Raw genomic sequence first — 72,089 nt, 5'->3', positions numbered from 1 at the left:
CGTGAAAAAGATAACTGATTGAAAGTAATAGGGAAGACAGCTGTGACGTGATTGTTGATGACGAAGCAGAGAGAGACTTTGTCAAATCTCCTAACAGAGCTGAACTAGCCGCGACGTTTCGGATCAGAGACGCCGAAATTATCGAGATGTCAAACGAGCCAGATAGGCGAAATCGTGCACCCGCAGAAGAGAAGATGCATATGACGACGCTGAAATACAAAGAATATACTGCCTATTGCTAGTACGGGCCAATCTGGCACGACGTACCGTGCAGAGATTCTAAGGCCAATTAATGCGGAAGCCTATAACATACATTAGGAACGTGATCATGCACAAGATCTCAGAAAGAAATTACTAAGTGCTCTAAAAAGTTATTTCTAGCAAAATTTTGGAATGAGATCCAGGCGTCTTTCCATTGAGACTCCACCAAACAAACGTTGTGAGACGTCTGCTCAACCTCTACGCAGTTTCGTTCGATTCCTGAACGCGGAATTATCGCTTGCTTCTCCTGACGGTCAAACGTTCGAAGTAGGAACGATTTTTTTCCACAAATTAGCTTGTAACGTTGGCTAGGAAATAACGAATAATCAATACATGCAATTTTTCCGCATAAAGCCGCACGGGGCAGCTGAAAGCTGGCTTATCGATTTGCTAATATCACTTAATCAGCAGCCTCAAGAAGATCAAATAGAGGGCCACGTAAATGGCTCGTTTTTCGGATGCACAATGCTTATGTCTGAACGTATCGGACAACTGACAGTTCAGCAAGTTCATACCGAATGGAACTGATCGAGCCAAATGAATTTAATGCTTATACACGCATGTTCAACTTATCAACTGATCAAAATAGGTTAATCGTTGACCTTCACGGTACCGTTAATCATCCAAGAAAAAACAATGTCCCGAATTTATTTATTGGTACGCCACAGCAGGAAGCAGTAGTAATGCAGCAACTTCTGTGCCAGACACATCAAGTCACCGAAGTCCTATTTCCAGATTGGAATCATGCACAGTTTCCTTACCCGAACATGTACCAGCCGCCAGTTTGCAATTTTCCGAATCAATCCCAACGGACGTAGAGCGAGAGAAGTGCTATTTAGGACAAATAGAGGTCAGTCAGCGTCAGCGTCGTTGGCGGCAAATCAAGATGAATTCGAAATCGCGCAGGACAAAAAATGTCTACATTTTAGATCCGACAGCTGCTTGAGGAGCAAACTATATCAAAATCTTATATTAAATCTCGTTTCGGCGGTTGCATAGGATCGTTGTTGAAATTCCAACTCCCAGCATAGATCCGGACTTGTGTAGAGTTGTCATAGCATGACGCTTTATACGTGCACCCCTGAACGATGCGATCGAGACGACGGAGCTTGTAAACGCAAACTTCCCTAAGCGTTTCACCAACGCGGCTGCAATGCTCTACGATCCGAATTTAGACAGGCGCTATAGCGCCACATTAGTGTGAAAGTTTTTTTTATTTATTATATTTATTAAAGCATTTATGTCACAGTCTAGATCAAAACATTTTGAGAATCTAATGGAGAAAATCCTATATTGGATAACGCTGAAATCAGTCGCGTGGTGACGACACGATGACACGTGGCTTTGGAGGCGTCGATGGGCAATTTTAGAGCTCCCACTATTGAAACAAGGTAAAGAATCGCCTGTTAAAGCCGTCGTTTGGCTAAGATTAAGCCGGCACGATGCGTTCGGACGCACACGTCGTTATACAAACGTTTGAAGATAGATTCAATATAGAATTAAATCATTAAAAGGAAGACTGGATATATTAGGCAGTTTAGTTCTACCTTGGAGATATATGCCCCGCTTATCCTTGGTCAGCTGAATCAGAATCTTACTAGAGGTTGGTGAACTACGGTCGATGGTCGAAGTGCGTATCGGGAACAAGAGCCATTTTGCAAACAAATGAAACGCTATTTTTTTACTATTAAAGCAGATAGGACTGGCCGAGTGTGTTTATCGATAACATTATGCGCACAATTAGGTCATGAACGCCGTTCCTTTCTGGCCGCCGCCCACCGAGATTCTGTTACTCAGCTACTATCTGGCGGTCATTTAATTTATTTGGATTTCGGGATTTCTGTGCTTCACTAAACAGGTTTGAAAATATAGCGAAGATGTACAATTAGTGTTTCGGCTATTTCAAGCTTCACTCTTTTTCATTGATCAGCTCACTTTTTTTTTTTTTTTTTTTTTTTTTTTTTTTAAAGCACCCTTTTCGTACGATTTGACAATGCAATGCAATTTTTGCTATATTACAACCTTCATTTTAGTAAAAAAAAAAAAAACAATTGTCTTCAAAAGCGACTTTCACCAACCGGCAACAATTAACGATGAACTCGGCCTTCCAGGCTCGATGGTTAATCGCGTACATCACTCCTTCTCAGATATCTATATATATATTATTATTATTTTTTTTATATTTTACGTATTTTAAAGAAAAACATATGCTTGTGTTTTAATTCACTATTCATATATAAAGCTAAATTTACAATCAGTTCCTTCCCGCCTGACTGTAGAAACAAAAACACTTTCTAAGCTGTTTTTAAACATACTTCTAATACGTGTTGAGGGGAAGATTGTAGTAGCTGATGTTCTAGCAGAACGTTTCTTCCCAATGGTATCTAAATGTTTTAAAACCAAAATATGGAAAATATTTTTTACGATACAGCACTTTTGACGGGTCTCATTAGCTCCTATCGATCAATAATGGTGAGTTGAATAAAAAATGCAATGCACGTAAGTAGAGCAATAAATCATTAATATTTGGGTGTGAAGAATCACAATGACCGAACACAACAACCCTTTCACGCGTACCCTTCGGATGAAGTTTTTGCTGGGAAGTCTATCTAACAGAGCCGCTTTTAGCACTAGCTGAAAGCTCTCAGTGAGTTGAATTGAAGTATAATAAATGCTTTTATATCTACATTTTAGTTTTTGAAAAGAAAATGTTGTTTGAAGAGCAAACATTCAACATGGAGTTCCACTTACGGGGATTTTTTCGCGGTCAATCGACAAATTCTGACGGGCGGAATGAAAATGTACTCGTACCTAAATTAGTATTTCAAAAGAAAAGCAGATATAATATTTACGGTTAAAATGCGTTTTGAATGTTTTTTTTTTTCGATGAAAAGCTTTGCTTAGGACCTCCGAGAGACAGGATGAATAGGCCGTATCGTGTTCGTTGTCTCTCATGCAGTAAAATATGTTCTGGGTTCTTTTTGACTAAAAGTTTTGCATAGGACGTCTCAGAAATAGAAATAAATAGGCCAAAGGGCCTATCAAGTGCAATACAGTTCAAAATTCGGCCGACAGCTCACTTCGTTAATGTACGTTGTTGCAACCTGGGCCAACATACCTTTGAGTCGTCGGACAACGGCTTGTGTCGCCGACATCTCGGAAAATTAATTCAGCCAGCAGTGAAAAGGCCTCCGCTGTTACGGAACTATGGAAGCTGCAAATACATCAACTTTTTTATAAATAGAAAAAGATGAGTTTCTATCTGTCCTAGACCAAAACTTTGCTTAAGGAGTCCCGGAAACTGGGTCAATAAAGGTCTTGAAAAGGATTAACATACATGGCTGAAGCGTCGGTCGACGACCGGCTCCATAAACGTCACATGCATTCCAGAAACGAAAACGATTAACGTACATCGCTCATACATTAGCCTACGACCGACCAGATTCCCGTGTATCCCAGAAACAAAGTCGATTTAGCCAATATTCAAATAGTCCCGCGCTACAAAACTGTAAAAATAAAAAGCACTGATGAGAGACAAAATCTGGAGTCAACTTTAGTAAAAATAATTAAAGTCAATTAGTAATAAGCTATATGGATAGTATTTTTGTTGAAGAATACCAACTAATTTGGATTGAGCAATATAACTAGAATAACTCGGAAACCAATGCTCAAGTCACCTCGTGAAAAGTTTTTAACTTACTAGGAAGTTCCATACCATCTTTTCAGAACGTACAGGTATTTTGTGCCTACTCGTGAATGAATCCACTCAGTTGTTCTATATTAAGCGATGATTAAATTTTTTCTTACAAACCAACATCTTGAAAAGCGATTCCCAGAACTAACGGCGCGATGCCGATGCTTAGCTTAAGCACTCTTCGATCTATACACAACACCCGATTTTAAAATAATCTATGAAAGGCATGAATTCAAACATACACTGACAGATACTATTAAGGAACATTATCGATTTGGGCTTCTCCGACGATAAAATTGGCATAAAAAGACAACTTTCAGAGGACCAATAAAATCCGCTCGGTACGTAAACTGCGTTAGCTGTTTAGCGCTTAGTCACAAAATATCTAATTTTCTTAAAACCAAAAGTGCCCGACACAGATACTTTCGTTTTCTGGGTTCTTGTGACGACAGTTCATTGCTAGCTTAGCATTTCAAGCTCTCAGTAGAGGGCAACCCAGCTGTGCGGATGTGCCTTCTACAACCGGAATATCGAGTCGTAAAGTTCAGTTAATCGCGTCTCTAGGACCTGACGTGACGTTTTTTTTTTTTTTTAATAAAACCTAATTGATGTAAAACTCTGTATTAGACAATGCTCATCTTCTGTCCATCAACGTTGTCCATAGCTGAGACCTTTTATTGTTCCCTGCGAACAGCTTTTAATGCTGGGGTCGAATACTGTCCTTAATGGTGATACACCACGGATAACTACACCGTTCTATGTCTAGCTCGCTTGTCGCCCATGTATCTATGAGAAGTTCAGAAACTTATACGAAACAATTCTGTTTACGAGGTGCCATTCAAGCTGCCGCTACGCATGATGCTCGAAAGTGAACGTAGCTAGGGATCTTCGAAATTTCAATAGGGTTCGAAAATAGTCGGAAATAAAAATCGTTCGCCGGTCGTTTTGAGGGTCTATATTCACACCGTCGCGTCGATGAATTTTTTTTTCCTATTGCTGACCTTTGATTTCTGGTTATGATTATCAAGTCGTTTAAAGATTAACTACTACGTTCTGTCGTCGATGTTTTCTTGCCTCTCTGAAATTAATTTGGGTACGCACTTGAGGGATTAAATTATACAACGTTTTCGCCTAATGCCAATATGAGCCCAATTCACCTTTAGCAGTTGGACTATCGTACCATATCTTCGTCCGCAAAAGATAAGGAGCCAGTTATTTAACTTAAAGTTTAATTTTCATTTCGTATACCGTGTTGTCTAGTTTGTTTGCATTGAAACAAGTTATAAGCGGCGAATAACGGACGAGTACGAAACCTCAATGAAAAAAAAAAAGTATACTTGTTATCAGGGTTTCGAGAAGCGTCGCATTGTGTGAAGACCTTAACGCCAGAATAGACAACTCAGCAGTTCCGTATCATTAAACTGAGAGTAAATTGACTGCACCACCTCAGTTCATCTCGATCAGCTGTTAGGGTCCAAGCTACTTCGGAACACCATTCCGAACTATAGTATTTGCTGACTCTGATATGACACAATGATTTTACGCAGCTCCCCGCATGACTAGCTAATGATGAAAATTTTAGAAATTTTTGTATATATGAAAACCCAGTTTATGTTTCATGCTACGATTGTCGGGGCTGATAGGCTAGCGCCTAACCTGTATCGTCATTTAAGTCTTAAAACAACTACTATCGTAGCATCGTGAATGCAGCCGAATTCACCGAACCGAAATAAAGAAAACTAACGCAAAACACTATTACCACATAGATTTAGCAGCTCGGTCCATTGGATTCGAGTCACAATGACAGATAAATAGGGCTTGTCTTTAATAAGACTATACCGTTGACGTTCTCTACGAAATGCAAATTAACTGCATAGTACGACAAAGCGAAGTATATTTAAATACATCTACTACTGTCCAATGGCTAGTCGCTGAGACAAAAAACAGAAGAGTTTTTTTGAGCTTTGTGCTAGCTCTCTCGAGGTTTTTCTAAAATTACCAAAATTCCCTAGATCCTTTCCCAAAATCCCTCTAATCTAATCGTCCACCCACCCAATGGCTAGGTATAACTAAGATTGCCGGGCCGGGCGTTTTTCGCCGATCGGCGCCAAACGGACCAAGCTGTGGTAGATGCTTATAGGGGGATGACTCCACCCCATTTGGCCGGGTTTCGGCCAGGCCAGGTGTCGTTCTATTGAGAGCCGTTCAGCTCACCGCGCCGTCGTTGCCTCAATATGCTGTTCACTGTTCAGGCTTTAAGTAGGATCTGATAGTCCGCACAATTACGGAACATATGCTAACGTCATAGCGAGATATTCTAAATGATGCAAAAAAAAATCTACGAACTAATTTACATTTTCGCTGAAGTGTTTAGTCGAGCTGATAACGCTTAAATTGCTGATCGATAAGGGAAGCCTGAAAAGATAGCTAAGTAATATTGCATGACGCTGTACAGCAAAGTCTGGTCAAAAACACTTGATATTTGAGTTTGCGAAATCGTGGAGTTTTGGTTCTGGGTTTTTTTTTTTTTTTTAATCTAAATATAACGTTGTTCGTTCTTAATGCACCTTATGCACGAACCTATAGCAATTATGTGTTAGCAGGAACTCTAACGTATCAAAGAAGAGGATGCAAAGTTCAGCTGTATATTAAAACCAATGAGAGTTTATCAAGGTCTCGTGACCGAAACCGATACGATTTGTGTCGAGTGGTAAGGTAAGTGCCCTCACCATTTCTTGCGCGGTACGAGAGAGTAAACGGTCGAGAGCGAAGGGTCCTAGGCGGTCCTGGCAGGCGAACTCACGAAGACGGCGGCTTAGGTGTTCGTTCCTTTGCCGTTAATCTCTCCGGCCCTCACGGCATTCTCTTGAAGGTCCGTGTCCCTTACGAGCTCGCTTGGCCCCCAATCCAGTTGCTTCACCCTGCGCAGCTCCTCAGTGAGCGAACGACTGTTTTCCCTCCCTCACATTTTACGAAAGACAGCGGGAAATGTGAAGCTACCAGCAGAAGCAACGTTGCTGTATGCCCCGAACGTGGTTTCTCTTCGGTCGACGGTAGTGCACTCACGTTTATCGGCCAGTGGAGTAGGCCATACCTTTGTTCCAATATGAAAACCGTTCCAATTAGGCGAGCATGTACAGTGAGCGGCATCCGAGTGTGAGTCTGAGAATACATGAATCTAAATATAACGTTGTTCGTTCTTAATGCACCTTATGCACGAACTGGCAACCTAGAGAGCATTGAAGCAAGCGTTATTGTATAAGAATGATGAAGCTTCTTAAGGGGTTTGCGAAATCTATCAGATTTCAGCGCGTATTTGTGAGGCGTATAAATGTGAAAGGACATGTAAACTGCGTCGTAAGTTCCATGGAAGCTCTCTTACAAGCGCAGTGGTCCGATGCAAACGATGCTTGTATAAGTCTAAATGCCTTACTACTAATAAAAGCTAACTAACTTCCGGTCAAATAGTGAGGTGATTCTTAAGTGATTAATATGTTTCGTCGAAAAAAGCATAAGCCTCGCCTCGTGCCTGGCCCACCGCCGGCGCCTTATTTAAGAACAATACCACCAGAAGAGCTGCCGGAGCCTCCGGCGGAAAGAATCGCCCGCCTACAGCTTGAACGCCAAAAGAGTAAAGACTCGAAACCGGCAAAGACCAGGAAAGCTAAACCTGGTCAGGCAGACTCACGTGGCAGAAAGGATGAAAATGACCAGTTCGAAGAAGAGCTTAGTCCCTTCGCCAAAGAAGAAGGTGCAGTCGAGCACGAAAAGACTGACGCCGAAGCCACAAGCAAACCCAAATCGACAACTAAGATTGACAAGGATGGCCCCAGTTCGCCACCGCCGGTATCCGTAGAAATTCAGATCGAACCACCGCTCGAAGAGCTGCCCATTGACATCGTGGGTGACGGCGATGAAGAGGACTTAATCAAGGGCGAAGATAAGAAAGCATCAAAGGATACGGAGCAACGGGATAGAAAGGATGGCAAAAAGGATGATGCAAGAGTGGAAAGCGATGCTGATGTCGTTGCACCCAACGGAGCTGAAGGAGCAGTTCACGAGGCAGATGGAGGCGTCGGCGATGCGCCTGCTGACGAAGAGCACAAAGAGGTTAGTGCTAATGGAAAAACCGCCAAAGATGAAACAGGGGCGCTCGAAATCGTTGAGACAAGGAAAGAGAAGAAACGGCGAGGCCTCTTCGCTAGACGTAAGTTTATATTGCTGTTGTTGAAAATTTTGTATAAGTTTTATATTTTTATGTGCATAAAGCCATCGTTTTTGCTTGTTACTCTTTTGCAATCTAAATACAAGTATGATATCCAACGCTATATAAGCACATAATGTAATCGATCTGAAGTAGTTGAGCACCTTTATATAACGATAGTCGAGTATACTATGATCGGTTTCCTTTTCACAGTAGAAATCATCAGCTGACTTCATCAAACCAGCTATCTGAAGAAAATAGGCTACAAAGTATTACGCGTCAATTTCTTAGGCTAAACCTGCATCGCCCCATAATAATGTAGAGGTACAATAAGCCTAAAATGAATGTTGTTATACAGCACTGACCGAAAACCAACCTTCGTAATAAACATATAGAAGGTCAGGAAAGGAGTTTTCATTTACGCTTGCTCGTCCCATATGAACCATCTTAACAAAATCTTGGCCGGCTGAGCCTGGGCGCTTCGCAAGCTCGTATCTACGCCTACATTATGCATTAAGCACAATCGCTTGCAAATGCTTAGTACTTTCATTTTAGCGACTGTTTCGTTTCGGTCCTTCGTGGCCTTTCATACAAAAACACACCTGAGAATCGTGTAGTCCCTTCTCGAAATGCGTGGTTCGATGGATTTTGAGTTAATTATAATTGCTAGTTGCAAGGTAGATGTCGCGTTTTTTGTACGAGTAACAACCTGATCTGATACCCTAACAGCCCAATAAGGAAAAGCTCTGGTATCACACCTGTAAATCAGTTCAGATCCCGATAGAGCGAGTGCCTGTAAGTTGCGATAAAAGATACGTAGTTGCTTACGCGAACACACCGACGAGTATAGCGACGCACCCGGCTCTGTAAATATATGGAAGTAATATGCCGAACGTTCAGAATGCGCCTAAAAGATGTTGGACATCTTTCACACCCGCAAGGTGTAAGGTTTTAGATAAACAGCTTAATCTAAACAGGGCGCGAATCCTTCAAAGTTTAGGTTGTTTAATAAATAAGTTCACAAGTAATAAGACATTTATAATTAAATATGGCACAAGTAAACCTAAAATACCTATTCTAAATAACACATATACCATTAATTTCTCGAGAATTTTTTCTCAAAGAACCTCGTGAAACTTAACAATTATTTGCATTGTATACCGCAAGCAGGAAGTGCGTCGGAATACGGTCTAAAGTTAATAAATTTCACTGAATGCAAAAATTGTTTTTTGTTGCAATTTTGTTTATTGCAAAAAAAAAAAAGTTGATACCGCGCCCACGTAACTTTCCAAAAGAGGCGGAGCATATAATAGTACACTATATAATTTATTGACATATCGTATCTATAATAATAATTCAAGCTGTGGCGCACCCTGTCACACTGTAGATCTACAACACATCCAGAAAAGGGCTAGAAGTTCCTGCGACCTTTTCGTGCTTGAATAATGAATCGGAATCCTCTCTTGCGTTAGACATACTTTGATAGGCATATTGCTGCGCCGAATGAAAGTATCGCGCAACAGCGATGCCTTCACTGCTATGCGGGGCAGGCCAAAGCTTCTGCTGTGAATAGGAAAACGTGAAACAGACAATATTTTACGTTTGCGTGTTTGCATCAGACTAACAGATAAAAAAAATATAGAGCGTGGGTCCTATTATAGACATGAACGGCACTGCACGAAACACTGTCGAAAAGCAAGTAAATCTTTTTTGCTTTGTTAAAAGTTACCCCAGCTAAGCTTCCTTTACACGTTTGTTTTTTTGAAAAGATCAAAAGTATCGATAAATCGATGATGGAAACACGTGGACACCATTTGGCTGATGGGATTTTTATCCTGCAGTGTTACTATGGAACGTATTCCGCCTGTACGTTATCATTGCCCTATACTTTTTTCTACAATGATATGAGAAGGCGACAAATCCGGCCTTCTGATTTAACAATAATTGAAGGCAGATACTTGTTTTATGTATGTGGCGTAGTTAAAGATAAAGGTACACACACGATAAGCCACAATAGTTTCATGTCTATGCAACTTGAAATGCGTTAGTACATCTAATTTGTGAGGTATGATTAAAAAAAAAAACTTTACATTACACATTTGTAGAATTAAAGAATGAGAATATCATAGTTGTGTAAACTACTTAAATCAACGGCAAAAAGCTAGAACGGCAAGGTACATTCTGTATACATATAATAGATAATAACTAAATTCATTTCCTAATTCGCCAGTTTCCGAACGGATCAGAGTTCTGATGTTGATACTACGATGCATCTGTCCGGCGTTTGAACGACTATTCTTCTTATATCAAATGATCAACAAATACTAGTTGCCTTTGAAAAATTTTAAATTGTTATTATCGAATAGGACAGCGGCTTCACCTGTCATCCCCTCAACAGAGCTACCGTATCTGAGAATAATTTCATTAGTCTCAAAACAGGATATATTCAGCAGAGTAATACAAACTGGAATGCATTTGTTTAGTATTTTCCTGCCTTTGAATTCGGTCAGTATGGCCTTTATAACTAGTCGATGCAGAGCAAAAGAAGGAACCAAGAAAAAATTTTCTGCATTATCTTGTTGAGAAAATACGTTCTTGCCAAGCTTGACCAGGACGAATGGCCGCTCACATGTGCAGGACATTGTTTCCTACATATGACCTCAAATTTTCGCGAAAGCACCCTTTGAGGAGACATGTAAAAACATGTAAAAGATGATTGTAAAAACAGACGAGAATGTTCAACAGATGAATTTTTTTTACTTTATGTAAAATGCGTGCATATCGGGCGCTCTGTAGTTGAATATTCAGCCCTTCAGGCCAAGCATTGTGAAATAAGTAATTTAAACCTAAGTGAAGCACTTGGACCTCGGAACACAGGGCTACCGCTAACGCTTCATAGATTCGATTCCCTACAAATTGAACGGCCCATCTGTGACCGCATATTGGTGAACGCTATCATTGTGCATGGCCTATATTAGGGCTTTAGAATCAACGACAAGACTTATCTCATAGCGCTCATCTTTTTTTCCTAGAAGTTTCTGTAGCGTAAAAACTTCATCTGGCTAACTTAATTTTGAACATTTGACTAAATGAACCGTCACGATGTAGTTGTAGTGATTAAATTTTCATGAGAGATATGTCTTTTGTTCCAAATACAGTTGTAGCAACTTCTGTCGTCAAGAAGGAAGACTAATTCAAGATTCACGCCTTCGACGAAGGATCACCAGTTATCGCCGTCACAATTGAAACTTAACTAAAAATAACTGGTAATAATCTAGTAATCATGAGAAGAACTAAGAAATAAACTGGGCTGGTAAACGCTGCTCTGACGGATGGTTTCGTTCTTTTCGTCTTTTTCTGCGAATGATTTATCCTACGTTTTATGTGGCGCCAGAGTGGGCACATCAACCTCTGAAGCTCCCAATGCACTAACGTGAAAGTTAATCACCAAAGCACTCACGGTAAGTAATGTCACTTTTTCTACGACGGGTGACGGCTGTGGCCTATGTTTTGGAAAAACATTTTAAGTGCGCAGTCTGCTGTGCAAAGTACAATATATTGGTGCAAAAAGAACCTCATTTCAGAGTTGAAAATACATACATGACGAAAAATGAAACGTTTGGTAAATATTTTTTTCTAATCCAGTGAATGCGTTCAGCGAAACCAGCCAGAAATAGCAAATTTTGCTAATGATACGAAGCAATTTTTTCATCTTGTTTTCTTTGACAACGCCCTAGTTCATCTCTGTAACTGTACTTCCGTGCAGCTTCCAAAAAAAGCTATGCTGATTCAACAACTAATACGGTTTGTGGAAACATCGTACTCACATCAAGCCATCTGAGTGATGCGATGGCTTCCTCATGCTTTCGCTTTGTCTGGGTGGAGCCGAGCCCCCAAGACCTCATGCGCAGTACTGAACTGAATCAAATAACCCGGGCGTCCATAGGGGACCCATGACCCACGCCCGCCAGTCAGCGAGCACAAGAACCTGACAGGGGCCTGTGTCGTCGTTCTCGTATACCACTATCGTTTTAGTGTGTGCCTGGTTTTTAGTATGCTCCCGCTTCCCCGGGCTTCAAACCCCAGGCCATTTCTTCACTAGCAAACACAAAGTTACCGACTTTGCTATAATCTCTAAGTGTTACGTATGACTGATCATGGCACTTAAATATGGAGCGTCTAATTATTGCAGCATGCGTATTTTGTTTTACTGAAGTAAATCACTGCTGTACATCGGGATGCTGCTTGTTGCGTATTGTAAAATTCGTTTTAGTAGACTGAGAAATAAGTTCTTTAAAGCTGACTTAAAAAGAAAAGGTTACAACGAGCCTTCAACTGATGATTCTTCAGGACTTGCGATGTAATTTATCTGTAGACAATCTTGTTTTCATTATATGTTCAAGCCTTCCAGTTATCAAGTCTTGTTATTAAGTTTATTAAGTTTCGTTTGGGCTAATTTGAATATTTCCCACAGCTTTATGAACTGAGGTTAAAGCCGCGTGCAAGCGATTTATTGACGCTTGTGCGACACGAATCAGTAGAAATGTATGGGACATTTTTGATCTATTAACAATTCATCACTGTTATGGCAGCGTCGTAGGATTCTATGTTTGCTCACTTTACTACATTAGTAATGGCGTGATTGCATCACTCGTCGTTCTTTGAAAAATCGCTTAGAATTCCGAATCCAGCACGGGACCTCATGGATCTGGCTCTTGTTTTGTCAGTCATGCAATAAATCAAGCGTTATTTAAGTATACGCGACGTGGATTTTCGACAGCGTTAAGTAATCCCACCTTCAGAACACAAGGTCAAGCGTTTACGTCGCGTAACTTTATAGATGGTCTTTATTGCAAACCTTAAAATTGATCAACATTTTTGAAAAATCGATCTGAATATTCGACGTTATTACGTTGGACGTGTACGCGCGTAGACGTTGTCAGCTCAGATCGCCGACTCTATCTGCAGAATAAATAAGATCCAACACTGATGCGGCTATATTGTCCTGAACGTTAATTTACTAGTCGTAGTCCTTTCTCAACTGCCTCCTGTTGCCCGATAACGTAGACCATATAGTAGCGACAAAATCACCGTTGTTATTTTCCAGATAGTATTATTTATGATTATAGCTTAACCTGCCTATTTTGATCTGATAGATTATATATTACTTTTAAGCTAGGGGGGCCTAATGATGATTTTATCTGTTAAAAGCGCTCTCGTTCGTCTTTTACAGACATATTTCAGCGCTCTGGCAATTTTTGAAACGTTATACGCCTAGCTCCTGCAGCACCATGGCTTTCGAAAAACGAAAACTTAACCACTAGAAAGACTAGGTCATCTTTTGCTTCTGAACTCACTTCTCCTAGAGGTAACTCGACTGATCTTCATGCACAAGCTTCTAGAATACCGAAGTATTTTAGAGTGTTTTCTAACTGAACTTCAAACAGTATTCCACTTCAAAATTCAACGGATTCGTTTGTAAAAGCTTGATGTTCCCCATCCATAGAACGCGACTGTTTAGGATAGTGCACCACTGACATCTGCGTATGTGTTTGAGACCATTGACGAATTATCCACGTCCGTCCCTCTATGTACCGAATTTTCAAGACACCACAACGCGTCTCTAAGATCAGCAGACAACTGCTAGTGTGGGTTCGAACCCAGGCGTAGACAGACGGCTCGTTTCGTGCCGGGAGACAAACGTCTAATGGAATAGAAACACGTGGATCGACTGTGCTTGTAGCGTATTGTCGATTTCACATGTGGCTGACGCCACACGAACTGCTTCCTGCTGAAGAGGTCCAGGTTTAAGCATTTATTGTACTCTGATTGAACGGTAGATATACACAATTGTGCAAGCCTCGAGGCCTAGGTTTACAAGATGCTTAAGTCCTTAGGGGCAATTTGCAATGATGCATTACATAAAAGACTTAATAAACACACAAGGTCCAAAAATGGAATAGAGCTCATTGGCTGAGTTTGTTCACCCGTCGGGTTGTAGCATAATTATTTGATATGAAACGTAATTGCGGTACAGTATCACCGCTGTGGTGACCCTTGGAAAGTCAGCAGCGGAAATATATAAACTGGCGTATCTCTATATATCTGCGCAAGCCGGCACAACATGACTTGCTAATAGAATTTAACATTAAAAATAATTGTTTTTATAATTATATAAGATAATTAGATTATTACTAATTTCGTACAAATAAAGGAAATGTTTTTTATACCGGCCGACAGTCGTAGATCATAGTCTGATGAAATTCTGCTAAATTGGCAACGTTCATATTCACTCAGTTTCGCTAGTATTAGAAATATGCAATGTTTCTTTGAACGAACTTGCAACGATAACCCCGTTGCGTTTTTTGGCCAACTGAAATACTAAATTTTAAAGATGTGTCCATGTTTAACGGACAGCCTACTAAAGACAACCATCTTTACCCAACGCAGTTCACAGTTTCTGTTAACACAAAAGGTACCCGGCCTGTGGGTCCCTATCACAGGGCAGGCTACACGGAATTCAAAGTTGTTTGTAGCGAATTTCCGTAAAGGTGACCTCCTGCGCCAATCAAATGTCCGCCACAAATAGACCATGTAAACGAGCACATTATATATTCAATCTGAGCGTATACGCAGACGGAAACGAAGCGTGTTTATGCCCGAGTTCGAACCCAAACCACTGTCTGTCCTTAGGTTTAGCAAGCAAGAACGTGATCTGCCACATTATAATGAAGACGAAGCAACTTTTGCATACTTACGCTGAAATGGTAGATACATCTATTGAATCAGAGATCACGCTATATAATAACAACTCGTATCGCTAGATATATTTACATATTTTCATTTTCCCTATTTAAATTTAATACACTGTAGGCCAAGCCCTGTGACAAGGTTCCATGCCTTACGCCCTAGTAGCTTCCGTTGTTACAAGATATTTCGCAACAGTTGGTAAAAACCTTTCACCAAACAAAGTCCGGCCTTAGCGCCTAATCATGCACACTTTATTTCTATTTGCAAGGTACAAACGTGTGTACATGTGTACTATATACGCCACAGGGTACATGTAAAGGGGTTTGGTCCGAAACCGAATTAGACAGGCCATCTGATCGACCGAATGCAGATTTGCTTTTTTAAAACTACTAATGCAAAAGCGACAGTATCTATGGTTGCGTCATTTGTGCACAATGATACGCTCGAGCGTCTATAGACTGTTTATGCTTAAAACATGTCTTCTAAAGAAAATAGTACCCCGACCACTTAAAATAAGGATAATTTTTACGATTTGCATTTTGGAAAATTTGTAATTAGGCTATAATTGATTGGGTGAGGTCAAGCAAAGGTGCGACTATACTCGTCGGATGTTCCATAATAGTTTTGTATTTTTAGAAACGATCGAAACGTTTTCAGTCCATTCCAAAAAAAAAACGTTTTTATAAGCGTCTGCTTTCAGCACATATAAAATAGATCTATCTAACTGTAAGTCAACTTGTCAAAAACTCAAATTCAAAAGGAAAATCCAAAGTGGACTATTTTGGAGAGGGACAAAAATCTGTTAATGGAGCCATTGGAAATTCAGGACGTAGATTGTCGTTAACTCAGTGCTTCTTGCCTAAAGCAAGCTAATCATTGGTTTGTTAGTACCAGCTGTTTTTTTTTTATTATTTATTTTATTATTTCTTTTTACAAAACAAAGCCTCCGGTTGGTTTTGTAAAAAGAAATAATGTTTGCTTCATGACTAAAGGTCGGTCTTGCATTACCTAATGGAAAGCAAATAGTTCAGCAAATCTACTATCTCCCTTTTCCTGGTGATTTGTAGTTGCCCGCGCTGTTATTAAGTTAATATGAAAGCAATTCTAGAGTGTTATTACTATTGTTATTATACTGATTTCATCTATAAGAAAGATTAAAGGAAATTAAGAATGGCCTCAATTAACCTGGTGGAAAAGTTGAAAGTTATCATGATAATCAGGAAAATTTAAGATAAATAATTTTGTAGTTTTAAGTTAGTAAGTAGATATTAACGATTACTATAAAATGAATAGTTAAAATAATCAATTCAACTAAGCTTTACAGGTATGAAAAATAAGAATTATCTCAGATAAGAATCGCTAATTAAACAAAAATATAGAGAGGGTAGCTAGTATTATCACATTTAGACTGATTAGCACGATATGATGACTAGCATGATAAAAATCTAGAATTTTTACTATTATGTATTGTTCTGTATATTATTTTTCATTATTAAATTTAATAATTATTAGAATATTCAAAGAGAAAATAACTATAATGATTTATATAAAATATAGATTTTGTAAATAAAAGATATAGCGATAATAATTATAGTGATAATATGGAGAATTCACTTTTTCTATTTTGAAGAATATAACTTACCTATCTTCCATCTTATACCTTTACTGATTTATCTAATAAAGGCTAAATTTGTTTATATTTCACTATTTTCGTAAATGCAATATTGAAAATTATTAAACTACAAATAAATTATGATAATAGTATGTAACAATTTCACTTCACCCCTATGCTTTTTCAACCCTGGTCTTTGTAGTTTTCCCCTCAATATACACCTAGTTTTTTAGATAGATAGATGTTTTATCAAATATAAATAATTCAGTTTTTCATTGTTGAATCTTCAACCGTGCTATCTGTTCAGGGCTGACCATTTGCCGAATTCTGGCTCATTAAATGTTTACACGCCGGACTGTCGTTCGTTACGTTAAATCGCGTCATAAGGAGTCTCATAGATCTGCGCGATGCTCCCAGAGCGGGATTTTTAGAAGCTTAGAAGTCCACTATTCATTTTACAATTAGTGATATTTATCTAGAACAAAGGCCGCTCGCTGCTTGTGACTGCAGCCCTTAATATATAAATGTTCGATCTCTTTGATTCATGTTCTCACCAGCTACGTTTACGCTGACTTATGTCCAGGCATGCATGTAGGGTAAACAGTGAACACAGTCATATATGGCAATGCCATTGCGAGATCGCTAAATGAAAAGACCCTTTCATTCACCTTTGATTTCTACCCCAACAAGAACTGGCCACGGCATTGCACCAAATGTTTTTGTGACGACGGATACATTGTGCAGAAGTGGCAAGTTACGACAAGTCCATAGCTGTTTATGTTAGCTTCTTACTACTTATATCAGCAAGCAAGATGACGATAATCTAACAAAAAGCAAGCTTCTAACCCAAGTAGACTTGCTGTACTTCTATTGGAATCATGTAGCAAATGTATTTCTGAATCACGCCGTGCAGGTTGTATCCTGATACCTCAAAGCACGGTATCAGTGATTAATGATCATACGTAGAAGCGATTTCTGTCGAATCTTATAGCATCCACTCGTTGAAATATCCATTACGGATTTTCATCTGAAATATCTCCTTTCTATCTATCTAGCGGGCACAATGTATTTTCCAGGCAAAAAAGAGCCGCGTGATGCGTCTACGGGCACGGAAAAATCCGGGGAGCCAAGCGGAGTGGACGATGAATCCTTAGGAAAAGGTTCTTTCGCGGACAATAAGGGCAGCGACAAAAAAGAACGCGGCAGAAGGTATCTCAAAAGAAAGGACGCTGACAAACTACCGAAGGTATGTCTAAATTAGTAAAATTAAACATTACGCTTCGTAGAAATAAATGCGTCCTATAGATATGAACATATCTTAGATTATATTTCTAATAGGTTTAATGTCGTATAGTATAAAGGATTATCGACTGCGAAAAAATCATTAATTCTGATCATTCTGAACGACAATAAGCTGTCAATCACTTTCGTTTTTATCGCTCTTTACCATATTTTTTTTTTCTAAACCTTCTTACATCATGGGTGTAACATTGGTCAAGAGACGATGTTTGTACAAGGTAATAAGAATTGAGCTTATGAGTTACTGAACTCGTGTGGAGAGGCAGAACTAAAACAATTGTAAGGTTACCATAGCGATTCAATTTGTTTTGTCTGTTCCTAGCTTTGGATTTACTTTGAGATGCATGAGCGCGACCACACCCAATCGACTTCGTCCTCAGACACAGACAAAGAGAGCACACATCTCGTCTTGTAAATAGGATTTTACTAACTGAACCATACGTGAGAATAAAATGACCTTTCTTTAATGGAAATCATGTTTTTCTTATAATATCCCTACATGGCCAAATGCTGTCGGTATACCACATCTTAGTCAAGAACTTCAGACCTCTCACCGACCGAAGGAGGCCTTCAATCTCTTTCATCTGAAGATGAAATGTTAGATGCGCATCATAGGCGTCGCAGCCCGCGACGGAGCCGAAGAGCTTCTACGATCGGCGGCACGGACTCAAAGAGACGCTTATCATCCTACACAACCTCATCAGGAGAGTACGTTATATTAGGACTTTTATAAGCCGTAGCAATAGTGACAAACAATGAGAAACGCCTACAATGAAAATGCTCCTACTTTTGTATCTAGGGTTACATTCTCTGATTTTCATTTGATTGATGATCATCATTTGATTTTAGTACGGCGATCGACTTTGAGAATTCAGAGGATGAAGTAAAAGAGAATATACGTTACCACAAGAATATGATTGAAAGTATTAAAACGCAGCCGTGGTCGATGGCAAAAAAACTTCGGATGTTACGCACTGCCAAGGCATACATTAAGAAGCACGAGGGCGAACTTGCCCAGAGTAAACAAGCTCGTGATATCTTCGCAACGTACTCGAATTGGTTTCGAAATGTGAGTGAATTATCTCTTATCGCCATCTTTGCTACCCGATTTTAAGTAAAATGAAGAACAGGTTACTCTAGAGAAAAAAAAAAAAAAAACATTACTTTATTCAAAAAGTATGTTATGCAATATAGAGAGCCTTGTCTTTTGTCAGTTTCTTACCTTAAAATGGTCTACGTAGCGTTGTTCTTGCTTCTGATTGATCTAATTGTCTGAAAGCTAGTACATTTTTGCTCCATAGTCAGAATAGATAAATACTTCATTAAATAGGGTCGTCCTCGTCATCGCTAATGCTACTTGGGAAAAACTTTATGGTTTGAGCGATTTATTCGAAAAAATTATTAAAAATGATCGAAGATGCCATATTGAAAAGTTGTATCGGAAATACAAATGAACCTTTTTGTAGAAGATCTAGGTTGCCTAACAGTGTTTCCGGGACGGCAGCTCAAAGAGTCTGAGTAGATTAAGTTAGGATGACAGTTAGATTGACTGAAATCAAATAACCAAATTATTGACAAACTTTAATAGAAGAACAATGAATACCGCCAGGTAGCTATTTTAAAAATTATGGCAATTGGAAAACCGGGTAACCACGCTATTGTAAGCGGACAATTGAACATACAACAAAACAATCAATCAGATAAATTAAATGTTGTAACGGAAAGATATAGTTTTTACAGCTGGCTTTCAGAAGAACTGCAAGTGGAAACAGACGTGATACCGTTTGTTTGGACTGGGTCTTACCAGAATCATATTAGTCAGGATAACAATAAGCCGATAAGATAACAGCAGGAAAACACAAGGCTTATTATAGCACTCCACGTGATAAAAATAAAAAAAAAAACTTTTAGGTCCTTTTCGTAAAACCTCGGCGTTATATACATGATTCACTATTAAGCTGAGTTAATTAAAACCCGGCTGTTTAGAATCCTAGTAAACAGCTCAATCTCTCATTTATTAGATGATGATTTCTTGTCTTGTTTCTGTTTGCAGTCCCTGCACCGTTTAAAGCGGGAGATTGCCGACCTGATCATTACGTTAACTCCTTGGGAAATGCGCATTAAAAGAATTGAGAGTCATTTCGGCTCAGTGGTAGCATCTTACTTCATCTTTCTTCGATGGGTTTTCTGGCTAAATAGCTTTATTTCGCTATTTATCTGCTGTTTTCTAATGGTTCCCGAAGTTCTTCGAGGAGATGATGATATAACAGGTAGTATTAAACGCGTGACGTATTCCATCGTCTTAGTTATTCCGGATATAGACATAGTTCATCTCGTAATTGATGACAACGGGCACGAAAGGGTTTTTTTTTGTCTTAATTAAGCATTGATTTTTCTTATCTAGTTATAAAAGGTGTTAGCTCTATGATCTTTGCTTGCGCTGTTTCAGGAATGCGTAAAAAAGTGAAAGACGACGAGGCACAAAACGCTTTAAACCTGAAGGAAGTTTGGGAGTTCGAAGGCTATTTGAAATATTCGCCCATATTTTATGGTTACTACTCAGACCGTGAGGTGACCCCCGAAGGGTATCGTCTTCCATTAGCCTATCTGTTGTCTTCACTCGTCATGTACATGTTTAGCTTCTTCATGATATTAAGAAAGTACGTGATCGTCTTCACGCTGCAACACAATTAAGTGGGGCTTCAGTATTCTGTCACAAACATTTCGAAACTGACACTTAATCTATACTAAATCATCAAACATATTCATACTAGCGTTACTATTAGATATTATGTATAAAAATTTGGAGTTAAGTTAGTTGCAGATTTTGTTTCCTATAAAAATTAATAATGATAATTTCACATAACGTTAAAGTGAGTTTAAAATATTACGAAGTGGTACCTAATAAGCTGTGTCCGAAGGTTGCCTTTGGATTCCCTTGGTAGGTTGACAAGTTAGTGGTACTTTCACCTTCCAGGAACTGTGAGTGCTAGGTTAAAAAAGATCACTTTTTCCATGCTCTGAAAATAAATATTTTCTTTATTTGGTATGCCGCACGATCAGTATTGGCAAAGTGCCCTATATTCAGAGCGTTGTAGACAATATAAGCAACAGACTTTAATTTGACAATTGCTTTTATCGCGCTATCGGATTTAGAAAAAAATTTAGTAGATATATGTATATGTAAGGCCTTTTTGGCCTTGCACGTATTGGTGCAAAAAGGACACCGATAAGAACGAACATTCGTCAGGTCTTAGCTGTCTATTAAGTTTCGGCAACGTTTCAAAGCACCCGGAAAGTTTGAAATTAAAAATAAGTTGAAAATGTCGGGAAGCGATCTGCGGCCTAAGTAATAGATATCCTCACAACACGACAAGATAGCGTTCTGCGCCATAGGATTGCCTTAATTCTTTAACGAAGAATCTGTTTATATTAATCTATTGATCATGATGATTCGTTAGAACCGTAGTCTATTTAGCGTCCAGAGGAATTCACTACTAACGGTACATGTGTATGTAGCACTGGGGCTCAGCTTCGTACACATTGCCTGTATGCTGGATGAGCCTTTAGATTTGAACCCATACACACGGTTAGAAATATCGAGGCCATTTACAAAATGGCAGTTAACGAGGCTGATGATACACAATATTATTAGCTTTCATTTTACTTATAAACTTTGTTCTTCTGCCATATCCTAATTCGTGCTATCTACTGTAGAATGACATCGAACAACAAACAATCGAAAATGATTGAAAAAGAGGATGAATGCACGTTTGCTTGGAAGTTGTACACCGGCTGGGACTATATGATCGGAAATGCTGAGACCGCTCACAATAAGGTCTCATCATTAGTAATGAGTTTTAAGGTAAGAAACATGGACTAACAAACTTAATATGCAGTTAAATCGTTATTTAGTAATTTATTTTACTTAAAAATGTCGCCGTTTTATTCATTTATATTTGGTATTGAATAAACGCTTAACTGAATGAAATTCTGACTCGAGACACCACATATTAGCACTCAGTAGTTTTTTATAATTTCTATATTCCGCCATATGCATATATATATATATATATATACACATACCAGCTTTCGCCTGTATCTTTTCCCTGGCCAGGAATCAATTCTGGAAGAAAAAGAACGTCGAAAGGAGGAACGGAGCTGGAAACTCATCACCCTCCGTACATTTACAAACTTTTTGGTTTTGTTGTTACTTGGTTCATCCGCATACGCCGTCATCCTCGTCGTCGCTCGTGGCGAAGAACCAGAAGCGCAGAAGAGCTGGTATCGCCAAAACGAGGTCACCCTCGTCCTTACCGGTATTAGCAACGTGTACCCGAATTTCTTCGATTTGATCGGTGAGCTTTGTCGGATAGGCGCGATAACGTACAAACAGAGGTGCAGTGTCAAATGTTAACAGTTTGTGTTAGTTCGAATCACCCAAAGCGATTGAACAAAACAGCCCGATGTAGAATTGACCATTAAACAAAGCCTACAGTCACCTGATTGACGACCTTTGTTCAGGTCGTTCCAGTAAAATAAGGGCCTTGCTAGATAAAAATGTCTATGCCTTAGGTCGTCTAGTAGAAATTCACATGAAACACAGTCCAGTCCTGTGATGAAATTGGTTCCTGGGGCGGGCTTTTAGTGCTGAGCCGGACATGAACAGCCGGCTGAGTACTCGAGACATCGTTCGATCCACTCCTTGTTATAAATAATTGTGAAAATTATATAAAAAAAGCTCACCATTTTTGATCAGGTGTCAGAGCTTCCGATCGTTATCTACTATCCGACGAGCTACTGTAGCTAACTGTGCTTTTGTAAGAGCCGAAAAATGACCTTGTTTCTGTAGTCCTTCGATGAAGACATTCCAGATCTTTTCTATGCACTAGTCTATGAATTCCTGCGGGCATTATGTATATTTGGCAATTCGATAACTACTTTTAAGCTCTATTGGTTTGTTTGGTATCGATTGCAGCCTATGCATTGGATACGTCCTATAGAATTACTATTTAGTAGAATATGAACGCCTATATCTTCAATGAAAACTCGTTTATGATGTGTAACAGAACGTCATATACATACATGCATGCATGCTCCTGTCATAACTTCATTGTAAATACATATAGTTATCGTCGTGCCTCGAAAGGCTTTCTGGTTAACGGCACATATTCAGCCTAGCGAATTTACAAAATAGAGAGAGAGAGAGAGATAGATAGACTCTCTCATGGATCTTCATATAGTTGCTAAATTCCAAGCAATAACTGGACTGATGTGTTAAGATGAGCGGTGAAGGGAGTTCGAGATATATTTTATGGAAATCAACGTGTCAATGGTATACTGTCATTTTTGCAAGGTACAATTGCCACAAAACAAGCTTCACGGACGCTAAATGACGGCTCATTTAACAAATACACTAGAAACTTTATAATACAAATAAAAAGGAAGGCTGGTAGTTATCTAGCTGTGAGCCGTACGATTGATCGTGACATCGTTCATTGTCGTTGATTTATTTGTCTCGATCTAGAAAGTTTGTATTGTTATATTGTCCCTTGTTTCGGCATAATGTTATTATTGCTAATCCGTGTTTTCCTCATTCTAACTCTACGTATAGGTGCAATAGAGCAATACCATCCACGCCAGCAATTACAATGGCAGCTGTTTCGAATCCTTATGCTCTACATGCTCAATTTGTACACACTGATTTTCGCCCTTTTCGGAAAGGTTCGAAAAATGGTAAGACCAACTAAATATCGACAACGCCAGCGAAACTATACAAGCTTGAAAAAGCCAATGGGTGTTTATTTCTATTATAGACTATTTCATCAAAAAGCTATAACAGAATCACTATTAATCAAAGTAAGGTGTGCTTATTTGCTCTATCAACTCAATTGATATGAGCTGTTTTCTAGCAATCCACTGTGTTAACCGTATGAGCCTGGTTAAAACAGTGGGATTTATTCGAACCGTCGTTCTAACACCTTCAGACGAGCGAGCTAAGCGGTATGCGTGAAAACATAACGTTCTTAATAGAAAGCGGCGCGTTCGACAGGCGTAACAGTCTACCCGTTGAACCTAACGCAGCCATGGATAACCTGACGAGTCTCGATTTCTTTACTGAGGTAGGTGCACTTAAATCGTGTTTAGTTTAGGTATGAATTTTATCAGATATGACTGAAGTCCTAACACATACGGATCTCTGGCCAAATAAATTAGAGGTTAGACGAACTAATCGATTGGAGCTAAACTATCCGAACCAGAAAGCTTTTGTAGTCAAATATCGAATACGAGATACGTCGCTGGTACCTTGAAACTACCTGAAAATCGTTTGAGCACTTACAATTTCACGTTTTGACATTTCAGCTTCCTATGAGTCCTCTAGAAGAATTCTTACATGACGCTGTGAAGACATTCCCAAAATTGGATCTTTCGAACTGTCTAACCTGCAGCTGGCTTCCGATAAAATGTAGTTTGTTATTGTTAATTCTCAACTCGACGTTCCCAGTTCGCGTCCCCAACGAAATGTTCTATAGCGTGATGCCAGAACCATGTGGAGCAATACCATCCTACAATCAATCATGGTGCATCGATTCAGCGTGGTGCGTATTCATTCTATATGGTATCCCGTAGGACTACCAGCTAATAATATGGCTGCTAACTATTAAGATGGTTGAAAAATATCAGTTGATGCTCAATGTAAAAATCGATCGTTTCTTTTCGAACTATCGTTGCCATGAGTTTTAATCGCGGTAACGGCAAGAAACATAGAAAAAGCTGTGAAGCCTGCCTCGTATAATTTCTATTACAGGAATAGTAGCATCGAGTATAATCAAACGGCACAGGATGACAGAGACTGGAATAGTTCTCTTCCGTGTCCACCACCTTCGACGGTATCTACGACCACTACGACAACGACCGCAAAAACTTATTCTTTAGAACAGATCGCACTGTTCATTGCTAATTATACGATCTCGCATCACTTCAACAATAACTTAACTCCAAATGGGTTAGTTAGTTAAAACGGGTTTTTTTGTCTTCCATTTAGCCACCATCTAATACTATTTTTAGCAGTAAATTATCGTAGTGACCTTTGGTTTCGTTCAGAGTTAGAATGGATAGTGCTAGATTTATTTAGATTGAGATGGACTACATTTTGGATTTGGAAGTTGAAATTCGCCATTTTCCCTAAATGGGCGATACTTTTTTGGTGGGCTGTAGACCAATCGTGTTCGTGTGTAGTATATGTTGCGCATGAGGTTGATATTAGGAACTTGAATAAACTCAAAAACAAATCTGTGCCTTCGATGGAGATGGATCCACGGTAAATCTGCTAGGATTGTCCGGAAAATTAATAACGGCACTACATGCATACTACTAAGCAAATAATAGGTGGTCTTTCGTATAATATGAGTTGCACTAGGACAACCATAACGCCATTCAAAACTGGGCACTATTTGGTAGTAGGAGATGTGCTAAAATCTGTACAAAATTCGCGATATCTCACAGCTTTATCACGACAAAGGTACAAACGCTGCCCAGGCCCACAAAAAAATATGCTGTTGATAATCAACACGGGTTACCCAAAGAAACGGTTTGAGGCTGGTTCTATCGTTTTCGTTCCGGAAACTTCGATGCGAAAGATGCTACTCGTAGCAATCGATGAACTACGAAAAAATTTCATGAAATTCCTGATCAAAACGTTAAAAAGGATTCATCTACGAGTAACCATAATTTTGTGAAAGAACTAAAACATCTACCACGAAGAAGTTTTGAATTTTTCGAAGAAAGCTGACTACAAAAATAAGTTCGATGTTTAGGTTCCACACGGATTAATGCGGAAGGGTTCAGTCTTCTGAAAATTTCTTCAGTGGCGTAATGAAATCAGGTCGTTTCTAGAGCGGTTGATTGTGGGCAATTACAGATGGGTTACATACGAATGTAAAAACTACCTTTCACATTTTTTCCCCTAGAACTCAAGAAATTACAAGATTACTAGAGAAACAGAAAAATCATTCACGGAAATAGCGTATATACAGTTTAGTAAGATTGGTTTAAAGTATGAGAGATATTTGCTTCAATTCTGAACAAAAACTGCTAATACTAATAATACAAAAACTTGCTAATATTAATGACGATTTATGTACGTGAAGATAATTCAGATATTCGAAACAAGCCGGGCAGATGCCATAAGAATCACCGACTGTGTAGTTTCAATTAAACATATGAGTAAGTACTGCGTTGAAATTAATGAAGGATGTCAAAGGAGTTCCTTGATTGCAAACATACGAAAACATCGCTGGCATGACCTTACATTCTCATTCAGCAGATACCTTGTTATTATTATTATTGTTTCTTATGGCCGTTATTATTACAGCTGTCATCAGTATAACGTGCCTTCTACTTATCTGTTTTTCCCTTCCATTTTTGGGCTGTCAGGTCCCCTGAAGTAACACCCAACGACGCGTTCGCATCGAATTTATTTGGTTCCGAGTTTAACGTTTCAGATGCGACGAATCTCTTATTTTACGATAACTTGAGCAACTTCACCAGTCTCTCTGGCAACGACACAGAACGGCCAACATTTACTCTGGTACAAACGTCCACGGTGTCAGTGGCTGAAGAAGACTATTTGCCCGTGGAACGCATGAACTGCACGAACGTGTATATGCCATACTGTGGCTCCCTGCCGGTAAGTTTGTTCTAATATATTTATTGCAAGGACGGTTCCACATCCGATAGACGACGTGGAAGTCCGGTTTCGACATTGGATCACCCGAAAGTATCGCTTCTATAATTTTAATCGTAAAAAAAAATGAAAATCAAAATATAGAACAGAAAAGCTGGTGCGTTCCACTTGTAAGCCTTTATTACGCGGTGTCCGGGGACACCTGGTTATAACGTAGATAAAAATAATATAGGCACCACTATCAATAGAGTCCCAGCGGATTAGTCTTTTACGCAACTCAAATTGAAACCGTTTAAAAAACAGGACTCTAATGACTAGATTTACTGTTGTACAATAAACGATATCAATCTCAAACTCGCTAATGTTGCATCTGTGCTTAAATAAACAGGAATCTATTCCTTCAGTTGTACGTTCCACGACAGGCCTTAGTAACCCGTTTAGAACTGTTGAAAGAACCTGTCAAGGTAAAGGCATTTGGTGCAGACAGAACCGAGTAGAAAGATAAATTGTGGCTACATATGTCGTTTTCTGTATTGCTACAGAGATTTATATTGGAAAATCAAAATGTGGCTCTACGTTTAAATTGCAAATCTAAACGACCCTAACAAACCCTTAGTTATTACGCAAAGCAGTTACCATTGATGCGCTATCACAAGGGAATTTACGAATGAAGGCCTTGGCCTAAGATACCCTAGGTAACTTTATTTGTCCTAACAAAATTCAATTTTGTTTCACTCTAGGCTTATTATAGGAGCAGCGCCTTCTACTATGGGTACCGAGGTACATAAGTCTTAATTTTCTTGTTACAGATACCAAAAGAACTAAAGGAAGAGGAACAAACAACAGCTTCAGATATTGATTATATTTCAACGACAAGTCGGCCGCCAGGTAGTTGAATGAATCTTTTTGTTACTCGTTCCGCATCTTCTTTGTCTAATGGTCTTCTACTTATTAGTGGGAAACAATAATAATCTGCTTTTCTCAAGCGTTTGAATCTAGCCTAAGCATTAGCATCTATAAAATCATGCCTTATAAATAGACTCTATAGCTCAAACCTATACTAAATAAGTGTGCTACTATCCTAATAAAAAAAAATTACCTCGTCAAACGCTGCCAATTTAGAGTTTAACTAATAAGTCGAACTGGCTTAGTACCAATTTTAAATCTTCACTATGCGTCAGGCTACATTAGTCAGGACGAGCTGAACCGCATCGACGAGTCTGACAAAGATCGTCTTCGTAAGCTTTGCTGGGAAACAATGTTTGGGCAGGAGATCGTCAAGTTAACTGTCATGGACCTCGCGATGACGATTGGAACAACTGTCCTCACAGATTACATTCGTGCAGTCTTCATCCGCTACCTCAATAACTATTGCTGCTGGGACATGGAAGTCGGCTGGGTAAGGCTGAAGCCTTGATCGTCCGAAACTCTAAAAAAATGATAATAGTTTACATAAGTGTTTTACTATAGTGGAACTTCTGCAAAAAAAAAAAATCTGATTACCTAGATTTTATTATTAGGACTAGAAAGCTTGTGATTAATGTTCCTTCCTAAAACAACGACGACGCATAAGAAAAGGCATGGTTTCTTTCCAGCCAGACCTCCTAGATGCATCCAGTAGGCTGCCCTTGGAGTTTACAGTATATTTTTGTTGACATTTCCTTTCCAGCCTGGGTATGGCGACTTCAAAATCGCCGAGAATATTCTTCACCTCGTTAATAATCAAGGCATGGTCTGGTTAGTACTGCAATTAGTTTAGGTTAAATATTAACCTTGAGCTAGTACATAAACTTCATTATTATATTAAAATGAAGAATTGTCCGAAGTAGGCAATTGAACATCAGTTGGATTTTTTGCTTGAAATGCACGAAGCCTATTCAATGGCATTAAAATTATGATGATTTTAAGTAACGTGTTTTTTTTTTTATTACCGATAGTAAAACACTAGCATACAGACAGGTAATATATGTCACACCTTCATTTTAACTCAGATAATTTTCGAATTTATGCGGCTAATTGTCAGATTAAATCAGCTCTTTGGTAAATCAGCTTAACTGTTATTCGTGTGAACGCCTAATCTAATTCACAGGCTCGATCTCGTCAAATGATTAAAGTCAATTCTTCCACTCTGAAGTCCGAGCTTTTGAATTTTTTTTTGTTTTGAAGCTTTAATTTATCCGAAACCGCACGAAGCACTTATATAACATGATCCCGTCAAGTTCCAGTAACATGCCTTGACCCGGATTAAAGTGATAATTTTCTCATACGTCCATATGTTGCAGGGAGGATCTATTTAGTAGTCGAGGATCGAGTAAATGTCGCATAATACTATTTAAATGATGAGAAGGCTATGTCTAGCAAAAACTGTGCCTCGCCACCATAAAACAAGAATTGACTATAACTATATAATACATAACTTGTTTTTTTGAACGATTCAAGGATGGGCATGTTCTTTTCACCTGGTTTACCAGCGATTAATACGATCAAATTGGCGCTAATGATGTACGTTCGTTCATGGGCCGTATTAACTTCAAACATCCCCCATGAAACCGTGTTTAAAGCCTCGGGAAACAACTTCTACTATATGCTTCTTTTGGTCATGCTCTTCATTTGTACGTTACCAGTTGGATATGCGATGGTGTGGTTGGAACCTTCATGGCACTGTGGTCCTTTCAGCGGATGTAAACGGGTACGCAACAATTTCGTCACCTCGCGCAGGTTTTTCGCACAGGCAGATCATCATTACCTAACGTAGCATGGACCAAATATATAATGCCTATGGCAAGGTAAAGGTTTCACCCCGACAACACTTACCTATTGGACTAGCTTTAAACGACCTTATTGTTAGCATATGATTACTCAACTTGGTGCTAATTTTGCGATCATTATTAAATCTCTTTTTCTATAGCAACAAGGATGGGTTTATCCACCATTCACCGTACGATCCGTTTATCTTGCAGGCTTATAAGGTGTTTACGAACTATTTGAAGCGAACGCTTCCGAAGTGGTTAAATATCGTTCTTGAATATTGCTGTTCAGCTGGTGCCATTATTCCGCTTATCCTTCTACTAGTGTAAGTGTCTAGAGCCCATGGTACGAAGAGATCTCTCAGAGGAAGGTATATTTATGGTAAGGGGAGAATTAGATAAAAAAAAAAAAAGAAAAAAAAAAAGAAAAAGTACAACACGATTGCTCTGTTAGTAGTGGAGGTCAATGGTAGTTCAGAGCTGAAAGTTGTCAAGCACTCCAGCGGTCTAGGGGGTAGGCGCGAAAGGAATAAACACTTCTACCACAGGTTTGACCTATTGTCGTATTTTATTCTCTGATTAAACATATGCACTCGGTCGATCGCGGTTCCTTAATCGGAGAGGCTTTGTTTAACCTTGTATTAGAATACGTAATAGCAGCAACCTCTATCGCATCGAGTATTATAAATAGGGCTAATATGTACTTACGTGACTGTCAGTTTTTAAAAGGCTATTAAATTCTGAGCTCTATAATAGAGTGAGCTTAAAGATCAGCCACAGAGAACTAGGACTCCCTATGTACCGTGACTTCCAGATATAATTTCATTCTTTTTTAATATAGCTATATTGAAATGGATGAAAGTATAATACAAGCGGAGAACATTGTGTAAACTTATCTTATTTTTATGCAGCGGGCTTATCTCTATTTCCTAATGGGGAATATTATCTCTAAAAATAAAATATGGGATTAGATGTTACTTCATGCACAAATCAACTGACATTTTGGTCAAAGGCTACTTTTCATCCTTTGTTGCTTAGTTTATGGAAAAAAACGTGCAGAACACGTAGCGGTCCCTAGTTAATTCAGTGTTTATTGTAAACGTATTATCGCATTATCTTTAAATCACCACGTCTTTCTACTACGTCACAGTTCTTTCTGCATATTCTGCAGTGACGTACGACGAAACAGCTACTGCCTAAAGTGTAAAAATAGTTTCTTGAGGAGGCAGAAAACTTGGCCAACATTTTCTTCTTAGCTTCTTATTTTAGTTATTACTGTCCATGTGAAGAACTCGACTGCCATAGTACCTCAAGCATTTAACTCGTTCTTTTTAATCGCATCCCTGAAATACTTTCACAGATAGAGCAAATAATATGCGCAATAAAACGATATGGGGCAAACTTCATTTTACGCCGGGGGTAGTACATGCCAGCAAAGTGTTAGACCAAATGGGTGGATTTCTAAACGTAGTCTTATGACAAGTGTCAGGCACCGGTTTCGGCAGAAGCTTGATAAAGACATACTTCGTTCCAGCACTTCTATTGCTGCCTCAAAACTCCAAGAGGAAATGGCAGAAAATCATATACAATAACGATAACTATTTTGAGATGCGACGAGGCTCAGTTTGAACGGTTTTTTAGAAAGAAAACCCCTGTTATAACAGGCGTTAAATGCAAACTCGCATAGCAAACTGTCAAACTTTCCTCAAATAGTTTTAGGTAGATGCAAACCATTTTGACCACTTTGAAGCAGTTGCTTACCATCGAACATAATCGTTCTTTAATTTTTTGGTATATTGTAGACTGGTCATTTATTATCTCTCGTCAATAACGGGTTCCTTGAGAGAATCCAACAACGATCTGATGGCCCAGATTCGCCGCGAAAAAGAGGAAAAACGTGCGAAGAAAGCAGAAGAGGAAAGCACTAAGCTCTCCAAAATTCCATTAGATCTTGAAAGCAAACCTGGTAAGATCTTGTCTGAGAACTCTTCTATTCCTACTTCGTAAATTTTAGCCGATCAGGTTCCGGCGAAGTATCAAAATGTTTCACACGAACGTTTTATTATTACTTATTTAGCATTCGATTCTAATACAACATATCTCAGAGATAAGCACAGAACGTCAGCCAATAGCTAAACTAGCATGTACCTACAATTAGCCATCTAAAAAAAAGTGTATCTTTTTGTTTATCATAGTAAGGCTGAAAGCATAATTAGAAACCAATATCGCTAGCGATATCGACCGTCTTTCCCTTCTAGTGATAATTGGCCTGCTGGTAACCGACAGGCGACGACAATATGCGTTTATGTTCGTTTCCTATAGCCATCACTAACGAGGACCAGGCTGAGAAGGCCGAAAAGATTCTTAACATGTGGTCGGCCGCGTCTAGACGGCAATCGATGGTACAGAAGTTAAAAGGCTCTTCATCACCGCTACAACGAGCCGTAGCTTTGACCCAGGTACGAGGGTGGTCATGTACGCCATTCTAAATATGTATACAGGTAAAGCTTATGTCTAACGGAACCGTTAAAGTTCAATGATCTTCTTCTCGCCATGGACACTTACTGATTGAGATTTTGTATTGAAACTCGAATCCGAATCAATTGCTTACTTGAATTACAATAAAAAGCGTTTAAAATAATAAAAGTTTAGCTTTTACTATGTTATGTCTATACCATTCAATTATATTGTTTAATAAATGCGTCATTGACATAATACACAACCGCTTCATTTGTAACACACCTTACCTATTGCCTATTTCAGGAGCATCTTTACAAAGAAAAAGATGACTTTGAAAGTTCGGAAACCTCCAGAGGCCCGGCAGCACCTTCATGGAACGTCGCAGTGCAAGAACATGTTGATCGTGCTCGACAGATGGGTAAGCAATGAACGGACCATTTTTTTGCTGTAATAGTTGAATTTATGTGCTTCGTATATAACCAGCTATAAAACTCCGACCGCAAACACATTGGTATGCCCGTAAAAGGCAAATATAGAGCTAACTAAAACACGGAATGATTGTAATCGATCTCATATGCTTGGCATCCCTCAAGACCTTGTCTATTACCATCTGACGGCGTATCACCGTAGTATACGTGACGTTTCTTTACGTCATCACATTTGTAGTTCAGCGTATGTCATTAGCATACAAAGAATATTAGCACGGATATATTTCGCAATGGGGTGCGATTAATATAGCCTTTTGAAGAAAATGATATAAAACGGTGAGATTGCAATCAGTTATGCCAAGCACGATACTCTATGGAAAAAAGACGAATTTTAATAACTGATGATCAATAAAACATTAAAGGAACGAGCAATTGAAAGCGTATGATCAGAGCGTGCGAAGCAGGCCTCCGGCCAGGCTTAAACGGGGGTTGGCAATGCTCGCCCGATAGAGGTAGCGTAAGTTTGACACTTATGATCGTGTTGAGCATTAATAAAGAATATAAAAATTATGATTCGTATAAAAGTATAGCCGATTATCATCAAGCATCCACATGATGAAAACAGAGTTTGTTCCCGTTATTTCTAGTTTGTTAGTGATATCTCAATAAGCTTTTGGACTGAATAAACGAGTCGGCTACTGAAATCGTTGCTTGATCTTGGGGATGTTTTTTTTTTGGGGCTGAGGGTAAATGCATTATGCAGACCAGACTGTGTTGTTTGTCTGATAGTGTGGGACTTTCACCCGCTAGACCCTGGACTCCTCGAAGACTTGGGCTCTGGTTCGGGATATTGTTTAATATTACTTCGAAGCCATAGTTTGCAGGAATGAACGTTGGGCTATTATCCCCTTTATCATGTTCCGGTCCATCCTTCGGCCGGGCTCCCCTCCTCCCCGGATATGCCAAGTCCCGGTGGGGTCTTGTGCCCTGCTCTCCCATAAGAGCCGACTGTACAGCTTTCCCACTGTTGCAGCCATTTATCCATTGTGACCGCACGAGCCATGTCATCGTCGTTATTTACGTTTCTCCAACGGCGCTCCGCTCTTTCGCTGGCGAGCAGGTCCCATGGCACCATGCTCGGACGTTTCATGGGACCTGCCCATGGTCATCATGGGAAGTTTCGGTTTAGACGGTTCTGTACGCTTTTGCTATGATTATTGCTGCTATCCTTTGAGCGGTTAGCAGTGCGTCGCAGTTGGCTTTTGTTCTCAGCGCCACATCTGCCCACACTAGAGCGGCGTAGAGCGCTGTAGCCTCCGCTACAGAAGCAAGGAGCCTCTGACGGCGCTCAGAAGGCCCCCTACTCTATGCAGAATGCGGGACAAGTTGAGGGCTGTTTTTCCCGCCCTTGCAACTATATGTTTAATGTGTTCCCTTGCAGATATCGCAGTGTCTAGCGTCACGCTGAGGTATCTTGCTTTTTTCTGGATACTGACTTGGGTTTCTCCCAACAAGACATTGACCACTCTGGTCTTCTTTTTGCCAGTTAGGTATACTGCTACTGCCTTCTCAGCGGCTAATCTGAAGCAACGCTCCTCCACCCACCGATTTACCAGCTCGAGAGAATCATTTGCTTTATTTTCTAGGTCGTCTTCTGTCCGGGCCCTAATAATAAAAGCCAAATCATTTGCGTACGCAATAGTTTCCGCCTCTCCCGGTAAATTCGCGATTTGTGACACGCTATCGTAGGCTAGGTTCCACAGTGCTGGTTCGAGGATCGATCCCAGCTGTGACCCTGTATTTCGTCCCGTCCGCCTCCGGACTTCTATTTTATAAATACGAAATGATGACCCTGCGTAGGTATGTGGAAGTCCCCTTCCCCTCCAGTGCGGCCATCAGTTTTCCGCAATCTATGCTATTAAAGGCATTTCTAACGTCCGGCAGGATAAGAAGTACAAAGTTTCTAGTCCTCAGCGTCCTCTTCATCTCTTCTTTCTCTGTTTTGAGGACACTGTTTACAGCTGCGATTGTTGAACGCTGTTCCCGTTTTATGCTTCTGTCAGTGCTCCTTTTTCTTCGATCTCGCTGGTGAATCGAGCGACTATGATACTCTCCACGGCCTTTGTAGCCATGTCCAGCAGGCAGATCGGTCAAAAGGCCGTTGACCCTATTTTATTTCCTTCTTTCTTACTCTTGGGTACCTAACCTCTTGTTTCAGAGTTTGAGGCTCCTTGTGCCATGTTTAAAACGGAAAGGCGCAATTCTGCCTTATGACCTTAAATACGCTACGTCCTAAGGACTGCCTCCATCTGTACAGTTTTACTAACAGGCTTCGCGTCAAACCGCCCTTCATAAAACTCTATAAAAATATAACTCTCCAATTAACCAGTTTCGTGGTTGCCTATACAGAGAACCAAAGCAGTTCTATTTAGTGCTGTGTTAGCAGAGGATATAAGGAACAAATCCAGAAATAATTTTTAAAAATAAAACTTAAATTAGGCAGAATGTACATCGCGGGATGAGAAAGCTTTTAGGCGAAAGGATATGCGAGATACATTTTGGTATCTACCTTCCTTATAACTATTGCAGATCGTAAAGATGGTAGGAGGCCTCTACGTAGTCAACGGTCCGACGAGGAGCCGCTAGTTTCGTCAGTAAAGTAAGTAATACATTTCGTATTTTGGCCGTATTTCTATATTTCACTGTGACACACTTTCCATTCGATTCCATATTGTTAGCTTAATTCACCCTAACATAAATAAAAGCTTTTTATTTTAACAAGTCTCAATGCTGAGTTCGGTTGCCTTAAGCGCTCATAACGTAGATTTCACTTAGGCTGCGTTGTTGGTAATTTAAACTGGGCATCTTAACCGTCCCAAAAGTTCTTTACAAAACTATGTTTGTATGACAATAGTTTTTGCGATCTTTTTGTCAAAGACGAATAAATTTTTCTGAATTGAGTTTCTATACATGGACGATTTTTGTGTTTTTTTACTACACACCGCAGTTGGACCTTGCAGTCTAAAGCATACCTTCAATACGCATTAAGCGCTGAAGGACGACTGAAGAAATACATATCTTTATTTGTCCTTTTATGGAGAATATCAGCACGACATAAACGTACTAGCCGGACATTATCAAGGTGAACCTTGTGAGTCTAGTGTCGGAACGAAGGTTATTTGATATGTCCAATAGAAAAACCTTACAGCATCGTCACCGTAATATTTGTGACTGAACAATTCCTCAAGCCATCCCTTTTCTAGGCAATACCTTCCCTTGAAGGTCGTTTTTATTTTTGCTCCTTTGAAAATGTATTTCGTTCGCTAGTTTTTCGCTTGAAAATATATTTTTGCTGAGACTGGTAATACTAGGCATGTAAATATTATGAAAGCACCTTATCAGAAAGCTTTTATATCTACGCCTCAAAACAATACAATAGCTTAACAAACCGTGAAGTCTGAACTTTAGCAATACTTTCCTATAGACATAATCCCTGATACTTGAAAGAGGACCAATTAGCCGAATGTAGAAAGGGGCAAAGCGTCCAGGTTGCTAATACCGGTTGCACTAATGGAGATTCATGGCAATGAGAACATAATCCAAATAGCCGTACAACGTTCTGAACGTACGTCAAACTGTTTGCCTAAATAGAAATTGCATAACATCACCATCTTCTTACTACATCTGGCGTGACGTGATCTCGCCTTTTCTCGTGTGTGATTGTCTTGTATGGTTGGCACGTTACAGTACATCAAACATGGGCTACAAACAGCTCGAAGAAATCCGTGCCGTTGAGCAACTGAGAGCTTTTCGAGAAAAAAAACGTCGTCAGCGTGTCCCAAAGGTAAACGCATGTCGATGCCGATCTTTGCCCAACAACGTAATCACCTGTGAGCGTTTTATTCGTGTAATACACGAAGTCTCAAATAGAATAGTTGGATATATGGCTAATACGTACTGATAACGACATACGTGCGACGTAAAAGCTCGAATGCTGCGTATGGAACCTGTGGCAATTATTAATTTATTGGCCAAAAAATTGTTTCATTTTGGCCACGCAAAAACAATTCAGCTTGAGGCCGTTAACAGAGAAGGCCGTTAACAGGAGAAACAGAGTCGACACAGGTATCTCATTTAAAATTCGAGTAAAATATGTGTGTTTATCCCATTTTAACACTATGTCATTTTTTGTTTTCTTGGCTTTGTTCCAGATTATGATTAGCAAAGACGGAACTGAAGAATTGCAGGCTAGTATTGACAGCGAGGCTGCCCAGAAAGATGGACAGACTTTAGAAGGTCCCCAGGCCCAAGAAAGCAGAGGCTCCAAAGCTTCCAGCTCAACTGCTGACAACCAGCCTTTACTTCTTGACCCTACCAAAAGCCCAATTCCCATAAAGTGAGTGCCCATAACCTTAATTGACGCAAAGAAAAAAGTCACCGGTTTTTGATTTCAAAAAAGTTTCTTTGAAGAGGTCTCAAGTACTTAATAAATGAACTTCTTTGTAGTTAACTGTGTCCAGGTCGTACTAGTGTTTCTTACTGCCTGAACATGGGTATATGTTGACGTGGATCAACCAAGCTAACCTATACACGAAGGAAATTATTATATATTATACTAACACACACCTATATCCGGTAGATTTGCACTTTCCCATATGTTATACTGATTGTATATATTTTCAGAGGAAAAAAATTTAAACCAACGCTTCGACGCGAGACGGCAAAATATCCGGTAGAAGAAGACCAATCCCCTGGAGGTTCGCAGTCTGTATCGAGTAACGCCGGGACATCGACGAAAGGCTCGTATTCACCGAGTCAAACAACTGATGTAAGGAAAAAGGCTAAATCCAAATAAACGACAGCAAATAGAAAAGTATTATTTTTCGTATTGACAAACACACAAACCGAAGGGCAGAGCTTGAAACGAACAAGTCTAAAAGCAATCATTTGATAACGACATCCGTGAAACACCGAGTTGCATCAATTTATATTTGTACACAGTCAATCATTCTATATATGTGCAACAGAGGCTGATGTACCATCGCAGCCAATGTAGCAACAAAGGTTTAGCTAAAATGATAGATACGAGAAACTTTTCCCGAAAGAAACGCTTCCCCCGATCTGTAGGGAACGACAACGGTTTTTGCTTGTTCTAAGTGTGTAGCCTTTTGCCCTAGGGGTTGAATGCGAATGGTATGGGGTCTCATCCTTGAGCAGAATTTTGTGCCCCTCTAAACGCTTCAATCACAAAACGTGGTTTGAAAATCGTAGCTTTTCATCAGAATGATGTTCTGTCTCTCTCAACAGATTTTAGCATTCGAAATGACTTCGAACACTATTAGTGGGAAAGAACATGGGCGTGTGTATGATGTACTATATCTATATATCTACTACTGTATATGGTAACGCTCAAGTAAAAAGCGTTCTGAAAAATTGTCAAGTATAGCTGGCGACTACCCACAGTTCGATTATATACGTCTTAGTTATTTAGATTGCCATTTACGAGGAATTCGCAAAATTCGCTTCTCTCCCAGTTTCCTGCTAAGGATTTCGAAGTGTTTGAGGCTGAAGTGTTAGTCTTCAAGCGCACTTGTGCCCAAATAGATCTACGAGGGAATATTTCTGCATGATCGGAGACGATGCACCTCAATACTGATGATAACTAAAGTAGGCCTTAGTGGACAGTTGTTTCGTTCTGCACTGATATCTCGATTATTTGCGGCACCTATAGCGATATTGTAAGCCAGCTGTCTGAGCAGCGGAATCTCGCCCGTGAACTAAATGATATAGACTTGTGGCTTTTTCATCATATGTAACTACGTACTCAAACAGATAGAAATATATAATAATCTATTATTCTTAATAAATAGTAAATATAAAAGGAAATCAAATACATACATGGATCAAATGCATACAAATGGATACATATACACATTAATAGACAGACACTGTCGTTGGTAAAACAAATAACGAATTTCAATTAGGAAATTGGAATAATAAATTGTGTCCCCTTTCTCATATACTTAAGCGCATCGATATACTCTCTCTGTTTTCATTTAAATACCTATTACTTGTTCATTTTAAAAGCTGTTGCCACGGAGAAGGTCAGACTATTCCTTGCTCACAGAGCTTCCACGCCAGCGGCCAAAACTAATACGTTCTACATGGGCATAGTGTTGTTGTCAGCAGCAACGGAAATAATCGTTTACAGCATACAACATTATCAGTAGGGAATTAATGTTTTGTTCCGAAATACCTCTCAATAGAAATATTCTCTCAATTGAGATCAGAACAGTAGAGCTAGCAGATATTCATAGAGAGAGAGAGAGAGAGAGAGAGAGAGAGAGAGAGAAAAGAAAAGAAAAGAAAGCGTCCCGAAAACACTTAATGTTTCTATGTTGGATAGAAAAAATTAAGTTTAATTGAGATCTTTAAAATAGCTTCGAACTTGAAGCCTTCGTTGACAATCTGAGCCGCTTTTGTCCTCCTGATTAACGTCACAAAAACAGTTCGAGAAAAGTCTTTGTGCTATTGAAGCTCGCCAGCGAAGCTTTACTGATCATAAGCAGACCTATTCAGGTGAGTCGGACATCGAAAATCAGTTATGTGTTTCCATCGTAATCAGAGTCCCCTTAACCACATCGAGTTCGGTCGACGCAAAGGGTCCTGAAGTTGAATTGAACGGATTGATGCTAACCATTCAGCATGCGGTGTTGATGGCTCAGACTATGTCTAGCTATAATCACTGCATCAACTACGAATCATAAAACAAATCTGGGACATAATGAACGGAAAAAGATACCAATTTTATGGACGCCGTAAGCGCTGTCTGGATGACTGGCCCGCTTCATGCATATGGAAGCTTTGCGAGCCTTCCAGAGTCTCTCTCTCTCATACTACAAAAATTGTTTCGGGTTTTATGTCCGACTACTACTGCATTAATCACGATCGTCTTTAGATCGATGGTCGAAACGAACCGTCCCGATTTCGAACTTACCAGCTCGTGTTTTGCTATATTTAATAAACAATTACTTTGTTACGGTACCACTAAAGAAACATGACTACTGTCACTATTAACTAATGATCCTATCCTCTAGTTAGAAAACTTTAGTTCCTCAGCCGAAACTTAAGCGAGGATTACTGCGCTACAGGCTGAAGGCGCACATAGTAAAGATCAGGGAAAGGCCCAGGTGGGAAATGCCGCGAGAATGCAACTATAACCTTTCGAGCGCATTGGACAAGAAGCCAATTTTCTCGCTATCTCAGACACGTTCCCGGTGTTGATCTGCGTGATCATCAGGCAGAACGAACACAACTAAGCAGAAATAGATTAACGGTGTCAGACGATACAAACGAACGAAGTTAGGAGCGATATGTCTTGTGTACCTTATATGCGACGCAGGCCAATGACCGCAGGCGTAAATGTTTACGGAACTGCTGGTATTTTAGCGTGGTTCACTGAATCCTAGTATAGGTAGCCCTTGCTAATATTGAAATGTTTCTACTACATTATGTGTGCACGCAGGATGCTTATTTACTCTAGGAGCAAAAGACTGATATTCGACAAACTATAACTTTGGACTCCAGCTTTAATTTTTGCAGCTGCTTTATAGGAGACAACGAAAAGCGTGATAAAGCGTTGAGTTAGGAAATATGGTTTCCCATGAACTAGAGTGCTATTACTCGTTCAGTCGGTCCTTTGTGTTGGTCTTGTCGCTAGTATGCAGCTAAAATGAATATTATCGAAAGGGTCATTTAATATCTCGTAAAGATCATCAGACACAACGTTTACTTCTGGGTATCTTCTGGCATCTTAATTTACCGAGTAACTGACCACTTTGCAATAGTGAACCTCACTTGATTCAGTGAAAAGGGTTGCGAAGCGAACCATTCGACAAATTTTAGGCAGAAGTATCGCATATCTGTAAAGTTGTCGCGTTGGAACCACGCTAAAGTATCTATGCCAATAAAAGTAAGTTAGCAAAAATACTTTGTCTCCTGTTCATAGGCTATGAGTATTAGTTGACTATTGCTTAAATGAGCATAACTACGCTGAAATCTGTCTTTCCCTAACCTGGACCAATATTTCAATCGGCACCGAGATGCTTTGCCAAATAATATAAGTATTTATAAATAAGGGGGGCTTTCGAGTAGAGTTTAAAAAACAGTGAGGTTCTTTTAATTTGTTGTCCGCAACCGTAAGCGCCACAGGCCCAATCCTCGCTGGATCATATTTTATCTCAATAGGATAGTGGGTAAAGAAATGTCACCGTAGATTCAGAAAAAAACACCTCAAAAACACCAAATAACATAAAAATTCAGAAACTCGGAACAGAGTTGCAGTAAGAAAACCTTCTTTATTTGTCTGGAATTGAGCACGCGGAAGTTAATCGCTCTTGTAGTTAAAACTGGCAAGGAAAAGCTGTTAAAGCAACGTCGAGGGGCGGACAAACACACTATCTTCTAATAACCTATTAGGTGTCTGCTAAGATGTTCTAATACCACGAGGTCTTTTATTGTTTTTCTAATTCGCTTGAGAGAAAAATCCATCAAGTTGAATGATGGGTCACCAGTATTAAAACCGAATCCCTGAACTGACCCTTAGAATATTGGCCTGCAATAATACTTCAAGAACACATTGTCTGTTATTAGAGTGAGTTACCGGCATGTTGTTCTGAACATTAGCAAACGAGATTGCCAAAGGAGCTGGCCCATTTTCCTGGTAAAAACAGCGATTTGAATTTTCTCAGCCCCCATTTCCTGCTCCTCTTTGTCCTGTCAAGGTATAAGCCAGTTATCCTCAGAGACCCCAGGTAGAATTGTCATAGCGAGATGTCCCGTTTGTGTTTTGCAGGGCCCTACCTCGGGGCGAGATGGTATCTCCCCCCGTAGATTTTGAGGTAATTGCATGACACTTAATGTCCTAACTAAAAAAGTTCACATTTTGGTAAAATAAATTTGGTTCGGACTGTATAACTTCTTGCACCCGAATGAGGCACGGTAATACTTTACCTAAACTTAACATGAAATTTAATTTCTTAAGTAACCAAATTTAATTTACATCTAATCCAATGACATCGTATATAGGTATTACCTGTATCTGCACTTTGTCATGCAAGTTCCGTGTTGAAAAGAAAGCCAAAGTACACGGGGCGTCAATGAGTACATTTAATACCATTACAAAGTGACTATCACAGACGCAGCGTACTTCGGCTTGGATAAGCCGAACGTATTTTAAAACATAAAAACAGACGCCTTTGGGACTCTGGCTATTTCTACTCATTAATGGAGGGAGTTTGCTTGACGGGAAACATTGTGACAGACATTATACGTCTAACAAAATATTTGGCTTTTACTTTTTATAAAACACTATTAACATTTAACACCTGGACTGAACCAAGTTTTTGCCCGAGCATACAACCTAAAAGGGAGGTACAACGTCAGCTGTAAATCGAAAAATTAGACCTTTTTTTCATATCACTTATAATTACTTTGCACAGGGTTTACCTCGGTAGATTCCTGTGAATAATTCACTCATCCTCTTTTTAATTGATGAAAAGTATGAGTGAATACCTTAGCTACCTAAGCGAAGAAGTCCTTTTGACAAACACGAGGAGGACATAATATGTTAGTTGTTTATCATAAAAAAAAAGCTGGACATAAACATCCTAGGTTATCTCAGAACCTCCGATACGTATAATTTGTATTCATTCGTAATAATTAGTGTTGATTCCGTCATATAAATGTATATTTTGCAAAGTGAAGGTTTAAACCAAATTTATAAAAAAAAAAAAAAAAAAAAAAAAAAAACTATTATCCTCTAACGATGATTATCTTTCGTAGTAACAGCGTCATTCAGTGCAAACTGTTTAGCTCTCGAAAATTTATTTCTTATATTTGGGTCGGAGCTCTCTGAAAAGTTTTCAGAGCATCCAAATGACTTCTGCGCTCAGTGCGGCTACATCTTTCACTTTGGTAGGTCGGAAAACAGTTTCGGCCACAATCACCGAGGGCGCCACTCGAGGTCCGATTTATGGCTGGTTTACTGAGGTCTTACTGAAGCTCATTCGAATTTTACCCGCCAAAGATGAAGCACTTCGTAGAGATACTGGTTGCAGTCACGTAAACTCGAGGTTGTCATATATGACAGCTACTGTTTTGGAATCATCAGATTTCGCACGACTCAATGGATAGCCGTACCGGAAATTTACACGACGCCGTCACGCGGAGTCCCGAAGAAAGAGCAACTATTGCGCAGTGCGTGACTCTTCTGACGATTCTTGTGCTAATACTCATGTCAAACCTTTTCGTTTTGTGGGCTATTCTCCTTCGGCGAATAGTACAGAGCTATTCCGGTGGATTGACCCGCAGTGAGTCGTTGTCGCGTATTCAGCTGTTCATGGTGCCTCCTTTTACTGCCGATGTCCTTGTAGCGCTTCTGAATATCACACCATAACTGGCGTGAGTCATCACGGTGCACTTTCGAGGCGGCGGAGTTCTCTGCAAGTTTATCACTTACGTTCAAGTCCTTGTCCTTTACCTCAGTACAGACATCTTAACCGGCATGTCCCTTGATCGACCCAGGTCTCTGCGCACAATGGCTGGCCGTTAGGTATACGATCGAACTCCAATGGGTTACTGTCAAATAATCCGCTCAACAATAGCCCATGTGCAGCTGGCGGCCTGATTAGCACGAAATCTTCACAATTCAATAATCACCGTTCGCGAGTAGGATATCTGCTTATAGCCATCGCATGGCTTCCGGCATTTGTGCTTGCCCTACTACAATTGTACACATTCTCATGTGCCAGAATAGGTGGTCAAAATATCGACAAAACAGACAGTAATAAAAAGGAGCGTTTCAAATGGTTGGCAAATTTCGGGTGGCATCCGCACGGACTGCAGACCTACGTGACGAGTTTCGTCGTGATCATTCTTGGGGTGCCTATTGCGTTGATGCTCTTCTGTTATGGACACATGTGCGTGACCATCTTGCGCATTCAGCGTGGCTACGAGAGCGACCAATCGCAGTTACTGGCGACGCGTGGAGCCGCCGGCTTAGCCAACGCTGGCTTTGCCGTCTCTAACGAACGCTTAATAGCGGCCAAGGTGCGTCTTGTAAAATTGGCACTTTTAGTGGTATTGTGTTTTATCGTGTGCTGGAGCCCGTCTTACGTAGCCGAAATGGGATAAAAACAATGAAGACCATGTTAATCCGCTCCTATTGGTCTGGCTTGCTACTGGCCAGAGGAATAAAAAGAAGCATTAACATAAGAGCATCTCTTCGGAAATAACGAGGTTTGTGAAATTCATACAACTTCGATTTGTACGTGTCCCAGGGAAGAGCAATTTAACTAGATTAACCGTATATCATAGTAGTCATGGCGATGGCTGATATAAATGCTTTTATCCTCTAAGTATTCCGCTTCTATCGTAGGCTTTGTTTAGCTTAAAGAATACTACATGTCATTCAGGCGTACATGCTCGTACGTTACAGGACGTCGTGAATTGAATAACAGTAAATTGGAGCTGGTCGATGGTCAATTTGGTACAAAAAGCAAGAATTCTGACTGCCATTATTAGAAACCCGAACACGTCCTGTAATAGCATTTTTACGGTTCTAACTCGTTTTCTATTATACATGACAATTCCGTCTTTAAAAACGTCCAGGGTAACTACAGGTTCAGTGAAGGTAGTTATAGCAAACGTAGAGAAGGAACCCACTGACGGATTTACCGAATTCACTTTGGAGGGCCTGCGTAAAATAGGCTAACAGTGCTCCCTTTTTCTGTCATTTCAGTGCCCAATCGAATCGGGTGTACAGCATAGAGGTACCTATAACAGCAATCAAGAGCGCTTATTGAAAAATGCGGTTATGTATACCCGTCCATAACCTGTACACATATGTGTATAGGTATACTCGATAACATGTGCTATAAATAATTATATGCTATTTATGATACTGATAATAAAATTATCATTACATTATTGGTCCTGAACACCTATGAGAGGCCGATCGCGTTTCGATATGGAGGAGTTAGACTGCAGCATTTATTAAAAGCTGTACAATATACAATAAACTCTATCGTGTTGACATTGTCTATAAATGTAAATGAATAAAAAAAATTGATCAGTGTACATTTTTCTAATCGAAACAAGTGACGTACGTGTTTAGCGTTTTACAGTCAGTACTGTTAACATATTTTATAGTTTTTTTCTTTTTTTTAATGCGCTATGTCCTTAGAGTTTTTCTTTGTTGAGATCCTCTCTGATGTATTACTGTTTACGAAAGCGTGATCTAGTCGGCGGACCTAACACACATTCGGCGACGTTCGTCCGATTAGGACTTAGTTTTTCAATAAGTTAGCTCTAAGTCTACGAGTTACAACTAAGTTTAGGGGCTCGCGGCGCCAATAACTCACACGTACACATTCAGTCCGCTATTTTTAAGGGTTATCCGTCTGAAGAGATGAACTTTCACTCAGAAATAGGTGCCTATCTTAGATCAAGCCTATCCTGCTGATTATATTCCGCGAATATATTCAGTTGAAGTTGAAGTTGAAGCTTACTTAAACTTTTATTGCTACCCTGTTGACCTTCTCGGTTATTCGGATTGTATATTTGATTCAGAACGCGGTGCAATAAACAATACTGACTAGCTCGTGCCGAGATGATTTACATCAAAATAGCCCCGTTCATCTGTTCATTTTGGTTTGTTGAAGGGGAATTCGTCGAAGGGGTCTGTAGGGTACTGGTGTATTCTTATGGTGCAACGGGAAAGCGCCGCACCTCCCGAGCCACAGAAATAACGGCGAACTCTATACGCATCAGAGCACCAGAAACGCTCAGGAGGAATGGCCGGTGCGTTCTAGCTGCAAAGAATTGAAATAGCTCAAGCAAATCGATAGATATATTTTTGTGGTTGATTGTTGGACTTCTGGGGATGCAGTATTTCCGGCTGACTATCTGGCTGGTGGCGTTAGTAACTCTCCAAACAAGGTCCCTAAGTTCTGCAATGGGGCCGTTTTCTCATTGAGACGACAAATCGCAATGGATTACCTGAATATTTTTCGAAGCTGGCATTTTATATCGGGTCCGATGTCTTTATCGTTTTGATGGCTTGTTTTATATTTAGCTACTCGCAGATCCCTAGTTTCTACGATTCGTATTTTCCAAATCTACGATTAGTGAGCGCAGCTCTTAAAATAGGCTAGCTTTTATATAATAGCTACGTTCCGAGATACGTAGGGTCAGTTAACTGTTTCATCGAAAACAGAATACATCTATCTGTCTTACGCTAAAAGCTAGCGATGATCAGCGCACTCACTATAAAGATTAAGAAGAACAATGCATCTGTCCTGGCATGAGCGCAGGCGGATTGTAGGCGGATACACTGAACAGCTTTTTTCATGTACAAATTCATTATTAAAAATCGAGTAATTAAGTTATGGTATAATACTGTAGACTTAAGTTGTACATTGGTGTTGAAGATAGGTACACTTTGTTCTTTCGTATTTGGCTTTGTCTCGGCACCCTGTAACCGTGGCCATAAAGAAGCAATATATTAGTTCGGAAATAAAGCCTGAAGAACAATAGGAAATGTCACAAGGCTCTTACGCACCAAAAGTAATGATGATGAATCATCTATATAAGAGGAGTTCCATTACCATTATGGGTTGCTCATATGTTTCTATATGGCGCGAAGACCGTCACGCATAAATGCATTACCTACGGGTAGAAGGCTGTGTCGAGTGTGTTCGATCTGCTGAAAATTGAATTTCTACCTTTCGCCAGTTTACCAGTTTGAAGAAAAATAACTAATGTTATTATTTTTCCATCTCAACGGCTCCCTGCTACGCGAAAAGTATGTATTTCTGTTTTTGTCTTCAACTAACTTGAACGAGTATTCAATGAAGCGCTATATTTAATAATGCAAATCAGTAAAGATCCTTCTTTGTAATAAATTCAAATGCTTGTTTGTCCTCTTCTAGGATCAGTCTGACGTAGTCTTTATATCAAAAATGTATTGTTGTCTTATCTAAAGTGTGAGATAAGGCATATTCAAAATACATTTCAGGTATCAGCCCATTTTTTTGATGACAGCGCTCTGAGCTCACTGTTTCTTAGAGATCTCCTTTTTATACTGTATATAAAAGTTCTTAGTTAATTCGAATGTTTAATTGCCGATTTTGTTAACATTACTAAGTTGCCTTCGTTGCTTAGTTATACCAAATTGTTGTAAACAGTAAATCGGTTACATGGCCATGTTTGTTACATGTCAATCCAGTGATGTAAGTTAATATAAATAGCTGACGATTTATTTCTGTAATAAGTTGTCTCATTCATAATTTCTAGCTAACGTATTATGATGCCTGTATAAATATTGGATGGATCTCTCCGATAGCACTCACAGACACTTTCAAAGACAAATAAGCTAAAACTCGATGTACTATTTTGTCATAAAAGGAAACGATAAATCTGAGATGTGACCCTATGGGGTACGTTCGACAATAGAAAAACCGTTTCCGCTGTAGTTGAAGCAAAGGGCTGCACAAACACGAGATGTCCCGTGGATGAATGCACAACGTAGAACACTTGCCACCCGCTAGAAAAGGCTTGCTTGATGCTCCAGCAGCCGGGATTAACCTAGAGTAACCCCGAAATAAAGGCTCGCGAGTACGCGCGATAGCACCTGATTTACTAGAGTACTGAAAGTTGTACAAGGTATAGTTTACCACAACAATCATGATGACTACGTTGAATGCGTGCCCAGATTTTGACGGCAGTTTGGTGAATCGATGTTCTTCGTCAACGCTTTGAAGCACGTTCCATAAGGTACGATTCAGGGTTGAAACTAATAATAATTGAAGAAACAACCGCAGTTTTTGCCTTGGGAACAGCTCTATTACACTTTTGCATTAAATGCGAATCAAGCACGTACTCGTGCCGAGGTCGGGCACGATGAGAGCCACTGTCAACATTGCTACTGCATATAACATATCTATTTCAATAGCCGATCCTTCCGGCCTCCACAAAAATGAAATTTGGCCTTGTGGCTTTTGTCCAACATTGCGCATCCCTAGAAGTTTGGCTTATTCCAATCAAAATATACTCTGTTTTTAAATGCTGCTGAAACGAGGAAAAACTTAAAAAGAATATACGACATATACAATCTTAAGGATAGCGTTCACATAGAAGTATTTGATGCCCCATTTTGTGTATTTACGAAATGCACGGATCAATGGTTAGCTCGACTAGCTTCTAATACTTGTACAAGTATCCACCCTTATATTTTACCGTGATATCACCAGCAATTAACATACTTACACTTCCCTCTGGTGATGGTGCAGTGATCACTTTGCGGGCATTATCTCAGGCCCCTGTGGTAGTGGTTTGGATATACGGCGAACACAAGCTGATGGTTCCCCTCAACCTCCAAGCTTAACTTCAAAGTGGTAAACAGGAAAAGAGTCGGTTCAACCTTCATCTGAATTTTATGGCACACCTATGAATATTTTTCATTGTTACTATGTGTTATGAGGAAATGTTCGACGAAGCGCGCGAGGAAATGTTGATGGGCTATTTTGTAGGAATCGCGCGTACATACGATTTGATTAGCGAGCTTACCATGCAAGACAGACATTTTGGTCTAAATAGCAAGAGTCATACGGTTTTAGATAGCGTACGTTTTGATACCAGATCTCAATAAACAATGCTTTACCCATATGTCTCAAAGATAACAGACCAAATTCTTCGAGCCAATGGATCTGAAACTGTCCGAAATTCTAAATTATATTTACAGAAATATCTGCTGGGTGCAGCCGTCCTCGATAAAGTATACTCAAATATGTGAATCTTTTTCTACCCCGTACTGATTTTTTAGGCTGTCGGCAGTCTGGTCTTGGCGATACTTCTGACTGGACGAGCTCGTTAACTGTAAACATTTACTGGTTTATTAGATGATGATGGAATATCAGTTCCCCTAGTTTTGATAGATAATAGGAAGGACTTACGTAGATCACTGCGTTCTTAGAACGAGAATAGCATACTACATAACGAGAATAGGTACTACAAGAAGCATGTTGTCTTCATTAACCTTAGGCGCCATATAGGTGTCGAATCTTCTGAGCAGCAAGACTGTGTTCCAGAGTATCTTTCTGCGTATCTTAAAAATAGTCCATTGGATAGCCTAACCGCGGCTGTTCAAACCACTCTTTTAGGCAGTATTATATTATCACTAAATCCAACTTTAACGAAGGTTGCGTTGTACGTGTAATTGGCTAACGACAGATTTTGTGATGTACCTGTAGTATTCACCTCAGGTTTGCAATTCTATTAATGCACCTCTGCTGTCATTTCAAGCATCTTCACTACGTTGCTTCACTCATGACGAAGTCAAGATCAATTATTGTAGTTAGAAAATGTTCTATTGTTTTTTATGTTGAAATCGAACTATTATCACTTATCTATGTGTAGATCAACTCAACAACCTTTATCGATTTTATCAGTAATGTCCTGCTGTGAGAATGCAATAATTCCTTATGAAGTACACTTGTTTGCTCTAGAGGCTAACGACTCTACAGTATGCGTTTCTCGTTTTATGGGGATATAGGCGCTAGAAACACATTTTAGAGCCAAGAATCGACGACTCCCTGTGTGTTTTAGTTATTGCCTTGTTAGCACAAGCTTTGCCTTCATTGAAGAAACACTGATCTCCTGCTCCGTTCATTTCGAACGTAAACTTCAATTTTGAACGTTTCTTTCTGGTTGCATGCCCTCGTTCGTGTTGCCCTCTTACAATTGAACTACAGGCTGCATAAGCATCGGTGCATGATCCCATAATATTGATACTGTTCATATAAAGACTATCAATGACATTCATCATTCTCAAAACTCAAATATACTGTTCTCCTAACGAGATAAAAATAAAAGTTGTAAATGGGCTGGAAGAATTTATGATGTAACTGAATGTTACTCCTGACTAATTACATCCGTTGTTATGAAAGCTATTTAAAGCTAAAACGGATTCGATAAAAGGTCACCAGGGTGTAAACCTTTTTCATTTATGTAGGATTTCCTATTGCAAAATCATGATCACTACATTTCCGTGTTTATGTTTATTGGAAAAAATACGTCTTAATCAATTGGTGATATTCGGTAACGAGCAGCGATTCCATTGTTATAAACTGAAGACTAATATCTTGGTGAAGACCGCTTAAAATTACGGGACAGGACCGGATGTTTTTGAAATGATTCGGACGCACGCTTGTAAAAGAAGCGGAACATAAAATTTGGGCAATTAGACTACCTAAAGCTGTAACGGATGATGGAGGATATGCGAAGGAAACACTACAGAAGCGCTAAGTTGTGAAGATCGATTATGGTTTATTGGGGAATAGTGGTTCGCGTGAACGGAAACATGTATCTGTACCGTTGGACCATCACCAACGCTTCTCTAACCCTCTGAACAATGTTATGGCAATTCAAGTATCCCTTTTAGCTGCTTAGGTTCGTCGCTCTTTATAACAATATGGCCGTTCTCTCAAACCTTTCAGCATAAACATTAGGCTATCACCTAGATTCAAATTTGCAGGTTTGTCTAGTTAAAGATTAATATTTGTATGGGGCTAGTTTGTGTCGTTGCGGATTTCAGCGAGTCGTAACCCCGCACAGAGGCACTTCGTTCGCAGTTTTCCTATTCTTTGAACGTTTTTTTTTTTCTTTGTATATTACAAATGAATAGCCATCCATTCTAATGTAGATATATTCATATAAATAGCTAGGAATATATAAGATAATATACGGATTTTATATCATACGTCCTTAAGCCTTCAGCCCATTTCGTCAAAGGCATTTTTATGTTCATATCTATTCTAGAATGGGTCGTTGTTTGTTTGTTTGTTTGTCAATTACAAAGGAAACATTCAGAAAATAGAAAAAAAACTCTGAAAGCAGTACATTTCGTTCGCGTAGGGTTCCAGTTCGTTGAAACCCGCAACGACACAAAGTAGCCCTACACAAATATTAATACCAAATCTGTCAATTGGAATTTAGGTGATAGTTTAAGGTTCATGACGAAACGATATTTATTTCGTCAGGTACACAGTGGTAATCGAACGGCACTATTAGATAGTAACCCTTCTCGATCCTAAGCTCGTCGTCTACATCGTGAAAAATATTCGGGTAAATTACTCGACAACTTTGTCGGTAATTTTCTGTCACCTATGATAGAACGATCATATCCATCATTCATTTGAACTTAGCCAGTATTTAGAGAATTAGGAGAGCTGAAATGAAATTCCAATTTTACAGCTGCGTGTAGAGCAGAGGCCAGGTGCTAGGGGCCATGTTCAATTCTTGTATTAATACGTGCCCGGTTCTCTAGAACCCATTAGGTATACATATTCTGTTTTCAACCAGCTGTTTGTGCTTGCAGTCGCAGTTCGTCGGTGTGTGTCCAGTATAAAAATTCTACAGTAATGAAATTAGAAGTCCACGATCTGGCGGATACTAGAGGGCAATGTAACCGTTCTATGTCGCCTCCAATAAAATATGCATATGTCGCAACAGAGGACAAGAGTTGATTTAGACAGATACAGTGTATACACCTATGTTCTCATGTTTTGTATCGACTAAAATATTAACAGCGTACTATACAAAAGTTTGTGTTACTAGGCTAGACCTTGTTTTTACCTCAATATTCATCATATTTGGCCGCTGCGGGTTTCGTTAGTGCCCATTTCCCCATCGCACATCCCCCCGTTATGCAACAAATGTAATATACATTGTTCAGCACATTAAAACTGAAAAAGCTCTACAGCACAAAAGAATAGGCTTCTACATAATAAAATGGCCAACATTTTCGTAGAAAAATTTGACCGCTGTGTACACCTGTAGCACCAACTAACGAAGCAGATCCGGGCTGGTATCAGGAAAATAAGAAAATGTTTTGAATGACCGTCACTATCCCACAAATTCATACCAAAGATCTTCTTTCATACCCGACCCAGAATGTCACTATCTAGAAGAAATCTATCTATTTAAAATGAATGACTGTATGTCTCCTTCGAGTTTTCAATGGGTAGAGGCAAACTCTTTGGGCAGTATGTTTTAAGATAGTAAATATTTCAGTGATATTTACGTTGGATCGTTTTATCGAGGCAGATTTTACCCACTCGAAGCACAGATATTACCTTGTAATGTGTTGACGCGTTTCAAGATAAACGGAATCTGCTCTGTTGCGCAAGTGCTTACTTTATGCCCAAGCGCATTTTTGCGTCGCGGTACTTAGCTGTACTTGTCGTACGATGTCTTCTTAGACGGCTTCCGTGTCACCGTTGTAAATAGCGACGCTTTTCTGATATCGATAGCCCGAACCTTCTGCTCTATGTAATCACCGATCAAGACCTTGCGTTGGCTAAGACCTTAAGGTACGCATACACTTTCATATACGAGATAATTCGTTATTATTACGAAGGCAAGACTTTTGGTCCACAACTAGGTCAACCCTTTCTCCTAAAACGGAGATCTAGCATCTGCAGATATGAGTAAACCCAATCTGTCGAACAACATTAGTTTTTTGTTTACTAATTTTACCCGCTTGGTCGCTTTTGATATAACAGACTATATTTTATCTGTAGATGTGGAATGATAGTAGTTGCTGGTTCTAAAGAGATAATTTTCTAGATGTATGTCGAGGCGGAGTGAATCAAATGTATTCTGTAAGAGAACAAGGCAGATTTAACATGCCAGTAAGGAACCCTTTAGTTGGCGAACTTCACGAATGAGCTTCTGAAATAGGAATAAATCGCCAGTTTGGCAACGCGATAGAATAGCGAAATGAATGTTGCTCAAACACTTCTGACAAGTCAGCTCTATAAGTTGTGATATATATAGACATACATAATAACAGACAGCAAAACGTCTATACTGGGTCAATGACCAAGCTCATAGTTGTCCTTTACTAATCCTGGTTTGTTGTCATCCGTACCTAATCAAGGCTATAAGTATCAAACATCCGTCATTAAAGAAAAACCTAGGTGGAGCAATAAGGACCAGAGGTGGTGATAGGAACTAGCGCGCATATTGAAGGTTGACGTAGGTGACGCTACTATTTACCGGCATCAACATAACCAACTTTAATAAAGCAGGCGATCTGGCTTACGTATACTGCGTTCTTTGCCTAAACAGAATCAAAGCAACAGGACATACTGCTATATATTTCCACATTTTTAGCTTTTTCCCACTTCTATAGTTTTGTTTAAATCGTAAAGACAATTATGGAAAGTCATTATAAGTGTTTCCTCCAGTTTACATCATGTTTACGTATATGTAGGTGGCATTAGGTCGAAGGTAGTATTAAGCCAGGCACCAGTGCAGGACCGCGGGTATGAGACGTGTGAATTCAGAGGAAACTAAAGGTAAAGGATGCTAGCTAAAAGTCAGCACTACCAAGGCCAACTCCTTGATTGAAGGTCCGAAGTCTGAGAACGAGATCTACATATCAGGCTCTTTAGGTAGTCGCAATGGAGGACGGTCCCCACATGATGCACCGTTTGAAAAGTCACGTAAATAGTCTAGACTACCATTTTTAGTTATCACTTAATTCGAATATAGATACAGGATAGAGGTCGACATAATTACCTCTGTCCTATATCAATATTCAACACTTAACGGAGTCAAATCTGACCCATATTTGCGTGATGAAATCAGCTGATGGGTTTAACTGCGATTGAAAAAAGCAATAGGCAAATAATTTGGGCACGGTATTTACCCTTGCCTTTCCGTATCTGGCGGTCAAATAGCCGTGGACTCGGTCGCCGGACGTCCGATCCCTGCAGCCGCTATTAGAGAAAAAGCTTGAGCGCTCAAGTGATGCTAATGAGTTATTTATTTGGTTACGATACGCGCGGGATTTTATAAGTTGTTTAATTACGGATTTAATGTAAATGCCTTGGCTGAAAGCCTTGGTAGATACTGATATGGAATGACCGACGGTCACCGTCCATCGTTCGGATCGGTAAAAGATTTAGGGACCCCAGAAAAAGCCTTATAAACAGCTAGTTGTATTTCTCTATTCGATGACCGGAGTGCACGTTATAGGATATACACTTACCTGAACACAAAAGAAATGCCTTTTTCAAGTCGCCTATAGCGTCGCGGACGGTCATGCGGAGATATCTAATTATATATACTATTCCAGTGCTGAAGCTTCGTTGTCTAAAACGACAAAAAACACGGAATACAAGTTTTTCCTAACGTTCTGTATGTGTCGCTGCCATTGTTGTGGAATGTGTTGACAAAAAATATATGGACTGATGTATGAATAGGTCAAAACACCTATGTAATTCAGGCGAAGAGCTGGCTTACGGCTATCACCTACATAAGATAACGGAGGAAAGAAGTACCGGGGGACTTCTAGATTTACTTCAACGACAGATTAAACTTTTCAGCTGCAGATCAGCTCAGACAAATTTCTCGGTCACGAAAAAGTTCCTTGGTGCTCAGAGGACAAAGCGTTCCCTCCTTGCCTTTGCCAGTGTAGCAATTAGTTGTACGAGGGAGTTGTGAAACTTTCGGTAGACGTCCTTGACTTAGTATTCGTTGCAGAGTTCTAATCGTTGCCCCGCACAGGAAATTAAGCGGCAAGTTAACAAAACGGTGACGCTGGCGTTGTTAAAAAAGACTGATCAACTAATAGATATAATAAGGCGCCCTTGTCGTTTAATATGAATTCACAAGCCTTTACCGGTAGATTCCAAGGTCCAGGGTTCGGTTGCCTAGTTAAAACCTAACTAATGTCGACGGATGAACTCTATCAATCGACATACATATAAACAGCGTAATGATATACATAATGTATAATAGCTATTAAAAACATGGTTTGACCAGACATTTTCAAACAGACTCTATACCTGGCTCTATAATTGGCTTTTAGGTTCAGACTCCTTTCGAAAATGGGTCGCTGATTATGTGAGTTTTTCAAATAAAGAAGACCTTAGCGACTTTCTGTAGCCGTTACAAGTATTACGTATACTAACTTTGTCCAAGACAATCGCTCTTTGTTTATAAATATTGCACTGCCAGATAAACCTCTCGAGGGTGGCGCCATTGGGTCGAAATAGAATGCCCATCACCTTCAAACGATATTTCCAAAAATGTAAGAACACGCATCAAATGCCATTTTAATCATCAGTCAACACTGTATATAGACATATATACGGGGTAGTTGGCTAGAGTTAAAATTTCTTTATCGGAAGTTGGTCAAGGAGCAGATGTAATCTAATGTCTTTATGCTAAATGAATCCTTAGCAGGATTAAAAGCGTCTTCTCAAAATCGACAATTTACGTTATTGCCAACCCCCGTAAGACTACCGAGAGCTCCAAGCAAGGTTTTTACGAAACAAACCGTAAGCTATTTCAGATTTAAAGAACTGGAGAATCTATTGAAATGACTGTAAGAATCGTTTCTAGTACGGCTGGATTTTTGGTGTAGTTAATAGCGACCACTCCCGAGAGCAGGATACCGGTTGCCAATTGGGTCGTTCAGATGAGTTCCGATATATTAGTGAATTTGAAATTTTCTCCGTTTTTTGATACACTTTGGACGTTCTAGCCGACCGAAATCCTTGTGTTTCTAGATCTTTTGGCTGAGTGAAATCCCTCAATTGGCTTTTACAGGATTTTTTTTGTGTAAAGTATATCTGTTCAACGTATCACCGGTGCGCGCATTGAAGTTTTTAAACGTTAAAGTCGCAAACATCAACCTTTAGCCGCATACGAAGGCAAAAAAAAGAAAGTATCTTGTTTGATTTTGAATATTGTTGCTGTTATTATTTTTGCTATACCCCGTGTTCTTCGTAAAAGCGATCCCGGTTAGCGTATTCGATACTTTTCAAAGTCAACAACATCAATTTTACGCTGGTTAATTGCTGTGACGAACTATAGGAAACCAATACATTCAATGAGGGTAGTTGAAAAAAAAAAGACCTATTAAAGCAGATAGGTATCAACTATGTGCTGATCAGACTCGTGTGTCGTGACTCATATACATCCTCTGACAGCAGTGATATAACTAGATGTCTCTATACTAATACAGACGCCTATAGAGATAGTCTTATATTTTGCTATATTCTGTTAGTCCGGCTTGTACCCACCCCTGTATTTCTCACAGCACGTAGGAAGCATACCATTTCTCGGCGCATCCAATAGGTCTGAAATTATCCAAGGGCTCCGTCGAAGATTTCAATTTTGTTATAAAACTGTCTATGTCTACATAAAATAATGTGCTTAAGGAGGCTGGTTAAGGTTCCATCCTAAATATTTAGAACAGAACTTTAGACGCTTTTGAATCAGACAGCTTTGATTTAAAAAGCATGTACGTCATATTGGGTTTGTGTTATTTATCGGCAAATCTCTTGCCAGTCCTCAGGAACTAACGACCTATAAATGCCTGAAATTAAACCTATCGTTATTAAGCGTTCTCCTGTTACGTGTTCTTGTAACTTGCAGCTACTTGTGCACAAAATACTAGAAATCAACGGCGCATATGATTACAACGCTGATTGTAAGTCATTTCATTCATCCTTACGCAGTCCTTACTCACCCGGAAGTACGAACCTTCGCTTGTCGATATCCTGCCATTCTTCTTTACTAAAGTTCAATCACGTACTTTTTACACCCCATTCTTTCCGGAACCGTTTATACTTCTAGTGCAGACGCGTTGGCTTTTGCAAAACCTGATCAAAGCTGTATTTAAATATATCAAAATAGGCTACTGTGTTATACGGTTGTGAAAGTGTTTGTATAATGGGGGACATTATTTAATATTTAACAGCCGTTGAGTTATCAGTTGCTCGTATCGCGAAAAAAACAAGTATCGGGAGCACTTTCAACGCGTTCCTATTCTTAATTCGTTTGATGCGTTGAACGTCCGTTATTATGGCTGTTGTATGAATAGTCTAGTCTCGTACGTATCAACAATACGCACTTTTACTCGAAGCTGTCAGGGATCCACACGCTGGCAAGGGGTTGTCGCCGGTCAGACTAGTCTCGACTAGACACTCGAGCGGTGTTATTCGGTGGGTTATTATTGGGCATATCGTTCGAAAAAAAAACCTCCGACGCATATTAGTCGTATGCCGGAAAAAAGACAGTCGTCCCAGAATTGTATGCCCTTCACGAAATTGATACCACCAATCGAAACGTTTTTAACTATGCTTTCGTGAGTTTTATTTTGAACTTTTCACCCAGAGGATATATCTAGTTCTAAACGGAACCTAGATAATCTGCACAATAGACAATCTGCGTACGCGACATAAATTCCGATCGAAACGGAAACTCTTCTGTTATAAACTGTATTCGTTCGAAGAGTTAGATGCTCTTCCTAATGTCTTTAAGGTGTTCCAGTGGGTATTCTTTATCAGGTACGATATGTGGCATGAAAACATACGAACGGAAACTCTCATATTCAATAATCCTCAATGTTTTTTTTTTTTGAAAAACATACCTTCGCTTCGTACAGGAATGCTGTTATTGATCCGTTAAATTTTATCGGCTCTTTGAAATTTGCCACATTTTGGATATCTGTTGTATCGTTTGTCATTTGATTAGTAATTATCTGGTTCCTGATATTTAAAGCTCTTCTAGATAAACACAAGGTCGATTTTTATCAATAACTTATATACTTAAGTCATTTATAAATAACTATTTTGAGACTCATTCTCACCTTCTGTTCTATTCACTGTTTGCAGGCTTTCTACGGTGCTCTACTATGTTATCGTTAGATCATACATTCTTTTAACAGACATCAACAACATGAGGTGAATATAATAATGTGGACTGTATGAGTCTAGCAAATACCGAGGGTCAGCCATCTGTTCGGCGATCTCTTGTCTATTACACACTCATAAAAGTGGGCTCTTGTTCAGCGAAAGCATAAATACATCTTCATTTTCCATCGCGTTCTTCGGTTTTCTCGACGTTTGGCAATCAACTAGTTCGTCTCTGACCCCGATCTGCTAAACACCCAGTCCGGCGGCGGGCGGCAGGCGCTCTTAGCGCTATTCGATCCAAATGGTGGAACCCGACCCGATATCCCAACGCGAATCTACGTTTCCAGCCGTCAAATATCTATGTGTAGCGTAGTTATAAAATGAACTTTATGTTCAAATTTTGCTGAACGGGCACCGACGGAAGTAATCATTTACTTTCCAGTTACTAACAATTCCGTCATGCTGATGCATCAGTCGGTACAGATAGGCATGTTCCGCTTATTTTCAGGTAGAAACAAGGGTTTAGGGCCAACTTAACGAGTGCCTTTCTTCAATAATTAAAGAGATTGTTAGGCTACATTACAATGGTTCATTGTGACTATTCCCAGTAACAGGTTACTAACCATTGGGGTATCCGTTTGACAGTTGTAGGAAATAAAACTGCATAGGAAAAACTACCTGCGTCCGAGAAGTTACCTGCAGTCGGTGTATCTCGTTGGTCATATATTGTATTTCTCCATAAAGATAGCATTTCTACTTGAAATACTTACTCTAATCGTTTCTGCCCAATGATTTCATAAGAATTAAGCCTAAGAAGTATACCGATGTTGAAATGCTTTCCTCAGTCGGTGGTCAGGCCCATGCACACCCGAGCAATTAATCGATTTTGGTAAATTTTGCAATCTGACATCAACAAGAAATACGAATATCGCCGTTGGGCATCCCGTTAGGCCCGACTGGCTCTGAACACGACCCAAAATCTATCTGTCTAGGTCAGCGTTCGAACCTAGATTACAACGCGTTCCTAAAATTATCATGCAAATACGTTACTCACTAGAATTTCACCGAAAGCATAACCTGTTGAAGCTTAACTTAATGGACTGGTCCATTCATTCGGAAATACAAAGAACTATCGTATTACTGTAGGAATTTAGATGCTTGCTGGTAGACCGTCGAAAGGCTATGAAGTTTACTGAGGCACGACATGCTAGCTAATCAGATTAGCCAACGGGGTGATTTGAAGTTTCCATTTACTAGATCCGTGTATATCGCTCGCACTTTGGTATACTTCTAGATTACCAAGGTAACAGAGAACGTCGGGTCTCGAATGATTTCGAAATTTGAATCGAAAAGGCCTTACCAACCTTGCTTGTCCTATGGCCCATTGTACTATTTTGCAGAGATAATCCTCCACTAACCTTATCTTACTTATTAATTATTATTATTATTATTTAATTAGTAATTTATTGCATGATCATAGGAATTCGAAAGCTTTCTGGTAGACCATAGAAAGGCTATTGCATTGAATATAGTGACTGAATAACCTTAGCCTATGTTATGTGACACAATTCGTATGCATAATGCACGTAGAAAGGAGAGAAGTAAGTGAGCTGCCTGCACGCTATAATAGAATTGTGTCTTTATAGAATAAGGTTTTATTTGCTTATTATCTCATTCTATATCTGTCTTTGTGTTCTCCGTATTCCTTTCCTATCCTTTTGAACGAGCTTTTCACAACATAAACTAGGTGTTGTAGGAAATTCACGACACTTTAGGACATAAGAATGAAGCGAGTCTGCTTAGGAGCTGCGGCGGTGACTTGTCGTCATTTATAAGGTATACATTACGTACTCATGTTCCATACTGGGCTAATTTGCTTTTGAATGTTCTTACTATTTCACTAATCGTGTACGGACGTACACTGGAAAGAAACATAGATAGATCAGCACACACCCATACGAAGGCGCATGCAGGGAGAAACATAATTTTCAGAAAAGCCAGCACGTGTTGCATAAGACTCAAAGCACCACTGTAAGCTTTCTTATCAGGCTAGACTATTGTTACCATCAGGAGTAATTTGGCCTCCTGATCGTCCTACAAACGAGGCCAGCATGTTTTAATTGGTACTTGAATAAATGACACGATCGTTTGGTGCAGCGCCTAGCGTAATACAAATTCTACTAGTGTTGAACAGTTAAACGAAGAGAAAAAAGGGTCACTCGCGCAGCCTATATCAAATAAAATCGGCGATTATTTGTCGTCCATTCACCATGCACAGACAGTTTTTGGGGCAAATTTCCGGTTGCCACTTCTAAATGGGTGGGCTGTGAGTTAGCTGGAGCTCCTGATGCGGCTATTCCGCCTGGTATCCCACGCTACACGTCAGGCTTGGCCAAAAATAAGCGACAGAGTCAAATGTAAAGGATAAAGTAGGCCGAAGCAGAAAGAGCGAACGTTTTGTCGACACTTGTACTGCTGAAATGTAAATGAAAAACAACAGTACTTGTCCGTTTAGCCTAAGGCTACAGGTTACAGGTCTCTGAGTAAGCAGAGATACATTTGGGAATAAAATATTGTAATTGTTTGCATGTATTCTGTTCCAAATACCAAGAGTTAAGCTCCTGATAATAATAGCCATCTGTCTTTCGAGTGTTTGCCCGTTGAATTTGGTGGGGGTTTCTTTGCAGACTGAGTAATAACGTTTCAATGTTTGCCTCTTTCGCATTAAGAGTAAATTTTCGCGATGATCTAACCGAAGATTAGTTAGCAAAATTTAAGCTTCACATTGGTCCACACCTCTGGATCCTTTACTAGCAAAGGAATATAATAACATGGTTTATATTTATGGTTCCGCTCGAAACGCAGGCTTTAAAGCTGATTAATATTTATTATTTTAAATATTTTAGCCAGAAGCTGCTAAACACTCCAGGCATCCGAAGGTCGGCCAAGAAAGAATGTTTGAATTCTCAGCAGATGCCTGCGTCAATCTATCAGTCCACAAAGTAGAGGCCGTCTGGCTTTGTAAGCGTGTAATTCGAAAAGGAATGCCAGAAAAAAGCTAAGTTCCTTCGCTAAATGAATCCCCATCCCCCCCCCCCCCCAAAAAATACCTTGAACACTGCTGCGGATAAGTAGCTGGCGGATTTTTGCAAACTTTTTAAGAAATTTATTAAAGAAATTTAACAAGGACAAACCACGGACTGGAATACAAATCACTTTTATTTGTGAAAACTGTTTATCACAATTATTATTATTATAGTTATTTATATTATACATTATTATATTATAGTTCTATTTATAGTACTAAGATTTTTTTTATATTTGTAATTTTTTCACTTAACCGATTTTATATTGAAACATTTTATTTCTGATGGTTGAAAGGTATCTTTTTGTGAGTCAGACTTACACTTAATGCGTATAAACGGTGCCGTTTTGATTTGTTTCGGCAAGGAAATGTACTCTCTGCATACTCCTTAACTGGGTAACAAACATTATTAAACTTAAAAAAAAGTAGCGTTAAATGAAATTTAAATGCTGTTAGAAAGGAAGTTGCGTACAGGTTTGTTAGCATCTATATACCTTTCGAAATAGCAAATGTTTGCTATGGACGTTCCATTGCTGAACGTCGTAGGGTTGAAAAGTATTGTGCGTTTTGCTAGTTATTTCCCTTGTCTCGGTTCCGAGCTCTATACTTAGTTGGCTAAAATACATTGAACCAACGGCGGGAACAAACGTGCACCCCTCAGTCCCAATAAAAGCACTGAAGTAGCCAGGGCTAAAAACTATACGATTATGGGTCATATTCATCTGTGGCATTTGGCAGTTGGTCTTTGCTGAATATATTCGAAAACAGAAGGATTTACCATATCATCTTGCGTGAATATGAGAACCGAGGGGCACATCTATTAAGGCCATTCTAACGCTATGGCATTATTGTAGTGTTATAGGGATGGCATTAGGCTACTCCTTTTACCTAGTTATTATGATAATTTGCATATTTCCTGCTACAGGACATGTATCTATATACATATGTGTGCACTGCCTCAAAAAGTGGATACATAGATTAACCTCGGTTTTAATTTGAGTATAATTCATCTTTGATTAACAAATCTACATAAAATATATACAAATTTCCCTCTTACAGCAAGCGCAGTACACTGACGAGCCGTTAAATCTTTCAGTTTCCTCGGTTTTCTAGCGTAGACTTTGTCGTTGAAGTATCTTTTCATGAAAAAAGTCAATTAGCGTCAGGTTCGGGGATAGGGTATGATATTTTATGGAGCTCCTTCATCTAACCTACCTTTTAAAGATTCTCGTCATGACAAGTCCGTCCTGCTGAAACTGAAGTTTGCCATTTTCGTCAGTGTCGTACCGAGTGCCTGACAAAACAGATTCTTGCAGCTCATTCAAGAAATCGGCATCAATTGCTTTAGCTTGTCAGATCACACCATCAGTAGAACATGTCTGCATATATACTGTATGTATAGCACAATAGTTACCAGGTGGCAAAACTCTAGCGTATCTACATCATTCGATTTCTATTGAGGGTCTTGTTGTTGTTGTTGTTGTTGTTGTTGTTGTCATCGTTGAAGAAGAAGAATCAGCAGGTGATGATGATGATGATGATGATGACGAGGATTGATGATTATTATGATTATGGATAGGCGCAATGGTGCGACTACAGTTTTTGAGGAGCTTTTTGCTGAAGTACGTACGAGACGGCCATACTCCTTCGCTGAGATTTTGAAATCTTTCAAAAACTCAACGTCATCATTTGACACTTATGGACTATTCTAGCTTCTCTTGATCGACATTGCTTGAAAGAAACGAAAAATCTTACATTCCTGTTTCGCTTAATGTCAGTCCACTACGGTGCAATGTCTCGCCTAATTTCAAAATGTTAGAAAAGAAAATGTTTAGTCCAACTCCTGGAACTGCTATCACTACAAGAAGGCAACATGTAAAACATTATATGGCTGTTTAACTCTAATTCGCCCAGTCACACTGGTTACACCCTTGACTATTGTCATTTTTCCAGATCGGTAACTTGACCGGACCCGGGGGCAAAAGCCTGGAACTTGCAACGGCATCTGTCTTGTCATTTGTGGGATATGGGTTGTCTCTAACAGACAGTATGCCCCCTACGTTCCGGTGATGTTTGAAGCTGCAAGGAGACTGGTAGAATAGAGCGCCGTTTTTCATAATTCAAATGTTCAAATCTAGGCATCGATGCACCCTTTTTGCGGAGACCTTCCTCATAGGAAAGTGTTCTCACAGCGAAAAGTAATGCTTAGAAAGACTTTAGAGCCAGCAGGTGTGAAGTGTTCCGTGTCAAGCGTTGGTCAAAACAAAGAGTCGTAATACAAACCCTACAAAAGGATTGTTGCCGTCGTGACAAAATACGCTTAGCAATACTTCTCGCAATAAGTGTAGGTTAAAATTGGGCCTCATTTCAATTTCCGGCCAAATGCTTTACATTAGGCTCGTATGCTTCACTAAAAGGTCAGAATTATCCAAGAAATGTAAAATCGGAAGACCCTTCGCCAAGCTATAGATGCAACGAGATCTATGAGTTTAATAGAAACTTGCATCATAAGTATGGATTGGAACACTGTAAAAGGAAAGCAATCTATCTCCGATCAGAGGCCGCATCTTGCTTTCATAGACAAACAAAAACCGTTTCGAACGCACTGGCTTCACTTATTGCTACATGGACTCTAAAACAACTATGATGCTTAAGAGTCATCGTTTTAGCTTTTGTCTCTAGTTTCTGTGCCGACTATTCAGTATTTGTTACTGTTTTTGTACAAAAACTATTTTTCAATAACAATTCGTTTGGGCATATCAAACTCTGACAAAAACTAACGCAAACACTTCCTAGACCTTCAAGTGTAATACTGACATCTTTAAGCTAGCTGAAATGGCACCTATCAAAAGTAGACAATGATTGTTGCTAACTGCTGGTTCCTATGTGAGCAAATCAAACAAATAAATCAGGCCATAAATTTAGGTCAATTAAGCGGCCATCCTTTAATGCTGCCGTCCTCCTGTAAAATACACTCGAACCATTCACGACGAGTATATAATAAGTATGATTATTGCTGGAGATACTCTTGCGGTAACATGATGAAATACTATCCATAAGGTAGCGGAACGACCATAAACTATCGAACGGATAGATATAAAGTGACCCCTTCATCATACATTGTATTACTTGACCTAGAAGTTTCCTGCGTATGAAGACGGTTGGCTTTTCCGTACTATTTTTTTTTTACCCTCGAGGCGGGCGTAAAATCATACCCACAGTCAAAGAAATAAAGAAATTCAATAAAAGTAATTAACATTTTTTTAACAACATAATACACCGAACATTTCGTGTAGAAAATAACAAATGAGCTAATTTGTTGGCCTTGAAATATAAAAGGGAGCAGGCTATCTTTCGTTCATACTTCCCTATTCTCTTCTGACAGAGAAAGGTCAACAGTTTCAAAATGCGTATGGAGATATGCGCACTTCTAACGATTATTTTTACGTACATTAGCGTTCGACTAAATAAAAGCAATGCACCGAAAAAAAAAAAAAAAAAAAAAAAAAACAGCTGAGCTAATGCGTAAGATCATAAATTAGACAAGTAAAATTATTTGTATAAAACCAATATTACTTTTATACTGTCGCCGCAACATTATTGGGCCTAACGTATAAGATTTGTTAGTGTTTAGCCAGGCTATCTGGCGAAGGCGCACAAGGATGCCAAGTAACGTGGTACTAAGTGTAAAGGCGATGGTCGTTCAATTCACTGCTTCGAAATGAAGACTGAAGACAGAAGAACAAATGCCACCTGTTTACTTGTTTCCATATAGAATCAGTTGCCGCTCTGCTACTCTGTAGCGACTTTTGAAGATATTTGTCTCATCTCTTGAGATCTTCTTTCCAGGCAACCATCTTCGGCAGCCCAAATCGATGCTTTACATCTCCCATAAGCAAAATATTTTCGAAATAAGGTATATAAGCACGTTAGATGTACCAATACGAAAGCTAATTACCTGCTTTTATATCGTGAAACACCTATATCGGGTGAAATACTTTCACCTGGAAAAGATGCTTTACGTCCTCTGTATGAAAGCTGTTCCACTTAAGGCCTCGTTTATTGGTTACAATACATCGTGAGGTCAAATAGATAAACGCTGAGGGTGCCTAATTATTGCTACAACCAACAGAACTTTACTTGTTCTTTTGGCAATATATGAGGTAAAATGTTTATCCATTGGGGTGGAATACGCAGTAGCTCCGGGAAGTTGGTATTAGAAGGTCTCCAGCTCTAGTCCAGATACATACATACATACAGATTGATGCGGCTTTGTATTTACTAATTTGTTTATGAAGTAAATTATTATTATTGGAAGGGATGAGAAGCCTTAGGTGATAGTACCGCTTAGATGGAAGGTGTCACCTTGACTGAGTCCACTACTTATACAAAAAATACATAAACAAGGGATTTCGTCTGAATTTTACTGCTACCGTTTTGGAATAATTCACTGCTGTTCGAGATCGAACACCTTCGCTAGTAAACCAATAAATCACTCACGTACAGAAGGACTTCCCAAATTTACTTCGAAGGGCACTTGAACAAGGAGGAAAAGGAAGGTTTCTTTCAAAAAGGGCAACAGGCAGTCTCTCTCTCTCTCTCTCTCTCTCAAAAGTCTCCCTAAAATGCCTCACGTAGTTAGGTGCTGCGAGAACCCTATGGAGCTCCCTACGAGCCACCTTCGTTTAGCCTTTATGTACCCTTCGGAGAGCCAAATCGACTCTGTTCTGGACCTTCAGTTTCACACTAATAGGAATATTGGTTCGGAGTTTCCCACTTTCCTGGAGAGAATAATTATAATCTAAGGATTATACCGTTTTTTTTCTTTAGGTATTAGATGCAAACATATAATATTAGTGATCGAGCTGCTTGCCTGGCCCAGCAAACGAAAGACAAGATAGAGATAATTATCCACCAAGCCTAATGCTCTAGCATACTTTAAAGAACTATTATGGAGACAACGTGAGTTGATCTAATTGAGAGTTGAGGCAGTCGCTCACGGCAAGCGGGGTAAAACAGGGTCAAATGGTTTGAGTACCACCAGGTTTTCTATAGATTCGCGGAAGAACGTTGTTTCAGTGTAGATGCGGCGTACGTAGGCAGTTACGAGATTAACTCAGCTTTCTCGTATGGCCACAGGGCGGCGCCTCTGTTATTCCATTGAATAGCCATTAGTGCCCCCTGTCAGCCTGGTTCCCACTCCTGCTTCGGATTTTGCTGCATCGTTGATACTGATAAAATTATCGGCTGAATACACTGCCCCCGGACGCTGTCTCTTCTTCGTTCATTGTCGCGAGCAGTTAACGCAAGAAGCTTAGGATTTTCGGGGTCAGAGAAGCCGGTGTGGACATCAGGACACAACTTGAAACAAGCTTTTGTTAGGTCCAAAGATTTGCCCAGTCTATTTTTCATTTTGGCCAAAATTTTAGAGCAGGGCTATTAATCACCGTAGAGCTTAAAAGGTTCATTGCAATATTATCGTAAATATGCATTTAAGCCTGCAATAAATTGCTCGCAGTCTAGAATTTCTTCTTTCGAATAGTCATAAAAATCATGTCAGTCTCGCATAAACTGTTTAACATATTGGAACGTATTGTACCTTTTTTTTCATTAAGGCCGCATCGAAATAAAAATAGGTATTTTGATGATATTTTGCATGGTTCTTCATAGACACTTCAATGACAGCTCTATTTTGTTTATCAAAATTTCAATGTGTTGTGTGAACCGTTCGCCGGTTTTCGTTGAAACGTCCTTGCCAACTATTTTTTAACGCCCCTAATAGTGATAGTAAACGAACAGGCAATGCCAAGTCCAATCGCCAGTCTTCCAAACTAGAAATTTTGACAAAAGGCAAACATGACAAATCGTAAATTTGCCAAAAAATTTCTGCCGTTTTGCTATGGCAAACTTTGGACAAAAAGGCTTCTATTTAGCACCAAGAAAGGTGCCGCCGTAAAACAACATGCCGTTTAGCTAATACAGATTATCTTTAGCGACCAAAATATATAAGTAACTAAGAGCCTTCTTCTGACGAACGCTCATGCAGTATCCATTTTATCACTGGATACTGAGCTGCGCGCATCGATTGTTTGTGGCGCCGTTCTGACGCGAACACGAGTCTGAAATTTCAGCGGGCGAAAGTCTGAAAATACCTGAAGTGCTAGTCCATCACACGGCACAGTTATCGGCGATTTTCGCCTAGTCTAATACTAGACGCATGTATGATGACCATTGGTGGCCCTTTGTGAATTGACTGTGGTGTTTCTGATAGAGCCTATGCTGCAGGACAAGTCTATACTCGTGTTATTAGATCAAACACTTACATGCAGTTCTGGTTGAAATATTATCACCTTTTGTTATTTCAAAAAGCAAAAAGTCCTTTGGTACTTGTCAGGTAGTCTCTAAGCAGGAGCTGGCACTTCTGGTGCTGATATAGTCCTGACGTCGATTTTTTGGTAGAAACAGTCTCCGGTTCGTTTATAGGCTGTATTATCCATCAGAACAAAAGCCAAGAGATTCGCTCCTTCAGATATGTACTAATACTACATAATTCTATTATATATTAATTGTCTTTTGTTTTACAAAAATACGTGTCATAAAATATACGTAAGGATGTATAATATGTAAGTAATAGCAATCTAGATAGTGTTTCCACAAATGCAGGGTCTATTTCTGCACAAGGTTTCAACCAAAGGTTGCTCTAAAAAGGGGATCTTAGTTCGTATGAGAAAAGCAAGGCCCATTCAAGAAGCTGCGTTGTGACTGTGGGAAAAAAAAGCAAAGAAGTTATATACCATGAATATATCATGAATCCAAAGTTCAGTTCTATAGAATGTTAATAAGTTAGATTACTTCATTGGCGATAACTATAAATAGCGATGATAGAATAATAAACATATACAAAGAAGTTTACTTTATTTTAGAACGGAAAATACCTTCGAATTACAGAGTTATTATAAATTAAAAATTAAAATGTTATTCTAAAGTGTAGATGCTCAGCTTATTAAATAAAATCTATATTTCAATCAATTCATCAATCAGAAGATATTAATACGGAACCGTAGGTCGTATTTATAAACGATTGAACTCGAAACATCTGATATTCGGCTACGTTGCTTAACGGTATTATGCCGAAACCGAATAAAAAAGCGTCGACGAGCAAAAACTGGCGCATTGAAAAGTTTTAAACAGCTAAGTACTTGTGATTTGCATTACCATGCTTCATGAATGGCTTCATGAATTCAGAGAATTCATGGCAGGATGCGCTACACTATCACTTTTCGTCATCATTAGGCATCCTGGCACACAGTTGGCTCCTGTCATGAAACGAAGCGTGTCTACGCCCGAGTTCGAAGCTAGACCACAACATGTACCTAAGACAGGTAGGGAAATACGTACCCATTACGCTATCATGGGCACATGGTACACTGCTAATCGTTCTCTGTATAAAAGCATGTAAGCTATCGAAATGATACGGATGTAAATTCGGAGAATCTGAGAATTTTGCTTTCTTCCATTCAGGGTTGGATTGAAAAGCGGCGATGAGGTCGATCTTTGTCGTTGAGTTCCTTCACTGCGCTCTATCGATTGCCGCGCAACGTGTCCACGAGGCTCTTAAGGAACTCAAAATATTGGACGGCCTTGATCATTTCCGTCCTGCGCAATATCCGGTAAAAACAAATGCCCCTGATACCGTGTTGCCAGTGTGAGCAACAGCTTATACGTGAGTGCAAGCTGTCTTCAGAGTACACACCTATTTCCATTTGTCTTGAATCAAATTCGCAAGAGACCCATGACAGGGAGAGGATTATCTTTGTTGCGTTATATTTCATAGTGCTTTGCGCTTCGATTTGGGTTCTTTGGGGTATAGTTAGTTACCTTTTCTGTGGTCCTCCAACGTCGTAATAACTTTACAATAATTGCGTTACTGACGAACCCTCGTTTCGATGATCTTCTTCGTCCTGATGAATTCCGCTAGTTCACCTTCGACAAGCATGAACGTAATTGCTGATTACGATTAGATTTTCAAAACTAATATACGCCTTTGTTTATAAAACTAATATATTCCAAAAAAAACTCTCAATTAGTTTATAACCGAAGATAGAAAAAAGACGTTGTGTTTAGTATATTTATCAAATATTACCAAATTTCATCTGCTGGTGGAACATGATTTAAGAATTATCAGAATTTTTAGGTTTTCAAGATAGCTCCGGACAAACTAATATTATATCTTATATCACACCTTACTAGCTGTGAGGGGCTTTTAATTCACTCGAAATCTAAAATGTGCCTTTAGCAGAAATTCATTAGAATAAAGTCATCAATGTACTGGCGTGACACGCGAAGGCAGTACTATATATATATAATGTTTCAGTATCGATATTGTAACCCGGTGCTAACTACAATATGAGTTTAGAGAATCACCAGGTTTCATCTGGATATCTTACTTCGGATTCAGTTGAGGTGTATTGCACCTCAAAAGGTTTTTAAGATGAGGTTTTACCTATTCGTCATCCCTATAGAAGTGGTACTCCATCACAGAAAAACGATGCGGAAAATAATGCATTTTTAAGTAGCTATTCTTCTGGCTAACATGTTACATCGACTAGCTACAATAGATCGCTATAATAGCGGCATTGAATCCTTAACGCCGTTATGGTACAATCCCAATAAATAACGGTTCCGCGCGCACCAAATCGAAAGGAGGCCAGCAATAACGGACACATAAAAACAGATTGTCCGACATAGAATGTAATTAAGTGTCAAACATACATGGTGAAACATGTTTTTATGCCCTGAAAGTCTTACTATAATTGGGATAGTTGACATAACACCCTAGTGCTTTAGTGATAACTAACAATAGTCAATGAAAAGACAAAATTCAGTTTATATAACCATCGCACGCGAAGTATAAGAAGAACACATCGACAGAGTCCCAGTGTTGGGAGACAGTAACTCTATGTATACGAACCATGGCAGAGCCTATATATACCGATCGAGTAAAGTTATGTTAAAGCTCAATGTAAACACACTCGATTAATACTAACTCTTTTATATAAATCTTCTATTTCTACAGTTAGGTTTTACAAACATGTCAGTTTATCGATAAAACAAATCTTCAAGAAAAATTTATGCTACTCACACGTAAGGTTCGGTAGTAACGTGTTCCTGTAAATTAGTATTGTGGTTATTTTTAAATATCCTAATAGAGGAAAATGGGGTTATATGGCCACTGCGTTTTTTTTTTTTTTGGGAGAAAACTCTAATCTTAAATTTAGATACTTAGAGTTTTTGAGATGTACATGAATCAGTTCACACTTCATCGAATTTTTTTTAAACGAAGCAACCAGCTCGCTTTTCTATCATGGCTTTGCCTGTCTTGAAGTTTCATTCTCAGGGACAAGCTGAGAACAAGTTACGTTTTATGGAGGTTAAAAGATATGAAATAGATTACTATCTGTCCGTACTAGATCCTACATGGTCTATTGCATTTCGACGAACGACAGACGCCGTCAACAATAATTCGACAAATAAAAAATCGGCGGCTTGAAACTAGAACCCAATTTTGCAGGAAGGCATATATGTACATACATATATGGCAAGTAAAACAGAGATATCGTCCTGCTTTCAGTGCATGTCGTTATCGTTAGCAATGTCACACGTATTGCTTTCAGAGTGAATTTGAACAACTTCATCGACATAACCCATAACTTGAGCAAAACAATAACAACGGCATGTGTACGACTATGCAAATAGTCACGGTCATAATTGTTTACAATGGATAATGAATTATACCAGAGCTATGATACATACGCGGCCTTCAATTGAATTGTGTTAGCTTGAAGGTATGGTACGTACTTCGTAAAAAAAATTCATATAGCAGACGAATAGTTTCCTTTTGATTTGGTTAAATCGGCAATAAATGATTATGAAGCTTGGTCTTTTCTAACCAGAATCACGGTCATCACAATGAAGACGGGTATTTCCTTTATATTTTGCTAAATAATCGTATGCGTTGCCTGAATTGGTTAGTGGCCGATATAACCCCACTCCTGGTCCATATAGTTTCATCTTGTAGGGCTATAGGCCTACAACATAAAAGACTTTAATTAATTTTTCTCACAAATTAATTATAATGAGCTTATTTAGGCTACGTAATAAAGAAAAAAAAAAAAGATCTTCGAAAAATACACTGATTTTTTTCTGTCTCGTGGCAATAATTATTTTCAACAAAGGCTTGAGGTATATTTTCGCTTATATAGCTACCTAGGCCTATTGTCTAGAATAGACTGTGCTATGTTGAAATTCTTTGCTGTTTTTGAAGGAAGCTGTGGTTCATTTCACGCAATCATACATCAATAAAAGATATGGAACTGTATTAGAACCATCTCTTTTAGAAAAGAGTATTGGCTATACCACAACTTAAAGCAATCTGAGTAGTGGTAGCTCCTCGCATGTATCCATATTGTTTTTGCTTTGAGTATAACTCTATCCTCGGCGAGTGATTATATACATTGGTCCACGTGTGTCAAATAAGGAGTACTTCAGCTTACAATATTTACATCTCAAATAGGGTTATTCAGAAGAGCTATAAGCTATACCGAAGAAACTGTAAAACTAGATATTTCGCTTATGATACTTCTTTCATAAAGGGTATGTCGCTTAATAAACGCATGTACATTATTTTTTGCTTATTTGGTGCTCTTAGCAAGTACGAGTAGGTATTTTTACTATATTTGATTATATGTTTTTGACGATTCCATACGGTGTAACTTCCATAGGACAAGTTCGGCTGGTTCCCTATAGCATTAGCCAACTGATAAGCGATAATCCAATATGGCAGACGACTCAAGCAAGCACTCACAGAAGTGTTTTTGATCGCGCGCGAAAAAAACAAAAAGTCAATTCAACATATGCCAAAGATACGATGATGGTTTTTTTTTAAAAACTTTTTTCAACTTTTCTACAGCGTGCAGAATTTTCAGTTGGACCAAGTATCCATTTCTTCTTAATGTCGCTTTCATACCGGCCAAAAAAACAGAACGTAGGAACCAACCAAACGGAAGTATCGTCTTCCATAGATTTGTCGATGAATCAAAGTTTGTTTGTCTGAGCATATCACAACGTTATACTAACGTTATTGTCGTTCATTGCAAAAAGTCGTTTTTTTTTTTCCATAGGAGCAGGATGTTTCCGGGAGTTATTGTAGGGAGGTATCATTTGCATATATACTATCTAGATTGAACCACACCAATGATAATCTTTGAATCATTGAAAGAAGGATAAATAGCAATTTCCTTAGTTCCAGCTAATAGATTGCTCGTCGCTCTAGGTATATAACCAGATAATTCATACGTGTAGTTGGGTTAGGAAATCTTGCACGAGCTGTAATTTTTGGAGAAAACAAAAATGCTTAAATAGCAAATAAATGTTGTTCGGGCCAAGAAAGTTGAAACGATCAATAAAACAAATAAAAATGATTCATAATAATCCAAAAATATAAAAGTCGCGGACTATAATTATTTTGTTCGTTTCGAATCTTCATTTCCGTGCTTTTGGCATAATTTAGCGGATACGTAAAACGTCGTCTGGCGATTCTTTTCGAGTGTTTTGACACAAAAGCTAGGCCTAAGCAAAATCCTGTCAACTGCCCGCAGCTTGCTACTATTACAGCAGAGCAAGATTTATTTCTGAACAATGCCACTGTGGCTTGACGCAAGAAAACCATTGTTAAAATATCTTTTGGACTAAACTGACTGAATTTTATATTACGTTTTTATTTTCAGGATCTTACCGAGAATTAACAACGGTTCAGGGTCATCAATCATGGCCAATAGCAGTACTATCTTTTCTCTGCCTGTAGAATAGTTATCTTCTATAAACTGTTCTACTCTGATGGTGATCTTCATAATAACATTATTGACAAACCTATTTGCGCTGTGGGTGATACTGTTCATCGAGGTTCCCTGTGCCCGAGCGCTAGCGCTGGACGAAAGAGCTTCTTGTCTCGTATTTCAATTTTCCATCGTCACCTTTCTACCGCTGACATCTGCATAGCATCACCCGACATACTGCCCCAGTTCATGTGCA

At 39.3% G+C, this 72,089-nt stretch overlaps 2 protein-coding genes across 4 annotated transcripts; both read left to right on the top strand.

The window, feature by feature from the left end:
- The first annotated feature begins 17,584 nt into the window (after positions 1-17,584).
- LOC147753849 (transmembrane channel-like protein) lies at positions 17,585-22,237 on the top strand. The gene is made up of 7 exons (XM_086972849.1): positions 17,585-17,767; positions 18,353-18,528; positions 18,670-18,889; positions 19,874-20,090; positions 20,270-20,480; positions 21,538-21,685; positions 21,938-22,237. Exons 1-7 carry the CDS (start codon positions 17,585-17,587, stop codon positions 22,235-22,237), a joined length of 1,455 nt encoding a protein of 484 aa, XP_086828975.1.
- A 1,632-nt stretch (positions 22,238-23,869) lies between these two features.
- On the top strand, positions 23,870-44,267 carry LOC111271335 (uncharacterized). 3 transcript variants are annotated; one of them, XM_022852070.2, is made up of 17 exons: positions 23,870-23,942; positions 24,184-24,419; positions 24,629-24,826; positions 26,257-26,509; positions 27,316-27,394; positions 27,688-27,905; positions 28,176-28,243; positions 28,946-29,195; positions 29,467-29,579; positions 31,056-31,219; positions 31,576-31,712; positions 32,017-32,131; positions 34,731-34,800; positions 35,889-35,985; positions 36,353-36,537; positions 36,825-36,969; positions 43,942-44,267. In XM_022852070.2, the coding sequence occupies exons 1-17, from the start codon at positions 23,907-23,909 to the stop codon at positions 44,032-44,034; spliced, it is 2,457 nt and encodes an 818-aa protein (XP_022707805.2). In that variant the 5' UTR covers positions 23,870-23,906; the 3' UTR covers positions 44,035-44,267. The 3 variants fall into 3 exon arrangements, with proteins under 3 accessions (XP_022707805.2, XP_086828982.1, XP_086828984.1); XM_086972856.1 differs by lacking the exon at positions 43,942-44,267 and having other exon boundaries at positions 36,825-38,181; XM_086972858.1 differs by lacking the exons at positions 35,889-35,985; positions 36,825-36,969; positions 43,942-44,267 and having other exon boundaries at positions 36,353-36,444.
- Positions 44,268-72,089: the final 27,822 nt, after the last annotated feature.

Source organism: Varroa jacobsoni, unplaced genomic scaffold (assembly GCF_002532875.2).
Source record: "Varroa jacobsoni isolate VJ856 unplaced genomic scaffold, vjacob_1.0 scaffold_171, whole genome shotgun sequence".
NCBI lineage: Eukaryota > Metazoa > Arthropoda > Arachnida > Mesostigmata > Varroidae > Varroa > Varroa jacobsoni.
Note: the sequence above shows the minus strand (reverse complement) of the source record. Positions and strands in the feature narration are given on the sequence as shown.

Coding starts and splice junctions, on each gene's coding strand:
- LOC111271335 (XM_022852070.2), top strand. CDS start 23,907: ATGGATAACCTGACGAGTCTCGATTTCTTTACTGAG. Junction 26,510..27,315: donor CATACTGTGGCTCCCTGCCG/GTAAGTTTGTTC, acceptor TTCTTGTTACAG/ATACCAAAAGAACTAAAGGA. Junction 29,196..29,466: donor CTTTCAGCGGATGTAAACGG/GTACGCAACAAT, acceptor TTTATCTTGCAG/GCTTATAAGGTGTTTACGAA.
- LOC147753849 (XM_086972849.1), top strand. CDS start 17,585: ATGTATTTTCCAGGCAAAAAAGAGCCGCGTGATGCGTCTACGGGCACG. Junction 17,768..18,352: donor ACGCTGACAAACTACCGAAG/GTATGTCTAAAT, acceptor ACCACATCTTAG/TCAAGAACTTCAGACCTCTC. Junction 18,529..18,669: donor TACACAACCTCATCAGGAGA/GTACGTTATATT, acceptor ATTTGATTTTAG/TACGGCGATCGACTTTGAGA.